This window comes from Pelodiscus sinensis, unplaced genomic scaffold (assembly GCF_049634645.1).
Source record: "Pelodiscus sinensis isolate JC-2024 unplaced genomic scaffold, ASM4963464v1 ctg34, whole genome shotgun sequence".
NCBI classification, from domain to species: domain Eukaryota; kingdom Metazoa; phylum Chordata; order Testudines; family Trionychidae; genus Pelodiscus; species Pelodiscus sinensis.
This window is the reverse complement of record NW_027465849.1, coordinates 6572220-6627064: the sequence shown is the minus strand read 5'-3', so window position 1 is coordinate 6627064 and position 54845 is coordinate 6572220. Positions and strand designations below refer to the sequence as shown.

The window sequence follows — 54845 nt, the reverse complement described above, 5'->3', positions numbered from 1 at the left end:
GTTGTAAAGGCCAGGATTTAACAGGGTTCAAAAAGACCTACATAAGTTCATGGAGGTTAGGTCCGTCAATAGCTATTAGCCAAAATGGGTAGAAATGGTGTCCCTAGCCTCGGTGTGTCTGGAAATGGGTGACAGAAGAGGGATCACATGACGATTACCTGTTGAATATGCTAAATCTGAAACTTTGGGGCCCTGGTCTCGGTCACTGTGTGTCTGGGCGGAGCCCGGCCCGACGGGGCCCTGATCTCGGTCGCTGTGTGTCTGGGCGGCGCCCGGCCCGACGGGGCCCTGATCTCGGTCACTGTGTGTCTGGGCGGCGCCCGGCCCGACGGGCCCTGATCTCGGTCACTGTGTGTCTGGGCGGCACCCGGCCCGACGGGCCCTGATCTCGGTCACTGTGTGTCTGGGCGGCGCCCGGCCCGACGGGCCCTGATCTCGGTCACTGTGTGTCTGGGCGGCGCCCGGCCCGACGGGGCCCTGATCTCGGTCACTGTGTGTCTGGGCGCCCGGCCCGACGGGCCCTGATCTCGGTCACTGTGTGTCTGGGCGGCGCCTGGCCCGACGGGCCCTGATCTCGGTCACTGTGTGTCTGGGCGCCCGGCCCGACGGGGCCCTGATCTCGGTCACTGTGTGTCTGGGCGGCACCCGGCCCGACGGGGCCCTGATCTCGGTCACTGTGTGTCTGGGCAGCACCCGGCCCGACGGGGCCCTGATCTCGGTCACTGTGTGTCTGGGCGGCGCCCGGCCCGACGGGGCCCTGATCTCGGTCACTGTGTGTCTGGGCGGCGCCCGGCCCGACGGGCCCTGATCTCGGTCGCTGTGTGTCTGGGCGGCACCCGGCCCGACGGGCCCTGATCTCGGTCGCTGTGTGTCTGGGCAGCGCCCGGCCCGACGGGGCCCTGATCTCGGTCGCTGTGTGTCTGGGCGGCGCCCGGCCCGACGGGCCCTGATCTCGGTCACTGTGTGTCTGGGCGGCGCCCGGCCCGACGGGCCCTGATCTCGGTCACTGTGTGTCTGGGCAGCGCCCGGCCCGACGGGGCCCTGATCTCGGTCGCTGTGTGTCTGGGCGGTGCCCGGCCCGATGGGCCCTGATCTCGGTCACTGTGTGTCTGGGCGGCGCCCGGCCCGACGGGCCCTGATCTCGGTCACTGTGTGTCTGGGCGGCGCCCGGCCCGACGGGCCCTGATCTCGGTCACTGTGTGTCTGGGCGGCGCCCGGCCCGACGGGGCCCTGATCTCGGTCACTGTGTGTCTGGGGGGCGCCCGGCCTGACGGGCCCTGATCTCGGTCACCGTGTGTCTGGGCAACATGAGGGGGCCTTGAGGGATGTACCATCTCCTCTCTGGCCAAGGAAAGGGTTAAAAAATTACCCTGGGCTCTAGTAGCTCTGCCCTGCCTGCCCACAGGGCTTGCCTGGCCGGAGGAGGAGCTTGGCGGGGGGCAGGGAGCAGCTCCCTCGAAAGGCACCCACGGAGGGGAGCACAGCCGGGATCGGCAGCTCTGCAGCAGGAACCCCAGTCCGGCCCAGCTGAGACTCAGCCTGAGCTGCTGCGGGGACAGGACTTGGCAGGTGGGAGACGTCTGCTCGGGTTTGCTCGCGGCTTCGCATTTCTCTGGCTTGGGGAGGCCGTGGGAAGTGGCTGGGGGCCGTGGCTAAGCCCGGGGCTGTGGGAAACACCCTGACAGTGCCTGCCTGGTAGGGTCTCCCTCGCCCTCTGATGTAAACCACTTGGCTTCAATGCCTGCTTGGACCCCAGCGCCCTCAGCCCCCCGCGGGTATGTCTCCACTGCAGAGTTTTTCCGGAAAAACGGCTTTTTTTTGTTTTTGCAAATCAACACTGACGTCCACACTGCCATTGCATTCTTTAGACAGAGAGTCGAAAGAACGGCGGGTTTGTCCGCCGGCGGTAACCCTCTTCCTACGAGGAAGAAGCCTTTTTCCCAAATAGCTTTGTCAGAAAGACGCGTGTGTGGACACGGAAGAGAGAGTTCTTTCGAAAGAAGACGCCTCCGGGAAAAAGCACAGATGCCTTGGTGGCCTCTCTGTCCACAGTAATCACAACTGAAACACGAGAGGGCGTCCAATTAATGCGGCCGCTCTCTTTAGAGAAAGCAGATGGCTTTTTCGTTGCGCTTCGGAGGGAGTTTTCCCAGATCTCTGCCAGAAGCCTGCAGTTTAGACGTAGCCTGCGTCACGCCGGCCACCACCTTCCGCCAGTCCCCGAGTTGGACTCCCAGGGGGGACTTGCAGCCGCAGGGAGCAATGCACCCCCCGCTTCCCACCTGTGCCCACACTCCCAGCCTGTGGGTACAGATGCCGGGCACACTGTACAGAAAGTCCCCGGTGAGCGCAGCGACCAGAAACGCCAGCTCAGTGCATCTTGCTGAACCGAGACCTCTGACCCCTCCTTTGTCTCCAGCGTCCAGCAGCCCAGTTACCAGCTCCCACCTGGCTCCCCCCCCCACCCCATTGTTCTCCAGTGGGTCACAGCTGGCTGCTCCCGCCCGAGGGTGGGTCACCCAGGGCCCTCAGTTGCTAGGATCCAAACGTCCGGGCAGTTGGACTGGCTATTGTCTCAGACTCTTGGTTGGCCTAAGGCCCAAGGCCCGGACATCAGGGCCTCAGTCACACCGGAACTGCCGGTCTCTAGGGTTGCCAGGTGTCCAGTTTTGAACCAGACACTCTAGGATTTGAGTTTTCTTTCGGGAAACAAATTGAGAAAATAGAAATGAGAAAATAGAAATGTCCGGTGTTTTCTCAATAAGTTGTAATGTAGATTGTGATGTAATGTCAAGTGTGTCTGGTATTTTTGTTGAAACCAGCTGACAAACCTACCAGTCTGCAGAGAGGGAACAATCTTGTCCACCACCTAGTTAACAGTGTAGCTCAGGGGAAACCGAGGCACACACAGTATTAGCATTTGTTAGACTCTTTAAATGCCCCATGACTGTGTGTCTGGGTAGCACCCAGCCCATCAGAGCCCCGATCTTGGTCACCATGTGTCTGGGTGGCGCCCGGCCCAACAGGGCCCCGATCTCGGTCACTGTGTGTCTGGGCGGCGCCCGGCCCGACGGGCCCCTGATCTCGGTCACTGTGTGTCTGGGCGGCGCCCGGCCCGACGGGCCCTGATCTCGGTCACTGTGTGTCTGGGCGGCGCCCGGCCCGACGGGGCCCTGATCTCGGTCACTGTGTGTCTGGGCGGCGCCCGGCCCGACGGGGCCCTGATCTCGGTCACTGTGTGTCTGGGCGGCGCCCGGCCCGACGGGCCCTGATCTCGGTCACTGTGTGTCTGGGCGGCGCCCGGCCCGACGGGGCCCTGATCTCGGTCACTGTGTGTCTGGGCGGCACCCGGCCCGACGGGGCCCTGATCTCGGTCACTGTGTGTCTGGGCGGCGCCCGGCCCGACGGGCCCTGATCTCGGTCACTGTGTGTCTGGGCGCCCGGCCCGACGGGCCCTGATCTCGGTCGCTGTGTGTCTGGGCGGCGCCCGGCCCGACGGGCCCTGATCTCGGTCACTGTGTGTCTGGGCGCCCGGCCCGACGGGCCCTGATCTCGGTCACTGTGTGTCTGGGCGGCGCCCGGCCCGACGGGCCCTGATCTCGGTCACTGTGTGTCTGGGCGGCGCCCGGCCCGACGGGCCCTGATCTCGGTCACTGTGTGTCTGGGCGGCGCCCGGCCCGACGGGGCCCGATCTCGGTCACTGTGTGTCTGGGCGGCGCCCGGCCCGACGGGCCCTGATCTCGGTCACTGTGTGTCTGGGCGGCGCCCGGCCCGACGGGCCCTGATCTCGGTCACTGTGTGTCTGGGCGGCGCCAGGCCCGACGGGCCCTGATCTCGGTCACTGTGTGTCTGGGCGGCACCCGGCCCGACGGGCCCTGATCTCGGTCACTGTGTGTCTGGGCGGCGCCCGGCCCGACGGGGCCCTGATCTCGGTCACTGTGTGTCTGGGCGGCGCCCGGCCCGACGGGACCCCGATCTCGGTCACCGTGTGTCTGGGCGGCGCCCGGCCCGACGGGGCCCTGATCTCGGTCACTGTGTCTGGGCAGCGTGTGGCACATTAAGTCCCAATCTAGGCAACATTCTGCAGCTTTCCCGGCCGGGGTGTCTCTGTGCCCAGTCTCACCCCAGGTGGGATGACGGTTCTGCCCCTGCGGTGTTGCTGACCGGCCAGAATCGCTCCCTCCCTCTTGCCGCACAGCCAGACGCCTCTGGTGCGCTGGACAAGCCTCAGGGGTCTGGGGAAAGGGGCATCCGGGCGGGGCTGGGAGCCCGGGGCAGCCTGAGCGCAGGGGACCTGCTACCTGGGGCTCAGGGGAGGGGGGTGTTTGGCTCCGGCCCAGCAGCGCCCCCTCCTGGGGGTAGCAGGACGTGACGGGCGCGTGTCCCCACAGGACCCACGAGAGGACGATGCTGCTGCTGACGCAGGTCGTGTGGCTCGCCGCGCTCTGCGTCGCGGTGCTCAGTGAGTTCGGTTCCCCCCCTCCGGGCTGGAGTGGAGAGTGGGGGCAGGGCTGGGGAATCCCCGGTGCAGCTGTGAGCTTAGGGGGCAGCAACGCAGGATTGAGAAGTGAATGAGGCAGGCCCCCATCCCACCTGGCCCTTGGCCTGGCACCCCAGGGCCGGCCCTGCCCCTTCAATTCCCGAGATGCCCCTCGGCTCCCATCCAGCCCGTTCACTGGCCCAAGGGACGAGGCCCTGGCCCTGCCCTTGGGGAGCCAATCCTAGATAACCCACCTCCTGCTCGGCCGTGTCCCCTGCCAGCCCAGCTCCATCCCAGGGGCAACAAGAGCCAGGAAGTGCCAGCAGGGCAGTGAGCCGGGGTTGGGGGCAGGGAGAAGGGGGCCGGGGTTGGGGGCAGGGAGGAGGAGGGGTGGGGTCAGAGGGCTGGGGGGAGCAGTAACAACACTAGCTGGTCCCCAGCTCCCAGCAGGGCACTTAACAGGATTCGTGCTGGGAATGCCCCTGTAGCTTTGAAATCGCCCCCTGGATCCGAGCAGGGCCCATCTACCCCGGCGTCCCGTCTCTCGCAGCTGCCAGGGCCAGGTGCTCCATGGGGAGGCATGAGACGCCCCCTAGTGGCCCATGGTGGGATCACCCAGCCCCCGGGGGAATTTCCTTCCTGTCCCTGTCAGGTACTGGCCAGTGGCTCCCACTGCCAGCCTGGCTGCTGCTGGTCTCCATGGAAACCTTTCACCTGCTGCTGGACCCGGCTCCTGGTCCAGCAGCAGGGAGTTCCACCGGTTGCTTGTGCACCAGGAGTCTCTTCTCACGGCTGTAGGACGCCAGTCACCACCCAGGATCTGGCGGGAGGGGCTGGGGGGAGGGAGGCCAACTCTCTAATCACACAGACCCCTGTCCCACCCCCTCCCTGCCCCTTCTCCAATGCCCCGCCCCTGCGTGCTCCCTCCCTGCCTGCCTCCGTCCTGGCTCTCCCCTCCCTCCCTTTTACTGGGACAGGACAGGGGGCTGGGGTGCGGGAGGGGGAGCAGGCTCTGTGCTGGGGCCGGGAGGCTGGGAATGAGGGAGGGGACTCTAGGAGGGGCCGGGGTGCAGGAGGGGTGTGGACACTAGGAGGCGCTTTCCTTGGGCTGCTCCGAGTCCCGGTTGGCAGCACAGAGGGACTAAGGCAGGAACCCTGCCTGCCCGGGACCCCTGGTGCTCGGGGAATCCGCCCACCCGCCCCTCCTTGAGGCCCCTGGGGTGGGGCATTGCCCCTGCCTGCAGAGGCTGCCCCCAAAGCCCCCTCTGGCTGCAGTGCCGGCCAATGGGAGCTGTCGAGTCATCCTTTGGGGCGGGAGCAGTGCACAGAGACACCCCCCCGCCCCTCTCTTCTGCGGGGGGCACCCAATTGTCAGCCCTTCTTCCCCTCCCCCGCTCGGCGCAGGCTGCCCCTCCATTGTCTTCCGCCACCAGTGGGGGGGCCGGCCCCCCCGAAACAGGGTCCAGCTGAAGACGCCGGCGCCGTACGTCATCATCTACCACACGGCTGGGAACCGCTGCACCTCGCAGGCCGCCTGCCGCCGCCAGGTCATGGGCGTCCAGGACTTGCACATGGTCACCTGGCGCTGGACCGACATCGGCTACAAGTGAGCGGCGCCGGGCGGGGGCCTCCCCCCGGCGATGGGGTGGAGTCGGGGCCGCTGCTCTCATGCAGCCCTCTGGGGGCAGCAGGCACCGCTCTAGGGATGGCCGGGGGAAACAGCACAGAAGTGCTTTGGATTTTGCATGTCATGGTTTGGGGTGGCAAAGAGGGCGTGGGGGAAGGGTGCACCCCAGAGCCTCTGCAATGGGGGCAGGGAATTTGGGGGTCACAGCGCCCGTGGCAGGGGCAGACTGGGCGAGCTGAGGGAGTCCCTGAGGTGGGGGGCATTGGACGGAGCTGGGGGGCGATAGAGGGGCACAGGGGGCCCTTGAGATTGGCCCACGAGCGAGACCGACAGATACTGCGCAGCCTGCGCCCGGCTGGTACATGACACTGCCCCCTATTGACGTTACCGATGTGTTTCACTGGGGCCGGCCTGGCTCCCCGAACCAAAACCTGGCCGGAGAGTTTGCTCCGTGAACCATTTTGAGCTTTCAGAAGGGGAACCAAGTTCGTCAGTAACAGAAAAAAATGTAAAACACGATGAATAGTCTTGCAGCACCCGAAATCGCTACCCTACGTCTTTTGAATGCATCTGCTATATCAAAATATAGCAGACGCGCTGTTTCGGCATCCCTGTAAACCTCGTTCCACGAGGAATAAGGGATGTCTTGAAATTGTGCTTTATTGGAAATGTGGTGCTGTGTAGACGCGCCAGATTTCGAAATAGCCTATTGGGAAAAAGAATCGAAATAAGAGACACAATTTGCGTAGCGCAAATTGCAGCTCTTATTACGAGCTAAGGCGATGTCTACACTGGCGCGGTCTTGCGCCCGAAATATGCAAATGAGGCTAAGCGTGGAATATCGCCGTGCCTCATTTGCATATCTACTGAGCCGCTATTTTTGCGGAAGAGGCTCTTGCGCCAGAAGGAGCTGTCTACACTGCCCTTTCTTGCGCAAGAAAACCCCTCTTGCGCCAGGCCGTTATTCCTGAAAATAATCAGCGTAGCGGCCTGGCGCAAGAGGGTTTTTCTTGCGCAAGAAAGGGCAGTGTAGACAGCTCCTTCTGGCGCAAGAGCCTCGTCTGCAAAAATGGCGGCTCATTCGATATGCAAATGAGGCTCGGCGATATTCCACGCTTAGCCTCATTTGCATATTTCTGACGCAAGATCGCGTCAGTGTAGACATCGCCTCGGAGTGCAGTGTAGACCACCCTTAGAGACATGGAGATCGGGGTAGCCAACCTGGGCCGGCCCGAGCCATTCGTGTGCTCCGGGCCCCAGGAGCGCGGCGCCGCCCACGCCTGGTCTGGCAGCCCCGCACGGTGCCCACTATAATGGGGCGCCCTGGGCGGTAGCCCGGTCAGCCGGTAGCTTGGGTCGGCTCTTCCTGTGGCTCTCTTCCCCCCTTAAAGTGCGGTTTGCAAAGCCTCCCGCACAGTTCCGGACGCCGCCCCTCCTGTGCCCCTAGAAATGCCCCCCTGGCCCTCTGCGTTCCTTTTTTTTTTCTCCCCCCCCCCCCCAACAAAAATTGCAGCTTCCTGATCGGCGAGGACGGCAGAGTCTACGAGGGCCGCGGCTGGGGCACGCAGGGGTCGCACGCCAAAAACTGGAACCATAAGTCGCTGGGATTTAGCTTCCTGGGCACCTTCTGCAGTACGTGGGTCCCTCCTGGACGGGGAAGCCGTTCGCAGAGCTTTGGGGAAACCCCTGGTGGGGAAGGGGAGGGAGGAGCTTGGGGGGGAAGGGGTGAGTGGGGGATGAAGCAGGGGTGGTGCTGGAGGGAAGGGAGGGGGTGGAACAGAGCCAGGCTTGCAGGGGGACCCTGGACCCACTCTGCCCCTGGCTCCCAACCCCCTTCCATGTGGTTCCTCCAGGGCTGTCTGGGATTCAGGCTGGGGCCGTGCCGCCAGCTCTCCAGGGGCCGGAGCTGCTTAGGGGAGAGTGGGCGAGTTGATCCTTCCAGAACCCAGCCCCCCCACCCCCAAGCTCGAGGTTGCACCTGTGTCCCTCCCGGTGTAACTACCCCTCTGGCTGGATGAACTGGTCCCTGCCTGTGCTGTAGGCTGGCCCTGGGCTCACCGGGCAGAGCGTGCCCAAAGCTGGGCACTCAGGGCGGCTGCAGCTGGGAGATTTGGGGGCGGGGGATGGGGCTCAGGGATGGATCTGCCCCGGGTCTCACTGAGCTCTGGCACAGCCGAGCTCCCCCGTGTGGGGTGCCAGTCGGGGTACCGGCCAGGAAAGGCCACGGGAGGGTGAGGGCAGCGCGCCATCCGTGTGGCCCCACGAAAGCGTGAGCGACAGGGTTTTATTCCAGTCCCAGCCACGTCTCCTGGGCACATAGGGGACCAGGGCGAGAGTCACTGGGGGCTGCTTTGTCCTGCAGAAACAGCCCCCAACGCCGCCGCCCTGAACGCCGCCCAGCGCCTGATCCGATGCGCCGTCTCCCGGGGCTTCCTGAGCCACAGCTACACCCTGAAGGGGCATCGCAACGTGAACCCCACCAGCTGCCCCGGGGACGCCCTCTACAGGGTCATCACCAAGTGGCCCAGGTTCAAAGCCTGAGTCCCTGCAACCCCATCGCCGATCCCTCCCGCAGCCTCTGCCTGCCCCTGCAGCACCTCGGCTCCCCAGCAGGGGGCAGCCTCGCGCTTCTCGTCCACCTGCTTGGGACCTGGGGGGGATTTTTGCAGAATCCCACAAACGGGGGGTTAATTCAAGCGCAATTTTCCTCTCACCCAGCACCCCTGCAGCCTGGCGCTTGCTTTGCCTGGGAGCTACTGAGCAGAGACAATAAACCAGCTTCTAGCCCATGAAAAGCTGAAGCGCCGTGAATCATTTCATCTGCTGTTAACGTGTAACCTCCCCCCCAGGCGTTGGGGTGGGTGGGGTGAGCTCTGAGGGGTGATTATGGTCTGTCAGATTGGCCCCGAAAGGCCCTACTGTGCTATGCACTGTACACACAGACCAGTTCCTGCCCTGAAGAGTTCGCCGTCTCACTAGACACAGGGAGGGGAAACTGAGGCACAAGGAGGGGCTGTTCACAAGCCAGTCAGTGGCAGAACAGGAACACACCCCACAGCTGCAGTGCAGTGCTCTGCCCACTAGGCTATGCTGCCTCTCAATCTAACAGTCAGGAAAATAAGGAGAAAAAGGAAAGGACCCAAACCCAGGTCTTTCAATGCTCCCTCATAGCTCAAGTTTTCTAGACCTTTGATCCTCTTTTGTTGCTCTTCTCTGGACCTTTCTTTCCTGAAATGTGGCACCTAGAACTGGGCACAGTAGAATCATAGAACACTAGGACTGGAAGGGACCTCGAGAGGCATCGAGTCCAGTCCCCTGCCCTCATGGCAGGACTCAGTACTGTCTAGACCATCCCTGATAGACATTTATCTAACCTGCTCTTAAATATCTCCAGAGATGGGGATTCCACAACCTCCCTGGGCAATTTATTCCAGTGTTTGACCAGCTTGACAGGCAGGAAGTTTTTCCTAATGTCCAACGGAGCAGAATGACTTCTTGTGTCTTGCTCACAACACTCCTGTGAATGCAGCCCAGAGTCACGTTGGCTTTTTTGCAACAGTGTCACACTATTGACTCATATTTAGTTTGTGGTCCACTAGTCTATGACCCTAGATCCCTTTCTGCAGAACTCCTTCCTCGACAGTCGCTTCCCGTTCTGTGTGTGTGACACAGATTGTTCCTTCCTAAGTGGAGCACTTTGCATTTGTCCTGATTAAACTTCATCCTATTTACCTCAGACCATTTCTCCAGTGTGTCCAGATCACTTTAAATTATGACCCGATCCTCCAAAGCCCTGGCAACCCCTCCCGGCTTGGTATTATCTGGGATGGTCTAGACAGTTTTTGGTCCTGCCATGAGGGCAGGGGACTGAACTCGACCCCTCAAGGTCCCTTCCAGTCCTAGTATTCTATGATTCTATGATCTGCAAACTCTATGGCTACGTCTAGACTGGCATGATTTTCCGGAAATGCTTTTAACGGAAAAGTTTTCCGTTAAAAGCATTTTCGGAAAAGAGCATCTAGATTGGCACGGACGCTTTTCCACAACGTTATTTCCAAATATGATGGGCTCACTATTCCGGTGTCTCTGTAACCCTCTTTCCACGAGGAGTAAGGGATGCTTTGGATTCTTTCAAAATAAGTGCTGTGTAGGCAGTGCCCAGTTTCGAAATACGCTATTTAGAAACTGACTCGAAATAAGCGACACCCTTTTCGTGGCTTATTTCGAGCTCCGGGTGCAGTGTAGACGCAGGCAGTCCCCTGATGCATGGGTGGGGGTTCCTCTGGGTTTCACCCCATGCTCCCTGACCCCCAGCCCCCACCCCAACCAGCCAGCCTCAGTAGCATCTTGGCTGTGCTGCTCTGTGTGGGGATGGGTGGACAGCAATGACCCTGTTGCTGCAGTGAATACGGGGGTGGGGGGGGACCAGCTTCCCCCATCACGGGCAACGAATGCAACAAGCAAATGGAACAGTGACAGAGGGCAGGGGGGATCACATTGTGCTTGCCAGCCCCCCGTGCAGGGCAGGATCCAGGCTGGGCACCGCATGGCCAGGAATGTGAAGCGTGCAGAGCACACCAGACCCACTGGAAGGGTCTGAGTGTTGACAGAATCAGGCCCTAACCACTAGGGATGCCACCCCTCTCCTCTCCCAGAGCCAGAAATAGACCCCAGCACCACCCTGCCAACAACTACTCATCCCCCTGGAGCCAGGACGACAACCGGGAGTTCTGGTTCCCGGCCCCACACATGGCCCCCCCACCTCTTGGAGCTGAGCGAGTCTTTCTAAATAGGCTCTAGGTAGGAGGAGGGATGGGGCCAGGCGATTAGCAGTGAGACATCTGCCAGGCCTGAACTGCAGCAGCTGTAAGTGAAACCCAGCCCTTGCACAGCGCCTTCTGCCAGCAGAGCGCAGCGCGCTTCAGAGAGAATCGTTATCCGCCATTTATACGGGGGAAACTGAGGCACAGAGCTATGTGACCCGTGAGGGCAGGAGCAGCGCACAGGGCTCGTGAGTGACACACCAAAGCCCTCCCCGCTCAGCCACGCTCCTGGTTCTCTGGTGGGCAGGGGAAGCCACGGCAGGTTCCTTTGAGCACCCAGCATGCTTTGGGCTGGTGCAGTGCTTTTTTGTGAGGGTACTGCCTGGTACGCAGTATTGGCACCTCCAGTCAGAGCTTACCTGGAAAGAACGGAGAATACCCTACCGGCACCTCTGTACGCAAGTATCCTACAGTTGGCTGGTCCACGTGTCTTAAAGGGGGCCCACGTCTCTTAAAAGGGCAATGCTTTTCTTTTTTTTTTTTTTCACTCAACAACTTTTCCCCAGTTTCTTTTTTTTTTTTTTTTTTTTTTTTATACAAAAAAAGCACTGTGCTGGCGGGTGGGTTGGGTTTTTTTCCTGGAAACCTGAAGATCACAAAACGAAACATGGGCCCGTCTCTCCGCCTGCTCCCAGCTCTGCCTGGCTCGTCCCAGGCTCTGGAGGGGGACAGCAATGGGAGCCGGGCTGCAGCCCCAATTCTCCCAGGGATTAAATACGTTCACCCGCATGGCAGCAAAAGCCTCCTGCCGCTTTGGAGCCACCCGGCTCTCGCGCAGCCCAAAGCCTTTTGCAGACAAGAGGGACAGAGCGGCCAAATGAAGCCCCGGGGCCGACGGATCCGACCGTCTGCAGCTCCCGGGGCTGATGGAGGCACTGGCTGTAACGTCTCCCAGGGAGACCGCAAGGGAAGCTGCCGCGTGCCCACCCCTGCCTGCACCAGCGGGAAAGTGCTGCAGGGATCCATGCGTAAGACCTAGGGCCAAACGGCGGCTGGGAGACCCACTGCCGTGAGTGGCTGGAGCAATTGTCCCCACGGGGCCAGGGAGCACCAGAGACAGGTGAGGACACCCCCAGCATCAGGATGGTTGCAGGCATGGCTACGGCACTGTTACGGGGAAGCTCACAGCAAAGGGCCTAATTCCTAAGCCAGGCTCGTCCTAGACTCAGCAATGGAATGGAGGAGCCCTAGCGCCCCACCTCTCCCCGCTAACCACTAGACCCCACTCCCCTCTGAGAGCCGGAGCTACAACCCAGGAGCCCTGGCACACTGAATGCCCCCTCCAACCCTCACCAGTCTAACCACTAGACCCCACTCCCCTCTGAGAGCTGGAGCTACAACCCAGGAGCCCTGGCACACTGAATGCCCCCTCCAACCCTCACCAGTCTAACCACTAGACCCTACTTCCCACCCAGCCTTTCCTGGCCCAAACAACCATCCCTGTTCTTGCAACAGCAGCCTGGGCCCTGACGCAAGAACCTGCCTTCGTCTTAAACAACTTCGCCACCACTACAGGGACGATCCTCACCCCCATCCTGTTCCCATCCGAGATTCCCCTGCTCCGCCGGGAGGAGGGGAGGGGCTGCCAGATCGGCTCCCCAGAACGAGCGTCAGGTGGGAGTTCGGGGGGGCCACTCACTGCGGGGAGAGGGCCTGGCAGGGCTCACAGTGCCCTTAACCCCACAGCGTGAGGCACCATCCAACGCCCCAGGGGAAACGTCGGTCGCTATTCCCAGTGTGGGGCCCTTTGCTCTGTCGCAGGCGGGAGGGGCCGGGGGCTGCATGTGGGTGTGGCCCGGTGGCCCCTCGTCTGTGCGTCGGGAGGAGGGCAGGGGCAGAACAGTGGGGGAGACTCGGCTGGGACAGGGAGGGTTGGCAGTGTGTTGGGAGAGCCTCAGAGAGACAAAGGTTGAAAAGCCCCGGTGGAGAGGGTAGACCGGCAACTCTGGGGCCCTGATCTCGGTCGCTGTGTGTCTGGGCAGCACCCGGCCCGACGGGCCCTGATCTCGGTCACTGTGTGTCTGGGCGGCGCCTGGCCCGACGGGCCCTGATCTCGGTCACTGTGTGTCTGGGCGGCGCCCGGCCCGACGGGGCCCTGATCTCGGTCACTGTGTGTCTGGGCAGCGCCCGGCCCGACGGGGCCTGATCTCGGTCACTGTGTGTCTGGGCGGCGCCCGGCCCAACGGGCCCTGATCTCGGTCACTGTGTGTCTGGGCGGCGCCCGGCCCGACGGGGCCCTGATCTCGGTCACTGTGTGTCTGGGCAGCACCCGGCCCGACGGGGCCCTGATCTCGGTCGCTGTGTGTCTGGGCGGCGCCCGGCCCGACGGGGCCCTGATCTCGGTCACTGTGTGTCTGGGCGGCGCCCGGCCCGACGGGCCCTGATCTCGGTCACTGTGTGTCTGGGCGGCGCCCGGCCCGACGGGGCCCTGATCTCGGTCGCTGTGTCTGGGCGGCGCCCGGCCCGACGGGGCCCTGATCTCGGTCACTGTGTGTCTGGGCGGCGCCCGGCCCGACGGGCCCTGATCTCGGTCACTGTGTGTCTGAGCGGCGCCCGGCCCGACGGGGCCCTGATCTCGGTCGCTGTGTCTGGGCGGCGCCCGGCCCGACGGGCCCTGATCTCGGTCACTGTGTGTCTGGGCGGCGCCCAGCCCGACGGGCCCTGATCTCGGTCGCTGTGTGTCTGGGTGGCGCCCGGCCCGACGGGGCCCTGATCTCGGTCGCTGTGTGTCTGGGCGGCGCCCGGCCCGACGGGCCCTGATCTCGGTCACTGTGTGTCTGGGCGGCGCCCGGCCCGACGGGCCCTGATCTCGGTCACTGTGTGTCTGGGCGGCGCCCGGCCCGACGGGCCCTGATCTCGGTCACTGTGTGTCTGGGCGGCGCCCGGCCCGACGGGCCCTGATCTCGGTCACTGTGTGTCTGGGCGGCGCCCGGCCCGACGGGCCCTGATCTCGGTCGCTGTGTGTCTGGGCGGCGCCCGGCCCGACGGGGCCCTGATCTCGGTCGCTGTGTGTCTGGGCGGCACCCGGCCCGACGGGCCCTGATCTCGGTCGCTGTGTGTCTGGGCGGCGCCCGGCCCGACGGGCCCTGATCTCGGTCACTGTGTGTCTGGGCGGCGCCCGGCCCGACGGGCCCTGATCTCGGTCACTGTGTGTCTGGGCGACGCCCGGCCCGACGGGGCCCTGATCTCGGTCACTGTGTGTCTGGGCGGCGCCCGGCCTGACGGGCCCCGATCTCGGTCACTGTGTGTCTGGGCGGCGCCCGGCCCGACGGGGCCCTGATCTCGGTCACTGTGTGTCTGGGCGGCGCCCGGCCCGACGGGGCCCTGATCTCGGTCACTGTGTGTCTGGGCGGCGCCCAGCCTGACGGGCCCTGATCTCGGTCACTGTGTGTCTGGGCGGCGCCCGGCCCGACGGGGCCCCGATCTCGGTCACTGCGTGTCTGGGCGGCGCCCGGCCCGACGGGCCCCGATCTCGACTGGGATCTCCGGGTGCTCCCTTTGTGCCCTGCCGCTGGGGTTCAGGGAGCTGGGGCAGTCCGTGTGTCTGGGTCGTCAGACCATTGCTGATGTGCTGCTCCTCCCCCCATGCACTGTTCCCAGCTTTCCTGGCTGGGGTGTCTCTGTGCCCAGCCTGGTCCCAGGTGGGAAGGTTCTGCCCCTGGCATCGTGCTGCCCGGCCAGAATCGCTCCCTCCCTGGTGTTGCTACACAACCTGAGCCTGGCTTGGTCTTAGGCAACCGCAGCCCTTTGGTGAAATCTCCCCCCATGTCCCCCATTCCCCTTCCTCCTTGGTGGCTGGGACAGCCGCCAGAACCAGCACGACGGTTTATTGACCAACCGCCTCCCTCCCGCTCCCGGCGCCCTGCCCAGTGCTTACAGAAAGCAGCAGGTGCCAGTGCCCGGGGCTCACTCTGCTCCCAGCGCCGCCGGAATCCAGGTGGGCAGACGCCAGCCCCGCTCTGTACCCCAGGGAGCTCCGGGCTCCGCAGACCAGTCTGCCCCCAGCACGGCTCTGCTCCCCGCAGCCCCAGCTGGGCAGAGGCCATGAGTCCAGCTGTTCCAGGGGCTGGCGTGGGGGCTGGGGAGGTTGTGGGGAAGGGGCATCCGGGCAGGGCTGGGAGGCTGCCCCCAGGTGACAGGCTGGGCTTGGAGCCTGGGGCAGTCTGAGCACAGGGGGACCTGCTATGCAGGGCTCTGGGGGGGGTTGGCTCCGGCCCAGCAGCACCCCCTCCTGGGGGTAGCAGGATGTGACGGGTGCGTGTCCCCACAGGACCCAGCGAGAGGACGATGCTGCTGCTGACGCGGGTCGTGTGGCTCGCCGCGCTCTGCGTCGCGGTGCTTGGTGAGTTTGGATCCCCAGGGCTGGTGTGGAGGGTGGGGGCAGGGCTGGGAATCCCGGGTAGAGCTGAGAACGAAGGGGGCAGCAACGCAGGAGTAGGAAATTAACGATGGAGGCCCCTTTCTAATCTGGCCCCTGAGCGGTCACCGGGCCTGGGCCTGCCCATTCCCTATATCCCTAGTGTCCAAGGAGCCTCAAGGCCCGGCAGGGGGGCGATACGAGGGAGTCGCACCCCTCTGCTGGATCTTGCACTCCACCGCCGTGACATCCAGTGGCCATGAGTTCCGCAGGCTGATTGTGCGCAAGCCGCCTTTTCTCAGGGTCAGCTGTTCTGATCGTCCTGTCACTGGGGCGTCGGACCCTCCCCCGCCCCATCTCTGGAGAGACCCTGTGGCTGGGCAGGGGGGGGTTCAGTAGGAGCCCAGAAGGACCAGGGGCCTCGGGAGGCAGAGTGTGAAAAGGCTTCAGAGCAGAGGGGACAGGCCGGAGGGAGGCCAATGGCCGGAGGGGGCAGAGATGGGCCCTGAGACACGCACCTAGGGTGAGGCCTGAAGCCCCAGCCCAGCCCTTGCTTGGCCTCCCTCCAGCCTGGCCTGGCTCCTCACTGGCCCCTTTGCTGCAGGGAACTCCCCAGCCAGGCCTGTCCCAGCCCCATCACTTTTGTAGCAGGGTGATGGGTTCCCCCTCCCCCCCCGGCACCATCCTTGGTCCTTTGCTGACCTGACCCCCCAGCCCATCACTACGGCCCCCGTCAGAGCACCAGCCTGAGTCGAGTCCTGCTGCATGGGCCGGGGCAGGTGGGGGAGAACCCCCTTAACCCAGCCCTTTCTCCCCTCCCCTGCTCGGCGCAGGCTGCCCCACCATCGTCTCCCGCAGCCAGTGGGGGGCCCGGGCCCCGAGAAGCAGGGTGCACCTGAGGACCCCAGCGCCCTTCGTCATCATCCACCACACGGCCGGGAACCACTGCACCTCGCAGGCCGCCTGCAGCCAGCAAGTCAAGGGCATCCAGAACTACCACATGGACAAGAACCGCTGGAGCGACATCGGCTACAAGTGAGTGTGGGGGGGGGGGGGTCTCCCCACGGCGATGGGGGAGACTCGGGGCCTGCCAAGGTGGGTTCCCCACTCTGGCGCTTCAAGTGCAGAAGGTGGAGGCCCCAAGAGACCTTAAAATGACCTTGCCTCTCGTGGTTTGTGCTTAAAAACTCCCCAAGGACACAGATTCCCTCAGCTCGGGAGGTAGTTGCCACCACCCAAGTGAAAAAAAAATCCTTCCTGAACCCAGGAAGAGAACTTCCTCCGGACGGGTACCCATGCTCTTCTACCACAAGAGAGCTTGAAAAAAACTCACCGTAATCTCCGATAGCTGCCCTCTTCATCTGAGGCAGGCACGCACAGACCTCCTCTTACCTTCCAGGACACAAGAATCAGATCACAGTCACGCTGAAAAACGTGATTTCATTCACAAAACCAAAAGGCAGACTTGGTTGCTAGATGTTAGAAAGCAACTTGAGAACTGAACAGATTAAACCCCAGAGAATTGCTGCCCCGCGATTCCGATTAATTATAGGCCAGGTCGACACCGCAATGGGACATCAGAAAAAGAATCGGATCTTTTCCTGATTGACTTTCGAAAGAGGCTTTTCTGAAATTTGGCGTGTCTGCAAGGTGCCAGATTTCGGAAAAAAGTGCTCTTCCGACACATCCTTTATTCCTCATAGAACGAGGTGCAGGGAGGGTGAAAGAGCACGTCCGCTTTTTCAAAAAAAAAAAAAAAATTCAGAAAAGCGGACACGTTCCTTGGATGCGGTGTTGCTTTTCTAGGATATCTCCAGTATCCCGAAAAAGCAATGCAGTCTAGACATAGCCATGGTGTATGGGAGGGGGGGCGCGTGGATTTAGCACAGAGCAGTTTAACCAAATAACAAAACAAAGAAAAGAGCTTGCCTGTGTCTAACTAAACATTTCCTGTCTACTCGCAGCTCCATTGCTTATACCAGTCCTTTTCTAGGCATGGGAATCCTGGTTCAATTCATCTTGTCCCTGCGGCTCCTGGTTTGAACCCCCACAAAAGAACTGCAGCAGGCAGTGTCTTTTTCCATTCTGATCTCAACACTTTCTTCCCGTTGATTCTCATGGCCCCCTGGTTACCCACTGGTCTGGGTTTAAGCCTTCACGTCCTGGTTACCCACTGGTCTGGGTTTAAGCCTTCACGTCCTGGTTACCCACTGGTCTGGGTTTAACCCTTCACGTCCTGGTTACCCACTGGTCTGGGTTTAAGCCTTCACGTCCTGGTTACCCACTGGTCTGGGTTTAACCCTTCAGTGACTGAATGCTGGGATGTTTAGAAAAGGGTAGTACCCCTCCCATCCACCACAGGGCCAGTGGCACAGGGGGGGACAGCAGCAACTGCATTCAAGGGAGCAGTGGGGGGTGGGAGAATCACCCACAGAAGTGATTTGTTCTTTGTATTGAATTGTTTGGGCTGAAAAGTGGAAAGGGGGGAGGGGAGCTCTCAGCGGCTCTCCTGTGGGGGAGGAGGACATAGAGGGCGTGCAGCTCCTGGCAGGGGAGATGCGGAGGGTGGGGGGGGGCGTGAAACAAGGGGCATGGGATGGGGCAGCCATGGAGTTTGTAGGGGGATGCAGGGGGGCCCGGGGCTGTCCCACAAGCTTGGCCAACAGAATCCATGCGGGCTATGCCTGGCTCATCTGTGACACTGCCCCCTGCAGCTGGGAATTTCCCACAGGGCTGCAGCTCCCTGCTCTGTTCTCCTGCCCCACACCTGGGCAGGCTACAGCCCTCGCTCATGCCCCAGCTGTGTCTGGTGGGGCCCAGGGTTGTTACTAGGGGGGGGGGGGCACATCACACACTGTGCCACCTGATGGCCACATTGTGCAATACAGTCCAGTCCCTTTCCTCGGTAGATCTTTAGCTGCCCCGGCACAGCACTGAGCCTCTCGCTCTGAGGGTCCCAGGTTCAAACCTGGGCAGGGTCAGTGATGACGCTGGGGGAGCTGCCAAGATGCAGCTTGGCAGGGGGAAGATGCGGCCGCCGTGCGGGTCTCACACGGCGCTCTGCCTGCAGCTTCCTGATCGGCGAGGACGGGAGAGCCTACGAGGGCCGCGGCTGGACCACGATGGGGGCGCACGCCAAAAACTGGAACGGAAAGTCGCTGGGATTCAGCTTCCTGGGCACCTTCTCCAGTACGTGGCTCCCTCCCTTCCCCAGTGAGGCCCCGTGGGGGCTGGGAATCCCCTCTGCAGGCTCCCGTCCACTGCTGCTCCCAGCTGGCCTCACTGCCATCCCGCTGGGCCTTGTTACACTCCCGTGGGTGGGGCCAGGCAAGGGGGGGGGCCTTGGCTAAGAAAATGCAGCAGGGGGGTTGCATTGCAGAATGCAATGGAGAGGACTGAGACGGATGTGGCCAATCGAGAGCACGGGCGGGGGAAGGGGATTTATCGAGGTCACGTCACATCCCCTGGGTGCAGACGGGACCAGGGCGAGATTCACTGGGGGCTGCTTTGTCCTGCAGACAGAGCCCCCAACGCCGCCGCCCTGAACGCCGCCCGGAGTCTGATCCAATGCGCCGTCTCCCGGGGCTACCTGAGCCGCAGCTACACCCTAAAGGGGCATCGCAACGTGAACCCCACCAGCTGCCCTGGCAACGCCCTCTACGGGGTCATCACCCGGTGGCCCCGTTTCAAACGCTGAGTCCCTGCAGCCGCTGGGCAGCCCCATCATCAACCCCGCCCGCAGCTTCTGCCGGCCTCTGCAGCACCTCGGCCCCCCAGCAGGGGGCAGTCTTGTGCTTCTCGCCCACCTGCTGCCCCCTGGAGCCCGGAGAGCAGGGAGATGAGAGTTGGGGCCGTGCTCCCGTCTCCCCTGGGCTCTGCTGCCCTCCCCCGGGCTCAGATTTCCAGCAGCGCCTGGGAGCCACCAGCCTGCTCCCTCCACCCGGCACCAGGCCGGGCCCCCCGGCTCCCGCCTTTCAGCTCAGCCCGGCTCCACACCCAGCCCGGCCCAGGGCCTTACAGCCTCCAGCGGGGGCAGGGCCGATTCCCAGCCCAGCTCCGTGGCAACAGCTCTACCAATCCCTGGGCAGCTTTGGAAACGGTGTTTCCTTGCCTGTTTTACACCCCTGTACACCCCTGGGCAAAGGGTGTTTTAATTCTTGTGCAATTTGCCTTTCACCTTGGTGCCTGCCTTGTCAGAGCAGTGACAAACAAACCAGCTTCTAGCAATGGAAAAAACAAAAGTGCCGTGAATCATTTCATCTGCTAAATCAGCCCCACTCACAGCTGTCGGGCTGGGGAGCTCAGAGGGGGTGATTATGGTCCGTTAGATTGGCTCTAACAAGCCTCTTTGTGCTAGGCAGGGTACACACAGAACAGGTCACAGACATACCCTGCCCTAAAGAGCATACAGTCTAACTAGGAACGGGGTAATAGGGGAAACTGAGGCACAGGGGTGGGAAAATGGCCACACCCAAACTCACAGGGCTAGTCAATGGCAGAGCAGGGAACAGATCCCAGAGTGGTAGTCCAGAGCTCTGCCCACTAGACAGTGCTGCTTCTCAACCCAGGTGTAGGAGATGGAGAGAAATCAGGGGGACACTGGTTCAAGCTGAACCAGAGGGCAGGGGAGCTGAGGCTGGAGACTGGCAGGAGTGGGGGGAGTGGAGGGAACAGCCGTGCCAGCAGCAGCCTCCCCACCCCATAGTGCCCAGAGTAAGGGGGCACTGTGGGAAGGGGGCAGCAGCACTGATGGGGTGCCTGGTTGTTAGGAGATTTGCTGCAGAGCAAAACCCGGTGCCCCATAAGCAGGAACGAACCCTGGTGGGCCGGGAGCTGGAGGCCCCGCTGCACAGAGCCCAGGCCAGGACTCTCCCGCCGCCCCGGAGTCCTGCCCCACGGTACAGCCCGCTCAGCCCAGTTCTTCCTGCCTCTGAGCCTTGCCCCTGGGGGAACACCACCAGCTGGGATCCAGGCCCCCCGGCAGGAGGAAGCTGGTCCAGGCCCCAGTGGGTGGGGGCTCAGAGTCCGACCAGCTGGGGCTGGAGCTCCGGAAGGGTGTGAACACCCAGGAAAGCCCAGCCCAGGAGCGTCAGCCTCCTTACAGAGTGACACCTCCAGGGGCTCCAGCAAGAGGTTTCACTCCCGGCCTCAGTCCCCTGGAGAACTGCATGTGCTGGAACGTCGGGCGGCAGCCTCCCGACAGGGCTGAAAGCACAAGACGCAGGTGGCCGACAATAGCCCCAGTAATCTAGCCTGGGGCGACCGTAAACACAGAGCCACCCCATCCATAGGACAGCTCACGGCGGCCATCCCAGGCCCCCTGCTTTGGGAAACCCCGCAGTGGCTGCCTTGACCATGCTATGGACAGGACCCGGGCAGGGGATTACCTGGGGGCCTGGTGTGGGGGGCAGAAGGGGTCGTCCCTCCCCCCACACATTTACCACAGTGGCAAAGGCCAGTGTGCCAGGACACTGCTTCCCACCACCATGGAGAAGCAGGCGCAGGGGGCTGGGAGAAGGCAGTGGGACAGAGCAGAGCAGGCTGCCGGATAACTGACTCCTGCTGCGGGGGTGAGTGTGTGTGGGAAGGGGGTGGCCCTGGCTAGGCCCCCAGATAATCCCCCGGGCCACGTGGGAGAGGGAAGGGACGGAGCAGGGGAAGAGTGGGAGGGGAGCCGGGGCATGGCTTGGGTAAGGGGTAGCAAAGTAGAGCAGAGGTGGGGCAGGAGGTTGCCCTGTGCCTGGGGAGGGGGGTTGCCCCCAAGGTTGGTCCTGCGGAAACACCCGCCTTACAAATGAAGCCGTGCCCTCTCTACGGGGCTGCCAGGAGGCGTAGCCCAGGCTGCCGCGATCCAGCCACACGGGCAGGACCCGGCTCTCACAGGACCTCAGCTGAGGGGTTGGGCTGCGACGGGGGGGAAGGGGGATTCCTCGCACGTCACACGCTGCGGCGCCAATCCCGTGGAGAACCTCCCGGGGAGAGCTGGGGAAACCAGTGAGCGCAGCATCCAGAGAAAACGCTACAGGCTGCTTTGGTCCTTTGGTGAGCCACGGAGCTCGGAGTCCCAGGTGGACTTGCCCCTGCGTCTGTCATGGGCCCCACAGCTCTTCCCCAAAGGCAGGGGAGCCAGTGGGTTTCCACACTCCTTATAGCACGCACGCCCAGCAGAGAACACACACACACCTCCAAAGGTGATCTACTAGCCCATTGAGAAAATCAACACCGCCCTCTGCTGGACAACGCGGGGAGGAGGCTGATCGACTTACTTAGCCCATTGAGAAAACAACACCGCCCTCTGCTGGACAACGCGGGGAGGATGCTGATCGACTTACTTAGCCCATTGAGAAAACAACACCGCCCTCTGCTGGACAATGAGGGGAGGAGGCAGAGCGACTTACTAGCCCATTGAGAAAACAACACCGCCCTCTGCTGGACAACATGGGAGGAGGCTGAGCGACTTACTAGCCCATTGGGAAAAACAACACTGCCCTCTGCTGGACAATGAGGGGAGGAGGCTGAGTGACAGTACTAGCCCATTGGGAAAAACAACACCGCCCTCTGCTGGACAATGAGGGGAGGAGGCTGAGTGACAGTACTAGCCCATTGGGAAAAACAACACCGCCCTCTGCTGGACAACATGGGAGGAGGCTGAGCGACTTACTAGCCCATTGGGAAAAACAACACTGCCCTCTGCTGGACAATGAGGGGAGGCGGCTGAGTGACCGTACTAGCCCAGTGGTCACCAGCCAGTAGCTTGGGATCGAAGTAGATCTCGGAGCCACTGACAGGTGATCCTGACTGGTTTGGCCAGGAAGCTCTCAAGCGCTGGCACTTCAGTTGCCCCTCCACCCACTGTCGTGCTGCCCCTGCCCTCTGCCTTAGAGCTGCCCCCCCCCCCGGAACCGCCCATTTGCTGTGCAGGGTGTGAGAGGGAGAAGAGGCAGGGCTCTGATGTCACTGTCCCTCCTGCCCCCACTCCACACAGCAAGACGGGGATGGAGGAAGCTTGGCAATGCAAATCTGTCACTCTCACACTCTCGCTGTCCCTCACTTTCGTCTCCTGACCCAACACATAAGTGGGATGCTGCTGTTATTTCTTTTACTGCTTGCAGAGTGTGTGGCTGGTCTGTGCATTTTTTTTTCTCTCATGCTTAACTTTAATTCTTTTAGCAGTGAGTTCTAACCTGCCTAACCTGTCGTGGCTGGAGCCATTATCCCTGTGGGAATTACTGCTCCTGGACATGGCTGGCATGTCCCTGCAGCCCCTGAGAGAGGCAGAGCAGGGGGTCTCCACATGCCGTCTCTGCCTGCAGACACCGCTCCTGCAGCTCCCATTGATCAATAATGGGGAACCGTGGCCAGTAGAATCTGTGGGCTCAGTGCCTGTAGATGAGGGGCAGCACATGGTGCCATGGAGCCATGGCTGTACATGCCAGCTGCTTTCAGGAGTGGTGCAGGGCCAGGGCAGGAGGAAGCCGCCTTAACCCCACTGCTCCACCACCCGGAAGCCATCTCAGCTAAATGGTGCCCAGCCAGAGCCTGCTTCCTGAACCCATCCCAGTCCTGAACCTCCTCCTGCACCCAACCTCCTGCCCCAGATGTGAGTCTCCCTGCACTCAAACTTCTTCCCAGATCTTGCACCCTGAGACCCCTCCTGGAGCCTAATCCCGCATCCTGGGCTGCGCCTAGAGCCCCTCCCATACTCCGAACCCCTTGGCCCAAGACCAGAGCCTGCAGCCCAACCCGGTGAAAGTGAGTGAGGATGGGGGAGGAAGGGAGATGGACCTGGAAGAAGGGGTGAGGCCTCAAAGAAGGGGCAGGAAGAAAGCAGGGCAAGTGTATTTGGGTCAGAGGGGGATCTTACATTGCACTTCAATTGAAAAAGTGATCTTGTGGTTAAAAAGGTTGGAGGCCCCTGTACCAGCCCATTGAGAAAGCAACACCGCCCTCTGCTGGACAGCGAGGGGAGGCGGCTGAGTGAATTACTAGTAACTAGCCCATTGAGAAAGCAACACCGCCCTCTGCTGGACAGCGAGGGGAGGCGGCTGAGTGAATTACTAGTAACTAGCCCATTGAAAAGCAACACCGCCCTCTGCTGGACAGCGAGGGGAGGCGGCTGAGTGAATTACTAGTAACTAGCCCATTGAAAAGCAACACCGCCCTCTGGCGGAGCGTGAAGGCGGTCGAGTGAGCTGACTAACTCATTGAGAAATCAGCCTTGCTCTCTGCTGCCCTCTGCTGGAGGGCGAGGGGAACTGCTGAGCGCGGCAGCCCCCTACTAGCCACTAGCCAAGGATGGTTTTCTCTGGGGCTCGGTGGGCGAACCCTCGGTCTCCCTCCCTCTGGCAGAGCTAACCCCTGTCGAGCTCCACTCACCCCAGCTGGAGCCGCCCCTTTCCCTATCCCTGACCCCTTTGAACCATGCTCCCCACCCTACTCCTCAGATCTGGACCCTGCTGAGGCCCCTCCCTCGCTGATGTCCCGACCCCCCACCCCCCATATTGTATGTGTAGGAGGAGGTGGATTCTGGTGCACTCGCCCCTTCCTCCAGCCTAGGGTAGCCAGATGGTTTCAACAAAAATACCGGGCACACTTGACATGATATCACAATCTACATGACATCTTATTGAGAACACACCAGACATTTCTATTTTCTCCATTTGATTCCCGAACAGAAAGCTCAAATACTGGACTGCCTGGTTCAAAACTGGACACCTGGCAACCCTACTCCAGCCTGGCCCCACATGCTGAACTCACTGTCATGAGCTAACGGCTCAACCCCTGCCCAAGGCCCCATTCCCATCACTGGGGTCCCGATCCTTCTACCCACACTCCAGGAGGCCTGATCCCAGCCTTCCCTTTGCTCCCCGAAAAAGCCAGAGTGCACTCAATGTGACCGGTTACCCAGGTACATGAGAAGCAGCGTAGCCCAAAGATGTACAGGCCACGCCCACATCTCAATTAAACACCCCCTGCCCCACGAGCCACAATATGCTTCCTTCTGTCTTTCCCCTACAACAGATTTCAGGCTTTGCCTCTTCCCACAAAGGCCCCGCCTCTCCCGTAAGAAGCCCCGCCCCATTTTCCTCATTGAGAGCCTCTCCAAGCCCCGCCCTTTTTGTTCAGAGGCCACGCCCCCAAGTCTGGGCACATCCTATTGCAGGCCGGCCTCTATGTGCGTTTCTGATGCGTATGGCACTGCAATATAAATGCATTTTATTCGCCTGAGTTCTAGTGTGGCTAGCAGGTCCGCCGCTGTCTCACCCCTGTAATCAATACAGATGGATAGGAAGCGGAGTTCAAAATACTAAATCATGCCAGAGATAAGTATTGCCACACAGAGAAATCGTTCCGTTTGTTCCAAGTCCAACAACTCAAAATCCAGCTGTCTTTGCAAATACAACTTAACACGGTCAAGGGGGCAGTTCTAGTAAAACTTTAAACCCACCTGTCTCTCTCTATCAGAATGGAGAGGGGTAACTAGTGGTGTCCCCAAGGGTCAGTCCTGGGACCAATCCTGTTCAACTTATTCATAAATGATCTGGAGAAAGGGGTAAGCAGTGAGGTGGTAAAGTTTGCGGATGATACCAAACTGTTTAGGATAGTCAAGACAGAAGCAGACTGTGAAGAACTTCAAAAAGATCTCACCAAACTGAGCGATTGGGCAACAAAATGGCAAATGAAATTTAATGTGGATAAGTGTAAAGTAATGCACATTGGATAAAATAACCCCAACTATACGTACAGTATGATGGGGGCTAATTTGGCTACGACAAATCAGGAAAGAGATCTTGGAGTTATCGTGGACAGTTCTCTGAAAACTTCCACACAGTGTGCAGCAGCAGTCAAAAAGGCAAATAGGATGTTAGGAATTATTAAGAAAGGGATAGAAAATAAGACCCAGAATATCTTACTGCCCCTGTATAAAACTATGGTACGCCCACATCTTGAATACTGTGTACAGTTGTGGTCCCCTCACCTCAAAAAAGATATTTTGGCCTTGGAAAGGGTTCAGAAAAGGGCAACTAAAATGGGGCAACTAAAATGGTTGTGGTTTGGAATGGGTCCCATATGAAGAGAGGTTAAAGCAACTGGGACTTTTCAGTTTAGAAAAGCAGAGACTAAGGGGGGTTATGATAGAGGTATATAAAGTCATGAGTGGTGTGGAGAAGGTGAATAAAGAAAAGTTATTTAATAGTTCCCATAATGGAAGAACTAGAGGACACCAAATGAAGTTAATGGGTAGCAGGTTTAAAACCAATAAAAGAAAGTTCTTCTTCACACAGTGCATAGTCAACCTGTGGAACTCCTTGCCAGAGGAGGCTGTGAAGGCTAGGACTGAGTTTAAAGAGAAGCTAGATAATTTCATGGAGGTTAGGTACATAAAAGGCTATTAGCCAGGGGATAGAAACGGTGTCATTGGCCTCTGTTTGTCAGAGGTTGGAGAAGGACAGCAGGAGACAAATTGCTTGATCATTGTCTTCGGTCCACCCCCCCGGGGCACCTGGGGCTGGCCACTGTCGGCAGACAGGCTACTGGGCTAGATGGACCTTCAGTCTGACCCAGTACGGCCGTTCTTATGTTCTTACCCAAAGAGAACTACCAATCTTGAGACATTCCAAACAGGATGATACAATAATCAGAGATGGGGGATGGGAGAGATTGGTAAAAAAGGGAATACTTAGGGCGGATTTTAAACCTACAACACAACCCCAGACCGCTGCTCTTGAAAAATCCGGCAGGAGTTAATTTGAGTGCCCTGGGCCACATGCACGCATCTGCTCAACACTAACATTAAGCACACGTGTGTTTGCTGTCTTGGAGACTTGCAGCGCCATGAACACATTGTTAATTTGCAGACTACGAGGCACTAACTTGAGTGTCATTTTCTAATCTGGCTACAGAAGCAAACCTTGGGGTTACTAACAAGACACAATTCCCTCCCTCCCCCCAATGATCTGGCTTCTCTGGGGTAGAAAACATAAAATTTGGGTTTGGTGTTTAGTTTTTCAAATCTTGGAATGAGAGACCACCACAACAGAAATCCGGATCTATTTTTGTGGGGTATTTTTACGTGAGTCCCTGTTTTAAACCTAATTCAACATTAGCCCAGCATTGATTGTGGGCAGAGCCCAGCATGCTGACGGCGCATGGGCACATGGTTCAACAGGAAAACCACAAGATCCCATCTTAGGAACAGACCTGAGCTCCGACAGTCCAAGCGCGTGGCCTTCCCACAGTCCAGGCCTTATGATCGGTCCTTGTTGACCCCGGCGGAGCAGAAGGGGTGGAAACGCCCGGCCGCAAAAATCACCAAGCTCAGCAGAGACCTGGCCACGTCGGCCTCCTCCTCCTGGAGGACGTATCCCACTTTTGGTGGCGTCCCTATGGGGCTCTCTCCCCCAGGACGGAGCCGAGACGGCGCTGGACACCCGTGGCAGGTCAGAGACGAGGTTCTGGAGACAGCTGAAGAAGCTGCTATCTTGGCTAGGTGGTGGGGGAGTTGTCCTCTTGTGATGGGAGGCTGGTTGAACCTTTGAAGCCATCTCTGGATGAAGGCGAACCACTGGTACCAATTTACATGGCTCTCTGGACTCTTTATACTCCTTTTCCCAGTCTTCTCCTCTGGGGAAGCTGGGAGGTTGGATTGGGAAGATGTGGCTTCCTCCAAGAGGCTCCCTCAGGCAGCAGACCCCTTGTAATTCTCCTACCAACCTATCCCGATCTCGGTCACTGTGTGTCTGGGCGGCGCCCGGCCCAACTGGCCCCGATCTCGGTCACTGTGTGTCTGGGCAGCGCCCGGCCCGACGGGCCCTGATCTCGGTCACTGTGTGTCTGGGCGGCGCCCAGCCCGACGGGCCCTGATCTCGGTCACTGTGTGTCTGGGCGGCGCCCGGCCCGACGGGGCCCTGATCTCGGTCACTGTGTGTCTGGGCGGCGCCCGGCCCGACGGGCCCTGATCTCGGTCACTGTGTGTCTGGGCGGCGCCCGGCCCGACGGGGCCCCGATCTCGGTCACTGTGTGTCTGGGCGGCGCCCAGCCCGACAGGGCCCTGATCTCGGTCACTGTGTGTCTGGGCGGAGCCCAGCCCGACGGGGCCCTGATCTCGGTCACTGTGTGTTTGGGCAGCACCCAGCCCGACAGGCCCTGATCTCGGTCGCTGTGTGTCTGGGTGGCACCCGGCCCGACGGGGCCCTGATCTCGGTCACTGTGTGTCTGGGCGGCGCCCGGCCCGACGGGGCCCTGATCTCGGTCATTGTGTGTCTGGGCGGCGCCCAGCCCGACAGGGCCCTGATCTCAGTCACTGTGTGTCTGGGTGGCGCCCGGCCCGACGGGCCCTGATCTCGGTCACTGTGTGTCTGGGCGGCGCCCGGCCCGACGGGGCCCTGATCTCGGTCACTGTGTGTCTGGGCAGTGCCTGGTACAATAGGGCCTGATGTCAGGTCTCCTTATGCTACTACAGCTGATGAGGTGTATGGCACCTACTGATAGAAAGCAGTCTAAGCAAAGGCATCTTTACCTTCCCCAGCAAAGTGCCTACACAACACAGCTGTTGTGAGCATCACCCAGTGTGTGGGAAGCATTTAGCCAACTTCAAGAGTCCTGGGGCATGAGCAAGTACAACTAAGTTTCACAAAAATTAAACGATCGACCTGTCACTTGACCCAAACGGAAACCGCCCCTCCTCCCGATATTTGCTGGGTAACATTTTTTCAAAATGCCAACTTCTCTTCCTGCTTTGGGCAGGGACGTTTCGGAATCCTCACAATGTTCCTGTTGCCCACTCAGCCGCACGCCGACCCCAGGTGTGGGATAGTCTGAGCATGTGCAGGGAGTTGGCCGCTCAAGTGACCTCCTCCATCGCCGGGGCTGCAAGACTGTTGTGGATAGCGTTGCTGAGGGCGTTGCTAGGGCAGCGTTGCTGAGGGCGTTGCTAGGGCGGCGTTGCTAGGGCAGCGTTGCTAGGGCAGCGTTGCTGAGGGCGTTTGTGTACCAGGCAACGGTCAACGCAGCCTCCGGCAGGCCACACAGAGCCCTGGTGAGCCCCCCTGTACCCCACCTCACAGTTGATTCAGCATGATTCTTACCCCGCCTTGGCCAACAACTGGTGCCACGGACGGCAGCGAATACAGGGACAAGGCTTGGGAGAAGCCAGGCAGATGCTAAAGACTTTCGGCCCCAGGCTGTGCTAGGCAGGGGAGGGGGGGAGGCGCTAGGCAGGGGGGGGGCCCCACTCTAAAGGAAGAGCCTGGACAGCAAAGTGCTAAACCCAGGCACCCCAGGAGCAGCTCACCCCCTCATCTGGCAGCCTCCAAGGCCTTGGGCCTAGGTCACTGCAGGTGTGGAGCCAGGAGCGTGGTGCTGATGCCCCCATGGCCCCCAGCGAAGGTCAGGGCTGGCCTGTGTTCACCCAGCAGGGCTGCGGCCCCCACACTCACTATCTGCCCCCTGTGCCTTCTCCGGCCCAGGCCAGCCGCTGGTGGGCACTGCTGCTCTGCGGATGGGCACCGAGGCCTGGCTGGATCCCGGCGATCACCCGGCCTGAGCTCTGGCAGGCCCCAGGCGGGAGAATCCCAACGGAGCCATTTGAGCAGCCAGCCCCTCGCTGGTCGAGCGCGACGTGCCCAGTCTGGAGAGCGATGGGGGACGCCCCCGGCCCCCTCCTCACTCAACAGCTCTGCCTCTTTTTGAACGTGGTGCCGGCTCCCAGCGTCTTGCCCTGTCCGCGGGGCCGAAGAGCCGTCTGCTCTCAGGACAAAGCGGGAGACCACGTCGCCTCCGCTCCTTCCTTTGGCTAAACTAAACAGACTGAGCTTCGCTGGCGTCTCGCTAGGCGGCAGCTTTCCCCGGCGCGAGCCAGTAACCCAGAGCCGTGCCAGACGGGGCCGGTTCAAAACCTGTTGCCAAATCACCACCTGGCAAGCTCACGGCGCTTTGGGCTCCGGGCCTTTCACATCCTCTGTGGGCGCTATGGCGGAACGAGAACTAGCTCGCTGTGTGTCATAGCCCCTCTACTGTCCCCGGCAATTCTCCAATGGTCCGTGCAGCACGAGCCATGTTTCACCTGCAGCGTGGCAGGTGCAGGGGGAGGCACGGGAGGGAGGGGAGATGGCGGGAAGTTAGAAAGGTTTATTTACAGGAGGGCTCCTCACACAACACAGCAGAGACGTGGGGACGCTGGGCGCACACAGGACGGCAACACACACACCGGCTGCCCCCCAGCGCGCGGAGAGGACGCAGGTCCCGCGCAGAGGCCAGCAAAACTGGGCCTGAAGCTTGCGGCTGGTCCTTGGAGCGACCGGAGAAGCGCAGCCCCGGCCTCCCATGTCACGGAGACTGTCTCTGGGCAAGGACCAAGCTGCTCCGAGACTTCCCCGGGCCCAAAGACCAGGCAGAGGGCTCAGGGCAGCAGAGGGACCAGTGTCAAGAGGTGACCCGAAGCCACGTGTGTGGCTACGAAACCAGAGACAGCAGCGCAGGGATGTCACGGGAGAGGTCACCCCCGTTAGAAGTGGTTCAAGCCGCTGGGACGGCAGAGACTGAAACCAGCCGGCTGGCGTCACGGCCCTACCCATAGCGCCTGCTCGGCTGTGAGCCCCCGGAGCCAGAGGCTGGGGAATTTCCTGGGTGCTCCGCTCCCCAGCTGCCTCTCTTCTCCATCAACCCCTCCAGCCTCTGCTGAGGCAGCGTCAGGCTGCTCCAGCTGAGGCGATGGGGGCAGAGGCGGAGGCTGGAAGAGGGACCCATGGGCCTGCTGAGCGGGGGAATCTCAGAAAGCCACAGCGAGGCCGGCGCGTCCCAGCCGCCACCACAGCGAAGGGAGTCACTCCCAGGAGGAAATCTCCCATGATCCTTTGCTCCTGGGTGCCACTACCAAGCCACTCGCCTGCCCGCGGGGCTGGGATTTCGGATGGGAACAAGCCCTGGGGGGATTCGGATCCTGGGCCCCTTGCTGATCTCTTGTCCAGTCGGAGCAGAGTCCTGTCCTGCCCCAAGGGCAGAGCAAGGGTTCCAGGGTCCCTGGGGGCAGAGAAGTGCAGGGATGGTGCTCGGGCCGGGGGCCCGCTCCCCCTCCCAGGCTACGTCCTGGTGTCCAGGTTGTTCATGTACTCCTGCAGGGCCTGCAGCCGGGCGTCAATCTCCGACAGGTCGGCCGAGGGCTCGTCGTACAGGTTCTCTGGCGGAGGAGACGAGCAGGCGTTGGCGGGGCCCTGCCACACCCGGCCAGCCCTGCGAGCCAAGCCCCCGTCCCCTGGGCAGCCGGGACCGAGAGCATCCCGGCCACAGGAGTGGAAACCTCCCTGCAGCCCTGTGCGCAGCATCCGAGGGCTCGTGGCCAGGCGGAGGGGCGCTCCTAGGTCTGGGTATGCAGAGGGAAGGTGCTGAGGGAGGAGACGTTTGGGGGAAAGCAGGAGAACGCGGGTCCTTCAGGATCTACCTGAAATGCAGCCAGCTCTGGGGTGCAGCGTGGCAGCTGGTTATATCGGGGGTGGGTGTGGGAGTTGTTTGTCCAGTGGCTGCCCGCTGGGGTCAGGCCGTTCGTGGCCTCCGTAACCACGGCAGGGACAAACTGAGTTGAACGGAGCATCCGCTAGCGCCGCGCCAGGGCAGCAGGCTCAGCGCTGCCTGCGAGGGGAGAGCGCCCCCTACTGAACCCACACCCCACCGCACGGCCCTCTCCCCAGCCCGCTCACCTTTATCCGCCCGCTTGCTCGCAGTCGGGGTGCTGGCCAGGCGCTTCCTGCGCCCGCCATCAGTCCGAGGAGCCTGTGGCGAGAGACCGCTGGAGGTCACTTCTCGGCGGGGCCCTCCCGGCCCGTTCCCCTCCCAGCCAGGAATGAACAGGGCCGTCCAAGACGAATCCGAGTTGACAAGACAGAGCCCCGGGAACAGCTCCCAAGAGCCCACAACCCATCCCTCCACTCTAACCGCTCCCCTCCCGGAGCTGGGGATACAGCCCAGGGGTCCAGGCACCCCGGCCCTGCTTTAACCACTAGGCTCCTCTCCCATCGTAGCCCCTCCCACTCAGTCTCCACTTCCCAGAAAGCATCTGATGGGCTCCATTCTCTCTGACCAGGTCAATGAGGCCTCAAGGCAGAGGTGCTGCGTGGTAGCACCTGGGTGGGAGACCCTGGCACCTGGCCGGCTTGTCTCAGCAGCTCCCCCTCTGGTGGGAGCACCCCATGGAGCTGGGAGAGGGGAGACACCGAGGGGGCCCTCACAGGGCAAGACCCAGCTGCTCGGAGGCCACGGCAGCCTCCCGCCACGGCTAGTAGAGAGGCGCCCTGACGGGGCACAAAGAACCACTTACCCCGCTAGGGCCGTTCCAGGTGGAGGCACTCAAGGGCTTCCTGCCCCTGGCAGCTCGCCGCCTGCCCCTGCTGGAGAGAGGGCACAAGGCAGCGGTGAAGGGCAGGGTCCGCCCGCAAGCACCCCGCCCCGCAGCAGCCGGCTCGGATCCCTGCCCCTGCGGCTGGCAAGGGTGCGCTGCGCTGGGACGGCCGGGAATCGCGCGGCTCCGACACCCCCCACGGGGCAGCTCTGGGCTAAGCCAGCTCCCGTCGGCAATCTCTGGCACCCTGGAACCCCCCAGCCACCCATCCCGAAGGACAGGCCCACCTGCCATGAGAGACCTCTGGGTGCAGAGGGCTCCTGAGGGCCTTGGAGGGGCGTGCAGACGTGGAGTGGCCTGCGGGCCAGGGGGAGCTCCAGCTGCTCCAGCAACCAGGGGCCAGAGCAGAAATCACTTCTGAAAAGCTGGGCCACAGAGTCGGGATACAACCCTGGTTCAGCGCCCTGCCCTGCCCCCCCCCCCTCCAACCACTAGCCCTTACTCCCCTCTCTGAGCCAGGGAGAGAGCCCAGGAGTTCTGGCTCCCATCCCCTGTCCCGGCAGCAGGCTGATTTCGTTACCTGAGGGGTACCGGCTCGGAGCAGTCCTCCGCCTCGCTGCCGGAGCTGGCTGACGAGCGCCGGCTGCGGAAGCTCTCCACTGGGGGACACAGAGAGGAAAGGGGAGCTCAGTCCTGTGGGGATCTCCAGAGCCACCATTCCTACCCCCCGATCCTCCCGCACACAAACCGCAGCACGGAGCTTCAGCTGCTCACAGGGCAAGCCCCCTGCCCAGCCTCACACCCACCCACAGGCTGGCCCCTACGAAAGGGAGGCCCAGGAGCTGGGGAAGGGGACCCGGGGCCATGGGGGTCCCACCCCAGAGTCGTACCCCACCCTGGAGACGTTCCCGGCCCCAGGACGTACCCGACGAGCTGCGTCCGCGGCTCCTGCCCAGGCTGTCTCCGCTGAAGGCTGCCAGGCCCCTGGCGTGGGAGCGGCCCCAGCTGCCGGGCGGCGCGTCTCCCGCACCCCGCCGGGTCCGGCGCTGGCTGTGCCCGAGGGAAGAGGGTTACGCGCAGAAACCGGCCTCCGGCCCCCGAAACGCAGCCGCATGGCTCGTGGCAGGCAGGGGAGGGACCCACAGGGGACTGGCGGGGGGCCCAGGACTGGCACCCTGAGTCCAACGCCCCCGCCCTTGCTGGACGAGCCAGGGCCCTTGATGAGCCTGCGGGCACCGAGACCTCGGCGGGTTTGATCAGCCTTTGGGGCTCCAAGCCGCTGCCCGCCCTGGGGACGGGGGAAGGGCTCGTATTGGGGGGTGGGCTGGCAAGAGACCTGCTCCCAGCCAGCACGGGGGCCCTAAGGTGGGAACCCGTGTCCACGAACTCGCCCATCCCCCCACCCCGCCTCCCAGAGCCTCCCTGATTGGCCAATGGGGGGAAACTTACTTTTTCAGTTCAGCCTCCTTCTGCTTCCGCTCTTTGGCCTTCACAAAGGCCGTGGGGTCAAAGCGCGGCGGCCGGACGCCTGGGAAAGGGGAGACCAGCAGCTGGGTCAAGGGCCGGGGCCCAAGGAGGGGGTAGGAGGGGTAGAAGGGCTGGGCCGGGGCCCATGATGGAGATTGGGGGGGGGGGGGGAAATGGGGCCGGGCCGGGGCCCAAGACAGGGATGGGGGGGGGGGGTAAGAGCCAGGGCTAGGGCCATAAGGGCCGAGCTGGGACCCAAGAGGGGGATGGGAGGGGGATAATAAGGGCCGGGCCAGGGCCCAAGACGGGGATGGGGGGGGGTAATAAGGGCCGGGCCGGGACCCAAGAGGGGGATGGGAGGGGGATAATAAGGGCCGGGCCAGGGCCCAAGAGGAGGATGGGAGGGGTAGAAGGGCCGGGCCGGGGCCCAAGACGGGGATGGGGGGGGGGGTAAATAAGGGCCGGGCTGGGGCCTCCTCGGCTGGGATTGGGTCGCCCACAGCACAGCGACTAAACGAGAGCCCCGAGGACGGCCGGTCTCCATCCCCAGAACAAGCCCAACAGCCGGGCGAGCTCCCCCAGCCCTGCCTCAGTCCCCTCCCCACCCTGGAGCTAGCTCTTGGCCTCTCTGCTGAGGCAGGTGACGGGGCTTCCTGAGGTCGGCTGAGAGCCCAGCCCCCCACTCTCCTCTCACTCCGGGGACCAGGCCCGGCCCCGGGTCGGCACGGTGAGACCCGGCTCGCGCCCGGCCATGGAGCTCGCAGGCTGGGCAGACCCTTCCCCGCCCCAGACTGCCCAGGGTTCATTGCAGGAGCAGGGGGGATTCCTACCCCCACACCGCCGCACGTGACCCGGGATCTCCCCTCGTTTGGAGACCTCTCTGCTGGAGAGAGGCCCAGCGTAGGGCCTGTGACCTGGGCAGGGGACCTGCCCGACGGCTCCACCTTCCCCTCACCTGTGGGGGACGGCGACTGGCGGGGGAGGCGGGTCTGGCTCCCGCCGGGCCCGTCTCTGGACGTGGAGCGTGGGCGGTTCCCCAGCCAGGCCCCGCCCCGCCCCCGGGAGCTGGAGCGCTCCCCAGAGGTAGAGCGCCGCTCCTCTCGGGCCAGGGCCGCCGCACTGCTCCGGCTGGGGGCTGCGTGACCGAAGCCGCGCGAGGACGCCGAGCGGTTCTGAGGGGCCGGGCCGGTGGGGGTCAAGCGCCTGGAGAAACAGGAGAGCGCGGTCAGTCCTAGGTGTGGCGGCCAGACGGGCCCACGCGGATCAAATGCCCCGTCACCTCCACAGCCAGCCCAGATCGGACAGTCGAGCTAGAGCGGAGCCGTGCGATCAGGGGAAGACTCCAAGTGACGGAGCTGTCCCCGCAGCCGTCACCGGGTCCATCAATTCCCCTCCCTAAACACTTTAGTTCAAGCCTGGATCCGTTTCGTTTCAGCTACAGCCACTGATCTCGCCCTGCCGCTGGCCGCGGGACCGAAGAGCCTCTGTGCTCAGAAATCAGCGTGGGCCACACCGGCCCACGGGCGGCTCGCTGCTCGGGGAGCTCCTGAAACTGCCCGGCCCAGACCATCGCGTGCAAACTGGTAGCAGGCTGGTCCTGGGAACCAGGACGTGGTGGGTGCGGACAGCGAGTTCTCAGCGTGCCTGGGAAGGACGTCCCTGAAATGCGTTTGGTGAGCAACGCAGACCCCAGTCTGTCCTGGACAGGCAGCGATGACAAAGGCTCACTTATGTATTTGGGAAAGCAAGCAAGCCACTAAGCAGGAAGACAAGAGTCTGGCATCTCTGCCCCAGCAGACAGACTGTGTCTAGGCTTCCTCTGCAAAGCCCGTATTTCCAAGGGTTCTTCAGCCCCCTGGGATGGAAGGAAGACAGGCGAGAAAACGTCTCTGAACCAAGACATGAGTTGCTGGAGCCCTGGAAGGGTGTTCTCCCTGCTGTGTGTCCCATTTTGGTCTTTATGCCTTTGGCGTCACTTAATCCTGTGTCCTTTGCTTAATGCACCTGTTTTGCTTTTCTCCTCACCCAGCTCAGAGCGTGGACCGGGACAGAGGGTTTGTTATCCCGGTACGGTCTCGAGCAGCGGCGTACAGGCTCTCGGAAGGAGCAGGGACCTTGGTCCGGTTTTGGGAGCGGGGCCGGAAGAAGGAAGGGGCGCCGCAGTGAGGTATTGGGGAACAGTGGGTCACTGGCAGAGCCTGGGGGGTTGCTGGTGGATCAGGGAGCTCACATGGGTTAGCACAGGGGTGGGCAATAATTTTTGCCCGGGGGCCACTTCAAAAATTTTTGAAGTAGCCCCAGGCCACCCTGGAGGGGGTGGGGCATAAACAGGAAGGGGCGGGGCTGCTCCACCCCCAGATCATGATTGGACTGGGGGTGAGGGGAGCCCCTTTGCCTCCCCCTTTCCCACTAGGCACTCGTGCCCTGGAAGAGGCTTGGCACGCTCCCCCACCCCCAGGCCAATCAGGGCCTGGGGGCAAGAGAGCGCGGGACGCCTCCTCCCGCCCTGCCAGGAGCACGTGGCACTCTGAAGTACCGTGGGCTCCTCGCAGGCTCGGGCAGGGCAAAGGAAGCTTCCCGCAGCTCCCCCAGCCCCAGGCCCTGATTAGCCTGGAGGCGGAGGCTTCACGTGCACATCCCCGTCCCCAGGCCCTAATTGGCCTGGGGGCAGGGGAGCAGCAGGGCCTCCACGGGCCGGATCCACCCTCTTGGCGGCCAGATCCGGCCCTTTGCTCACCCCTGAGTAAGCAGCAGCACAGCTCACGAGCCACGGGGGTGCCCAGAACTGTCACACCTGTCCAGGGCGGTGCTGACAAACCAGGACAGCCCACCTGCCAACCTTCTCGGAGATAAACCAACAGATCCCGTCCCAGGCTCCTGGCAGGTTTTCCGGCCCTCGGCTCCTCCTCGTGGCTCTTTCTGAATCCCGTCCAAGCCGGCAACCTCCTGTCAGAAGCGCGGGCGCCAGAACCGTGCTGGGGCTGGCCGGAGCACTGCCGCACCCTCCTACTCAGTACCCCCTGCGTGGGCCGCCTAGGGTCAGGCTGTCCGCCTACACTGGACCGGGGACTGGGGATATCAGTCCTTAACCACAGCCATCACGGAGGATCAGTGGGGCTTCTGCAGGGCAGAGCCAGCCCGGGTAGCTGCCTCTTTCTGATGGCCCTAGGGGCACAGTGTAGGCGGACAGCCTGACCCTAGGCGGCCCACGCAGGGGGTACTGAGTAGGAGGGTGCGGCAGTGCTCCGGCCAGCCCCAGCACGGTTCTGGCGCCACTCTCCGTTCGTAGCAAGGGGCTGATATTTAAAGGCCAACGGGCAGATCTTCGGCTCATGGAACAGCAAGGGGGCTGTGCTCCTTAGACAGGGGAATGAAAATCAGCCGCTTCTACCCCGTCTACTCCCAGAGCAGCTGGAGTCACTCACCCTTTCTTGTATAAAGCCAGCTCATTGGTCAGACTCTTCACGCGGACCCGGAGGCTCCTCTCTGATGCTTTCACCTCTGCCAGCTGCGAGGAAGAGGAAGAAAACTCATTCCCTCGGGCGCTGGACGAGCTACGGAACTGGCCCAGGCAACTCCTTCCCCTTGGCACAGGAGGCGGTCTTAGGGTACTGAGGTACTTACTGCCCTCCTGTGGTCATTCCACGGTATAACTCCCCCCCTAACAGACCCCCTCCCTTTCCATTTTATGAGAAACAATCAAATTCCAGGCACATCCCGTTGTCCTGTCACAACCAAGCTCTGACTTTGCTTTAAGTTAGGAGAAGAGGAAGCTGCCTACCAAGTTTGGGAGTCCTAGCTCTTATTGTTTAGGAGGTCTCGAACAAATGAACAGACAGGCGCACATTTCGAAACTATGTAGCTAGATTTGCAGTGTAAAAAAAAGTTAAAAATAGTATTTTTTCAGTTCAACTCATTCAAGTACTGTAGTACGATCATGAAAACACAACTTACAAATGTAGGCTTTAAAAAAAAAAAACTAAACTGTACTCAAAAATAAAAATGTAAAACTTCAGAGCCTACCAATCTAAGGATGTTAAAGACTAGTCGACAGGATATTTGACTAGTTGCTTCTATCAGATAGAGAAAGCGGGGGGGGGGGTGGGGGGGGGAGAAGAGAGAAGAGGAGGGTACTTCAAAGTGGCAGTCCCGCACTGAGCCTGGGGTCAGCTGGGGACTCCCATGTACATTTTACATGGTTTTGTTTTTGAGTGAAGTTACATTAAAAAAAATAAATCTACATGTGTAAGTTGCAATTTCACAATAAAGAGATTGCACGACATTTACTTGTATGATGTGAAACGAAAAACGTTATTTGTTTTGTTTCTCTTTTTATAGCGCAAACGTTTGTATTGCAAATACTAATATCAAGCGAGCACTGTACCTTTTGTATTCTGCATTGCAACTGAAATCCGTGCATTAGAAAATGTACAAAAAATTCCTAACATTTATAACACATTTCAATGGCTATTCGATTCCTGTTTAACCGTGTGAGTAAAACAGCAAGTAACTATGGTTTTTTTAATCCAGTTATGCTGGCACTAACTGCGTTTGACAGCCCTTGTGTTACTGGCCCTCTTCTAGCACCTCCCAGCATAGGGTCTTGCTGCATTTTTCAGCTGTGAAAGCTGTTCACATTGACATTTCAAACGTCACTTAAAAAATGGCAGCATTTGACAAGATTTTCATGATCTCGGCCAGCGCTCTCGCCTCTTTTTAAAATCAGCTCTAAGAATTCAGTTTCGCAACCCCAACCCTCTGCAGCAGGGGTCATCCCCACTTCACAGAGGGTAAAACTGAGGCACGGAGCGTGGTAGCCGTTTGCCGACAGCACACAAGGAGCCCGTGGCAGAGTCAGGTTTAGAACCCAGGAGTCCAAGCTCCCAGGCCCCCTGCTCTAACCACACCGGAGCTGGAACTACCACCCGGAATTTCTGATTCTAACCACTAGGCCCCATTTTCCTCACATGCTGCTTCCTCTAAGGTTCTTCTCCCCTTCAGATTCACTATGGAGCTTTGTCTTTAGCACTAACTCCACAGCTGAGCAATTCTGATTTCTCATCTATTGGGGCAGGTGCGGGCAAGGGCTGATATCACGCCAGCGCTGGGGAGGGGAGTGAAAAGGGACTGTCACAGCAGCGCTGGGTCCCATCAGCGGCGTGCAGGGGGCTGTTACGCCAGGGCCAGGCTGGGTGAGGACTCCCCCAGGGCAATGCTGTTACATCATCCCCTGATGGGGCGGGATGCCATGGCCCAGCCAGGAGGGCATGGGCTCCCGACCGCACCTCGTCAGCCAGCTGCCGGTTCTCCTGCAGGCGCTTGCTGGCCAGGCGCTGGTGCTTGGTTCGTTCCTTCAGCAGCTCCTCCTCCAGGCTCTGCACGATCTTCTTCAGGATGTTCACCTCCTTCCCGGCACTGCTCTTGCTGCAGAGTTTCAGCTCCGCCTGCAGCCTGAGCAGAGCCGTCTCCACCTCCTGCTTCTCCTCCAGCACCCGGCTCAGCCTGGGCAGGCGGAGACAAGCACAGGCAAGGCTCAGGAAGAGCAGCGCTGCACAGCGCCAAGCACGCCCCCTTACGGCGCAGCACCTCAGAGCACGGGACAACCAGTCATCCAAATAAGCCCCATTTTACAGAGGGGGAAACTGAGTCACGGAGACACATGGTTTACACCAGGTGAGCCAGGGCAGAGCCCGTAACAGAACCCAGGAGTCCTGACTCCCGGGCCCTCTGCAGTAACACCCAGTCCTCCCTCCTCTCTTCACACAGAGCTGGGACTCCCACGTGCACAGGGGAGCGGTTGGGACAGCTGCCTGCACCCCATGTGGCTCAGAGGCAACCAATGGGAGACACACAAAGAAGGACACCAGCTAAAGGGGCCATACGACTCCTCCCATCCTGCCCCCACTCCCCTGCAGGGCGGAGGCCCCCTGAGACTTCTGAGCCCCAGGGCTCTCCGGGATCACAGCAGCAAAAGGAGCAGGAATGTGGGGCCACCAGGAGGCCCCCCGCCAGCATCTCCTCCAGCGCGGCTGTATCAAGCTCAGCCTTCCCACACAGCTGTCTCCTCTGTAGGCCCGGGGATGGTACCGATACAGCCGCACACTCCTGGGAGCAGCAGCCTCCACGCCGGCTGCAGGCAGCTACTCGGGCCTGGCCGTTCCAGTGCCGCCCCCAGCGGGGCTGTACAGATACCAGGAGACGCAGCTGCATGAAGGGCTGGGCGCGGAACAGCCATACCGGAGAGCTGCTGGCCCAGGGCTGCTCCTTTCGCCGCTGCGGTTCCCTTCTGAATGTGCGCCCCCCCCCCCCCGCCTCTGGGGAGGGGCAGGTGACCTTTCTTGCCTCTGCCTGATGGACAGGTGCTGGAGAGAGCCTAGAGGCAGCAATCAGCACAACACCCAGGCACCCCGCCTCCCCCCGCACGCACTCACTCGTCCCGCAGGCGCCGGATCTCTGCGTCCCGGAAATCCCTGCCCGGCCTGGCCTTCAGCACCGCCAGCTCCTCCTTCAGCTCCCTGATGACCTTCTGCAGCGCTACAGGGTCCGGCTTGCCCACGTAGGGCAGCGGCAGCGGGTAGTGGATCCTGCGGAGAAGCAAGAGGCGGGGCAGCTGCAATCAGCACACTCCTGAGATGGCTACAGCCAGGTCCCCCCACCTCCTCCCACCCCTAGACTAACAGCTGATAAGGCACCACTGTGAGCCTCTAGCCTGGCCCCCAGAGAACCCGGCCAGAGACCCACCCAGCTGATTAGCAGAGCGCCCCCAGCTGTTTTGTTTCTACAAGTGGTGCACACCACCTTGGTGCAAAACCAAAATTATTCCGCACATGGATGGAAAAGCTGAGAGAACATTGCCCATAAACCCTGCTAAAATGTTCCAATGACTAATTCCTGCTAACAATCGGAACCTTATTTCCACCCTAGATTCAGCTTCTAGCCTCTGGATCTTGTAAGACCATTGTCTGCTACCTAGAAGTCTGAGCAAATGTGTCCCCCCCGGCAAGTTCTGATCCACTGGGATCAAGTTGCCCATTAGCCTTTGTCATAACTGTGAGGGTTAGCCAGCAGCCTGGGGACTAAGGGGTTAACTGTACCTAGCCAGGTTAGCCAATAGAAATGCAGATAGGGATTTCAAACCAAGACACAGGAATTTGGGGGTTTTCCCTCCTTTGTCTCTGGGCAGTTGACGCTCCAAATACTGAGGGGGACAGACAACATGTCTCTCTCCGAGAAAAGACTCTTCACTATCTGTAAGTAGGGTAAAGTTTAGATACATCCGTTAGGTTTTATTGTTTGGGAATCTGATGTCTGTGCATTTAGAAATGGGTTTTCCTCTCCCCGTGAGAATACTAATCGGTGGCTCTTACCATCTAGCCAATCCAGCTATGCTTGTAACAGGAGTACTGCGGTGATGATAAAAGTTCTTTCTTTTTTATTAACCTGGTATTGGCCAATTTCTGTGTCCTGATTTTACTTTAGGGCTGAGATTTCCCAAGTGATCTCTTCCCTGGTTTTCTTATCATTACTTGGGTGGTGGCAGCAGATTTTTATCCCCAAAATCTAGGGTTTGAGGATTTTGGGGGAAGTTTTATACCAAAGCCTGGAAGGAGAAGGTTTTGGGGTACTTTGCGGGCCCCCACTTCTGCATTCAGCATGCCAGAGTGGGGAATCAGCCGTGACAGCCTTCTGTTAGGCTACACCGATGGAGCTCCTGGACTCTCTCGAGAAGGCAGCTTTTCAGTCACTCTGGAGGATCTTCTCGGTCCTCTCTCCACTTCAGTGACACCCGTGTTCAGTTGTGAACACCCGTAGGGGGGCCCAAGATCCCAGCAGCAGTCCCATCAGACTAGATCCAGAGGGAAACCCCCTCTTCGCTCCTAACTGAGACACCAGTTCATGCAGCTCGGGATTGCAGGAGTCCTTTTGGCCCCATGCTGCTGCTTCCTCGTCGTCCCCCCCGAGCAGCCCTTACCTGTCGAACTCCACGGAGTAGATGAGGATGAGGTAGCGCTTGGAGCTCAGCAGCGAGGACTTGGAGGCGGAGGGCATGTGCCGGGGGCCCACCCCGATCTTCCGGCTCCGCAGCGCCTCCAGGTCAGTGTAGGTGAGGAGGTCCAAGGTGACCGACTCGCTGCTCTGGGGGGAGACGCGCTGACTCAGGGGGGCCGCGCCAGCCTAGCCCTTCGCGCTGCACCCCGCGGCGAGGGGGGAGGTGGTAAGAGAGCGGCCGGCCACCGGGCTGCCCCTAAAGACTACAGCTCCCAGCATGCCACTCTGCACCATCGCAAGTGACAGCAGTGCAGCTTGATGGAGCACCACACGCAGGGACCTGGGGTCCCTTAAGAAGCAGCCTTGATTCAACCAGCTCCATTTCCCTGCAGAACAGGAGGGACCCTTGGGGGCCTGGCAAGCTGCCCAATGCAGCCCACGGCACCCAGGCCCCTTCTCCCACTGCTCTTGGGCCAGGCACATGTGCCCAGGAGCAGGCAGCTGTGAGCCACGCAGGCCTCACCTGGCTCAGGGCAGACTCCAGCATGCTGCAGAAGATCCCAAACTGCTTGAAGTTCCCCGTCTTGTGAGTTAAATCTTCAATGACTGGGAGCAAACAAAACAGGGAGAGAGACTGGTCAGGCAAGGTCAGACTTGGCTCCCAGCCCCGAACTCATTGCATCTCTTCTGGGAATTAGAAGGAAAGCCAAGAGTCCTAGATTGTCCCTTGCTCTAGCCACTAGACCCCACCCCCTCTCAGACTTGGGGATACAACTCAGAAGTCCTAGACTGCCAGCCCCTATTCTAACCACCACAGCCCTTTGGCAGCTGGGGACAGAACCCAGTTGTCCTGGACTCCCAATACTGCCCACACTCTAACCACTAGCCACCACAGCCCTCCGGCAGCTGGGGACAGAACCCAGGTGTCCTGGATTCCCAATACTGCCCACACTCTAACCACTAGCCACCACAGCCCTCCGGCAGCTGGGGACAGAACCCAGTTGTCCTGGACTCCCAATACGGCCCACACTCTAACCACTAGCCACCACAGCCCTCCGGCAGCTGGGGACAGAACCCAGTTGTCCTGGACTCCCAATACTGCCCACACTCTAACCACTAGCCACCACAGCCCTCTGGCAGCTGGGGACAGAACCCAGGTGTCCTGGACTCCCAATACTGCCCACACTCTAACCACTAGCCACCACAGCCCTCCGGCAGCTGGGGACAGAACCCACAACTCCTTGATTCCCAGTGCCCCCCACATTCAGGTACAGAACCCAGGAGTCCTGAACTTCAGTCCCCTGCTAACCACTGCTCCCTCCCCCAGCCGCCACAGCCTTCCCGGGGCGGGAAGCCATGCAACGGGACTGGCAGGAGGCTCACAGGCGGCGTCGAACTCCCCTCTCCACTGATCGGTGGTGAGCCGGTCCTCCACTTCCACCTCCAGGACGCTCCCATTCACAGTCATCCGCACAACGTGCTCCGTTCCACGGAAGACGTAGTCAGCCTGCAGCCCCTGCAGCTTGGCCATGGCAAGTCCTCAGCACTCCGGCCCCGCGTGCCCTGGCAGCCCTGCGGCAGGAGAGGGAGGTCGCAGGAATTGGGACTGATGCTCCGGAGCCCAGGGCTAGAGGACAGGGGCGGTGGGGTGGACGCATCAGCAGAACGGGGGGAGGCCCAAGACTGGGGGTCAGGATTGAGGGGCACTGGCAATGCAGGGAGCCCAGGGCTGAGACAGCAGGGGATGCGGGTCAGGCTTGATAGGCACAAGAGGGCTGTGTGGAGGGAGCTGGGATTCGGGGTGCAGGGCCTGAAAGGGGAGCGGGAGCCGCGAGTGAGTCAGGGAACAGGGCCGGGATGAGGGGCAGCAGCCCGTCCTGCAACCTATCACACGTGAGAGCTGATCCGATTTCAGATCTAGCTGGGTCTGCTGTACCCACGTGCCTGTCCCCTCTTAGCGCGGGACTTGCCCCAGCCACCTGGCCGGGGAACACCATCCCTCAGATCCAGAGGGCTTTGCCACACGAGCCCTGGAGTGTCCCATCAGTGGGTGTGTAGCGATCACATGATCACACCCACTCAGCTACCAAGGTGATCCTTGGAGGCGTAGACTAGAGTCTAGGTCAGGGGGTCTCAACCTATTCACCTCTGTGGGTTGCATCCAATAGTAACTGCCTGGCGCCGTGCAGCTCTGAAAGCAGGCGTGGGCAGCGTGAGTCGAGCGGTCCAGCCGGTAAAGCCTGGCTGGGCCGTTCTGCAGGCGCGGCGCACCCCGTCCCCACCCGCGACACCCGAGTCAGGGAAGCTCGGCTCAGCCCCACTACAGCCCAAATAACGCAGCCCAGTGACCAGACTGGAGCTGAACTGAGCTCTGGGGGAACTGAGCGGAAGAAGTCCCAGGAGAACACCAAGGATGGCAAATGGGGGGGCAATTGATTAACCCCCCCCCCCATCGCTCCTCAGCCCTGGACCAATTGATTAACCCCCCCCCCCAATCGCTCCTCAGCCCTGGACCAATTGATTAACCCCCCCCCCCCATCGCTCCTCAGCCCTGGACCAATTGATTAACCCCCCCCCCCAATCGCTCCTCAGCCCTGGACCAATTGATTAACCCCCCCCCCCATCACTCCTCAGCCCTGGACCAATTGATTAACCCCCCCCCCCCCCATCACTCCTCAGCCCTGGACCAATTGATTAACCCCCATCACTCCTCAGCCCTGGACCAATTGATTAACCCCCATCACTCCTCAGCCCTGGACCAATTGATTAACCCCCATCGCTCCTCAGCCCTGGACCAATTGATTAACCCCCCCCCCAATCGCTCCTCAGCCCTGGACCAATTGATTAACCCCCCCCCCCAATCGCTCCTCAGCCCTGGACCAATTGATTAACCCCCCCCCCAATCGCTCCTCAGCCCTGGACCGATTAACCCCCCCCCCCCAATCGCTCTTCAGCCCTGGACCAATTGATTAACCCCCCCCCCATCACTCCTCAGCCCTGGACCAATTGATTAACCCCCCCCTCCATCGCTCCTCAGCCCTGGACCAATTGATTAACCCCCATCGCTCCTCAGCCCTGGACCAATTGATTAACCCCCCCCCCCCCATCACTCCTCAGCCCTGGACCAATTGATTAACCCCCCCCCTCCATCGCTCCTCAGCCCTGGACCAATTGATTAACCCCCCCCCCCCAATCGCTCCTCAGCCCTGGACCAATTGATTAACCCCCCCCCCCATCACTCCTCAGCCCTGGACCAATTGATTAACCCCCCCCCCAATCGCTCCTCAGCCCTGGACCAATTGATTAACCCCCCCCCCCAATCGCTCCTCAGCCCTGGACCAATTGATTAACCCCTCCCCCATCGCTCCTCAGCCCTGGACCAATTGATTAACCCCCCCCCCATCACTCCTCAGCCCTGGACCAATTGATTAACCCCCCCCCTCCATCGCTCCTCAGCCCTGGACCAATTGATTAACCCCCCCCCTCCCATCGCTCCTCAGCCCTGGACCAATTGATTAACCCCCCCCCCCATCACTCCTCAGCCCTGGACCAATTGATTAACCCCTCCCCCATCGCTCCTCAGCCCTGGACCAATTGATTAACCCCTCCCCCATCACTCCTCAGCCCTGGACCAATTGATTAACCCCCCCCCCCATCGCTCCTCAGCCCTGGACCAATTGATTAACCCCCCCCCCATCGCTCCTCAGCGCTGGACCAATTGATTAACCCCCCCCCTCCCATCGCTCCTCAGCCCTGGACCAATTGATTAACCCCCCCCCATCGCTCCTCAGCCCTGGACCAATTGATTAACCCCCCCCCCATCGCTCTTCAGCCCTGGACCAATTGATTAACCCCCCCCCATCGCTCCTCAGCCCTGGACCAATTGATTAACCCCTCCCCCATCGCTCCTCAGCGCTGGACCAATTGATTAACCCCCCCCCCCCATCGCTCCTCAGCCCTGGACCAATTGATTAACCCCCCCCCCCATCGCTCCTCAGCCCGGGGGCAGAGCCCGGAAGGAGCCCCCAGGGGAGGAGGCTGCTGGGCTCCTGGGGGGGCAGAGAAGGGACGGGAATGACCACGGGGGGGGGCCTCTGGGGTCACGGGCCGTGGGGGGGGGGGTCACAGGCCCCCACGGGGGGGTAGAGCAGGTGCAGACTGGGGGGAGGGGCCACGGGTGGGGGTCGCGGTCGCGGGGGGGGGGCTGGAGGGGGGGTTCCCGGGAGGGGGGGTCGCGGTCGCGGGGGGCGGGTGGAGGGGGGGTCCCCGGGAGGGGGGGGGTCGCGGGGGGGCTGCAGGGGGGGTTCCCGGGAGGGGGGGGTTGGGGTCGCGGGGGGGGTCCCCGCTCACTCACCGCCTCACCCGCCGGCTCAGCCCAACTGCCGCCACCTCCCCGGCCAGGGCCCCGCCCCCCAGCGCCGCGCTCCGCTCCCATTGGCTGCTGCCCAACCGTCGCCGGCGGGCTATTGGCCCGAAGCCTCTGCCGGTCACCCGCAAGGCCCGCCCCCCTCCGCCCGAGCCAGCGCCGCCACTGGCTTCCCTCGACTGCCCATCAACCGCCGGTCCCGCCCCGACATCCTGCTCAGAGTTGCCATTGGTCCCCCGAGGGATGCCAATCCCCGCCACAGGCCCGCCCACTCGGGACCCGCCTCTCTCCGCCAGTCCAGCCAGACCATTGGCTGTTCTTCGCCGTCAGTCCCCGGGTAGCCCCGCCTTCTCGAGGAGAGCGGGTGGGAATGACGGGGGCCCGGCGGCGCTGCGCTCTTGCGCCCCCTCCCGGCTGCTCGGCGCGTTGCACCCTGCGTGGCCTCTGGAGCTCCAGGCGGCGCTTTGGTGCGTAGGGTTGCGAGTTCGAGCCACACAGGGGGCCGCTTCCCAGTCCCCGGCCTGGCACCTTTGGCGGGGAAGCAAGGCGGGATCAGCGCCTCAGCCGGGCACGGGGTAAGCGAAGGCACCTCCCCAGCGAGTAAACCCCAGCGAGAGGAGGGTTCCCCCCATCACTGCCTGGTGCTGGGGAGGGCTGAGCCTTCCCTCCCCTTCCTGGACATAGGCACTGACTCCCAGGGATGCCCCAGAGCAGCATCAGGGACCCTGCCAAACAGATGTTGGTGTGGGAGGGGACAGTGTAGTGGCCCCAGGAGGAGTGTGAAAAGGGGGAGTGAAGGCCAAGTCTTGGGAGGGTATGGGTAGAGGAGGCAGAGCAAGGGTGGGGCCTTGGAGATGGGGCAGGGCCCTTGGGCAGAGCTGTGGTGAAACATCCCTTCCCCCAGGAAGAAAATAAAAGTTAGTCCCTATGGTCAACCGTGTATAGACTGTTAATCCTGGAACCTAATGGTGCAGATTTATGTGCCACACAGTTTAGCTATTTGGTGGTTGATCAAACCTACATACCATGCACATGAGCGCTTTGAGTGACTGGGTGGAACTTATGCTTGTGGATGGAGTCTGGGTTGGGGGGGGGAGGTAGAGCCACCACTTTTCTCCCTCCCCCACATCCCATTCCCTGCTTCTCTGTTCCCCACTGTGGCAAGCAGAGTATCTAGGCAATTTGTTAAGGAAATTGGAGGGTGATTCCTGTCCGTGGGAGATGCTGCTTTGGACTTGGTCCCATTGTGATCTGCTCTATTGTCCTTGCTGGGGCTGCTGACAGCACCAAACTCCTTAAGCAGAGGCAAATTAAAGTTTTGGGGGGCTCTGATCCAGAGCAAATAGGGGGCCCTTCCCCAAGGTTTTCTGCTTGCAGTCTCACCCCTGCTCTGCCCCTTCTGCCTGAAGACCCACCCACAGCCCCACCCCATCCCCAGAGGGAGTGAACAGCTGGTTTTGTGCAAAAAATCGCGGAGTAGCCATACTACAAGTGTGTTTTTGCGCAAGAAAAAGTCCAGTAGATCGCCAGAAGACGGGGCTTTTTGCGCAGGTGTTATTCCTCTTTCTACAAGGAATAAGTCTTTTTGCGCAAGAGCCACAAAAGGCATGTGTGGACGGACAACAGGGGATTTGCACAAGAAACCCCTATCGGAAAAAGCACGGGTGTTCTGATGGCCATTCTGTGAATGGCTATCAGAGCTTTCTTGCACAAGAGCATCCGTGGCAGTGTGGACGCTCTCTTGCGCAAAAGCACATGGCAGTGTGGACATGCTCTTACGCAAGAAGCCTGCAGTGTAGACACAGCCTTGGACTTCACAATGGCAAGGAGTTCCACAGGTTGATTGTGCGCTGAGTGAAGAAATACATCCTTTGGTTTGTTTCTGAGATCTCTTTCTTGAGTGGTAACAGCTCATGTAGACCCCATCCTTTTGTACGTAGAGTTGGCCTTATGCTTTCCCGTGTGCGTTACTTTGCGTTTATCAACACTGAATTCCATCTGCCCTGCTGCTGCCTGGCCCCCTAGTTTGGAGAGGTCCCTTTGTAGCTCTTTGCAGGCTACTTTGGACTTAACGATCTTGAGTCGTTTCGAATCAGCTGCAAACGTTGCCAGCTCCCTGTTTGCCCCCTTTCTCCAGATCATTCATGAGTATATTGAACAGCGCGGAGGACACGCCACTAGTTACTTCTCTCCCTTCGGAAAACAGACCATTTATTCCTACCCTTTGTCTCCTGCCTTTTATTCAGTTACTGACCCGGGAGAGGCCTTTCCTTCTTATCTCAAGACCGCTTCTTGTGTATCAAAGCCTTTAGTGACGCCCTCCACTACAGAAAGGATGTGGACCCGTTGGAGAAAGCCCAGCGGAGGGCAATGAAAATGATTCACGGGCTGGAGCACATGACCTATGAGGAGAGGTGGAGGGATTGGGGCTTGTTTAGCCTGCAGAAGAGAAGAGTGAGGGGGGATTCGATAGCAGCCTTCAACTCCCTGCAGGGGTGTTCCAGAGAGGCTGGAGAGAGGCTGTTCTCAGTGGGGCAGATGGCAGAACAAGGAGCAACGGTCTCAAGTTGCAGTGGGGGATGTCGAGGCTGGATATTAGGAGAAACTCTTTCCCTAGGAGGGTGGGGAGGCGCTGGGATGGGTTCCATAGGGAAGCAGTGGAATCTCCGTCCCTAGAGGTTCTAAGTCTCAGCTTGACCAAGCCCTGGCTGGGTTGATTGAGTTGGGTTGGTCCTGCTTTGGGCAAGGGGCTGGACTCGGTGCCTCCTGAGGTCTCTGCCTACCCTAGGTGTCTGTGATTCTATGACCTTGCCTGAGAATTCACCCCTCCTTACACTGCTCTCTTGCTGTTCGGGTCCCAGCCCCCTAGTGCCCCTTAATCTTTACCTCCCGTGCATGCAGCCACTCCACCCTGCCTCTCTGCTGCAAGACACATTCCACTCCTGTGCCGGGGTATTTCTGTGCCTCCCAGCAGGAGGCGCACTGGTTCTGGGGCCTTCCCATGCTGCCTTCCCCCTCCCTGCCCTCAGCAGCTGCCCTCTCTGCACCAGCCACGCCCCGGAGCAGCCCGACCGCCATGGAAACCAGCAGCCAGCAGGGGTCAGTGGGGCTGACTGACACTGGGGTGCAGGGGGCAGGGCCGGGAGCAGTAGGGAGAGGAGTGGCCGAGCCAGGGCTGTTGTTAGGAGCTTCTGACCAGGCATATCAACCGGTGGAGCCTCACAGTCGGAGCTGTAGAGCTGTCCCCTCGTGTTAACCGGCAAAGGAGAGGGGCCGGGTGAGGCAGGGACACAGCCGCTGTCAGCCCACGGTAGGCTGGAGCGTCGGGCACGTGGACTCTATTTCTGGCCCATGTCGCTTTGGCAGGGGTGACAGTAACTTATGTTTCTTATGGGTGCTGCCGTATTGTAACACCCCCCCCCCCCCCGGGGGCCTCGGGGACAGGGGGTTTGGGAGGGGGGTTGCAATACAACAGTACCTGTGGGGCGGAGGGCAGGGGGCTGGGTGTGTAGGGAGGCTCAGGGCAGAGGGGTAGGGGGGTGGGAGTGTGGGGGGCTCAGGGTGGGGGGTTGGGGGATGCAGGAGTCAAGGCAGGAGGTAGAGAGGGGTGTGGGAGTGTCTGGGTTCCTTTATCTGCCTGGTGGATGGGTCCCGGCCCTGCTGCTCCTGTTTGCTGCAAGGGAGCTGTGAGCCGGCTGTGTGGGGGCACTGCTACTGGGCAGCGGGTGGCGTGAGAACTACCCTCCCCCCCCCCCCCACAGCCTGCCTCTGATCCCCATGGGCTGCCGGCAGCAGCCTCCGCCAGGACTGCACACGGGCTGCCCGGCGTCCAGCGAGAGGGGACAGCAGGGAGGCACGGCCCCACCAGGACCCCGGCTGCCTCCTACAGCGCGCCCTCAGCTGGCCCCTTGGACCTGCCTGCCTGCCGTTTCCTGTGGGGGGTGGGGTTGCCAGTGCCCACTGGAAGCAGGAGGCCCGGTGGCCCGCACATGGCAGGGTGCACTCTACCTCCAGGGCGCCGTGCGTGTCTGGCCGCGTGTAACCCAGAGGCACCGAGACCAGTGAGAAAGGGAGCACGAGGCCTGCTCTAGAGTCTCTTCCAGGCAGCTTTTGGCTCATGTGCTAGAGCCACGCGGCTTCCATCCCTTGCATCACAGGTTCAATCCCGGCCCGGTGCTCCTTCCTCTTGCAAGTGGGGGAGACAAAGGGAGCAACTTCTCTTGCCTGCCCGAAAAGGGGAGCTGTTCCAGAGCAACGCTGGGGAAAAGCCGACCAAGCCCACACAACCAGCTGCCAGAACAACAATACTGTTTATTAAACAGAAGAGAAAGGGGCTATGGGAGTGTTGCATTTAAAAAAAAAAACTCTGCTAAACAAACCCTCAAATGTAACAGAGAGAGAACCACGCCTCCCCCCCACCATGGGTAGTTGCAACTACAAAACGCGGTAAAACGCTACGGAGAGGCCCGTTTTCGCATTCAGTCCTTTTCTGCCATGATTTTCAAATAAAACTCGCAGCAAACGCCTGCAAACGATTCCTGCGGAGTGGAAACAAATAAATACCCATTGGCTTGGGCAAAGGAGGTGAAAACAAAACACATGTAGCGGAGGCAAATGTCTCGCAGCCGTCCATCCCGACGGCTGGTCCTTCCGTGCTGGTTCCCTCCCAGCCGAACTCGCCGCGGGGCCAGGATACAACCCCCCGGCTGCCGTGGGGATTTAAAGAAATGAGGGTGACTCTGGACACGTTAGTTCCACCCTGGACTTGAAATGCAAACTCCGAAACAAACAGCAGAAACCGAAAATTTCCGTTCCAAGCACCTTCGGGCGCCTCCCTGGGGAAAGGTCCCGTGTTTTTGTCCCAGGGCGGGGAAGGTGTCTTCCCCTGCCGTTCACCGGCGCACGACGAAGCCGGCCGAGTTGCGCCCGCGTTTGCAGTAGAGGGACTGCTTCTCTTGATTCTGCGGGCAGTATTTCAGCGTATGGGCCCTGTCGCCCGTGGCCCCGCACACCGGGCAGACGTAGTTGCGCAGTATGGGACACAGCACGGTGCCGTCGGCTTGCTTCAGCGGGTGGGAGGAGTAGACCTTCTTGGACTCCCCGTTGTGCCGGCAGAAGTTGCATATGAGTCTGCCGGGCGTCGGAGGGGTGCCCACCCTATTCTGCTCCTCTGAACCGCTGCTACTGTTGCTCCTGTTCCAACCCGATGGTTTCAGGACCAAAGTGTCCTCCAGGGTCATGTGAAGAGGATCCACAGGGAGGCAGAAGTCTGGGGTCTCGCAGGGGAGCAGACGCCTGGATCCCCTTCTGTGTTCCTCAATGATTTCCCCAAGCACCTTGGACAGGTTCAGGTAGTCCCGCCACATGTTGAAGTCATGTGCGAGCGTGGCTGGCGGACAAGGTGGCCTGGGAAGCATGGTGCTCCTCGGAGCAGCCCCCTCCTCTGCAAACAGCCCCTCCACCCTAGCTCCTTTAATAGGCTTGGCCTGCAGTAGGCAGCATGTGCCAGCAGGCAGCACTGTGCCCATTCAGTGCAAAGAGGTGGAGTCTGGGATTTAAAGGGCCAGACACCAAAACCCTCCGCGCCGGAGTTTGACGGGCTAATTCTCAAGGCTCAGCGGTCGGAAGTCTAGTGGTAATCAGACTCTCCCCTCTTCTAGAAATCCAAAGTCCATGTTCCCCTCCGTTCTGCGCCCGAAACTCGTGTCCTAGCGCAGGGGCAGGCCATGACTTTTGGCCAAGCTCAAGACTTCATGGTGGAGGCCTAGTCAAGATCCAGACTCCAGAGAAAAGAATACGGAGAATAATGATAATACTAAAAGAGTTTTGGGGCCATTCAAAAGGATCTTGTGCTCTGGATTTGGTCCCTGGTCTTCTGCCGGTTGATGACCACTGTCCTTGTGCATTGCTGTCAGAGGTCAGGATCAAACCTAGGACCCTGGGACCTTACTGTGGGAGCCTCCTATTGCATGAGCTAAAAGCTATGCTGCTCTTAGCAAGGGTTGTAACAGACTTATCCTACAGGCCTGCAAAATGCCACTAGTTAGCTGCAGACCATGTTCGTGGGGCAGAAGTGGATACATATTTTATACCCATACAGGGTCCATGTGATGGGGATGGTCGCGCTGAGCCACCCTGGCTTACGGAGGTGTCACAAAACACATCCACAGAAGTCGCAAATGCAACTTCGTTGTAGCTCCCCCGCATTTAACCTTCAAGCCGAGTCAGAACAACATTAGTTAAAAGCGTTTTTAAAGACATTTTAAAATGTTTCAAGGGAGCTTTAGCTGCTCCAGCCCATAAACACTCTTCTGTTCCCCCCCGCCCTCCAAAAAAAGCCAACCCACGTGCGCTTATCTGCTAAAAATTGCCCTACTCAGTTGCAAAGATTGAGAGAGATGTTAACAGAAGGGCCATTAAAAAAGTAATTGACAAAAGTAAGAGAAACTGACCAGCATATCTATAGCAAAGAGTTACTTCACCATGGCTGTATCTACACTGGCAAGTTATTCCGGAAAATCAGCCGCTTTTCCGGAAAAACTTGCCAGCTGTCTACACTGGCCGCTTGAATTTCCGGAAAAGCACTGACGATCTAATGTAAAATCATCAGTGCTTTTCCGGAAAAACTATACTGCTCCCGTTCGGGCAAAAGTCTTTTTCCGGAAAACTGTTCCGGAAGAGGGCCGGTGTAGACAACACAGTAGTGTTTTCTGCAAAAAAGCCCCGATCACGAAAATAACGATCGGGGCTTTTTTGCGGAAAAGTGCGTCTAGATTGGCCATGGATGCTTTTCCGCAAAAAGAGCTTTTCCGGAAAAGCGTCCTGCCAATCTAGACGCGCTTTTCCGGAAATGCTTTTAACGGAACACTTTGCCGTTAAAAGCATTTCCGGAAAATCATGCCAATGTAGACATACCCATAGGTATTCCAGCATAACTCAAAGGCAGAGTAAATAATCTGGAAGAAAGTCATAAGAATGGCCAATACTGGGTCATTCTACGTATCCGGTCTTCTAGCAATGGCCAATGCCAGGAGCCCCAGAGGGAATGAACAAGACAGGGAATCCTCAAATGATCCATCGTGTGTCCCCAATTCCCAACTTTTGGCAAACAGAGGCTAGGAACATCAACTCTGCCACGCTCAGCCAATAGCCATTGAAGCACCGAACCTCCATGAATATATCTAGCTCTTTTTTGAACCATGTTGTAGTCTTCGCCTTCCCAATATCCTCTGCTTGTGCGTTGGGGGAAGCAATATTTCTTCTTGTTTGTTTTCAACCTGCTGTCTTTTAACTTCATGGGGCCCCCTTAGTGCTTGTGTTGGGAGAAGGAGTAAATAACACTTCTTTCTTTACTTTCGCCACATCAGCTAGGATTTTAGGCCTCTATCCTCTCCCCCTTTGGACGTGTCTTCTAGCCGGAAAGTCCCGCTCTTGTTAATCTTTCCTCTCATGCAGGCCTGCACAACTTGGAAAGCGGCGAGGGCCATATTACTGCAAAGAAAACAGCCACGGGCCACAAGGGTAGGGTTTTTTTTTGGGGGGGGTGATACTTTATTAAGATTTTTTTCAATTAAATTAGGCTTGCACAACATACGGCTCCCAATGCCCTTCCCCTCTCCTCTCCCAGCATCACCCTGTCCCCCGTCCCACTGATACCTCCCCTCCTGTCCTTTTCCTCATTGTCTCCACTTGGCCCCCTGGCATTTGTCTGTCCTGCACCCTGACCCTTGGTGCCTTCCCCTTTTTCCTGACCTGCCCCCCTCCCCTCCCCTACTTGGCTTCTGCCTTCCAGTTTGCGGGGCTGCCGGAGCCTTTTTGAATCCGGCGATCACTGGCTGTGACATCACGATGCCACATCACACCAGCATCCTGGCGTCTGCTGGCATCCTGCCCTCTGGCTCGCGCCCCGCCTCCTCGCGCCGGAGCTGCACGCAGGCAGCCCGGCGGTGAAAATCGCCGCACTTCCCCCTCCCCGGCAGCGCTCCGCTCCTCCACCCGGATGGCGGACTGGATAGGACCACGCCGCCTGTAGTCGTCACAGGCCGCACAGTGAGCCCCTGCGGACCGCATGTTGTGCAGGCCTACTCTTACGGGTGCTGTTCCATACCCCTCATCATTTTTCTTGCCCTTTTCTGTACGTTTCCCAGTTCCAGTCTATGTTTTTCGAGATGAGGCAGCCACACCTGGGTGTCATGTTCAAGATGCGGGCGTCTCATGGGTGCAGCAAGGCAGTCTGGTATTTTTGTCTGTTGCTCTGTCCCTCTAAAACGATTTCCAACATTCTGTTTGCGTTTTCGCCGGCCGCTCCACACGGAATGGACCGATCGCAATGACTCCATCCAAAATCTCTGTCTCCAGTGGCAACAGTTACTTTACACCCCCCCAGTGCGAATGGAGAGTTGGGAGCCTGTTTTCCAATGTGCTTTACTTTGCATGGATCAACACGGAAGTGCATCAGCTACGTGGTTGTCCAGTCCCACAATCTGGTGAGAACCCTTTGTAACTCTTTGCAGTCTGCAGTGGGCTTACTGCTCTTGAGTAGTTTTCTATCCGCTGCCAGGTTTGCCGCCTCCCTGTTTCTCAGTTTAGTTCGGAATAGAGTGTGCACACAGGGGTATAGTCTCCGAAAGCTCATGGTACCATCGACATGTTTTGTTAGTCTTTGAGGGTACGTCTAAACTACATGCCTCCGTCGACGGAGACATGTAGATTAGCCAGATCGGCAGAGGGAAATGAAGCCGCGATTAAAATAATCGCGGCTTCATTTAAATTTAAATGGCTGCCCCGCTCTGCCGATCAGCTGTTTGTCGGCAGATCGGGGCAGTCTGGACGCGACGCGCCGACAAAGAAGCCTTTCTTGATCGGCACAGGTATGCCTCGTGAAACCAGGTTTACCTGTGCCGATCAAGAAAGGCTTCTTTGTCGGCGCGTCGCGTCCAGACTGCCCCGATCTGCCGACAAACAGCTGATCGGCAGAGCGGGGCAGCCATTTAAATTTAAATGAAGCCGCGATTATTTTAATCGCGGCTTCATTTCCCTCTGCCGATCTGGCTAATCTACATGCCTCTGTCGATGGAGGCATGTAGTCTAGACACACCCTGAGGTGCTGCAAGACAATTCGTTGTTTTTTTAAGTTTTTCCAGTGACAGACTCACTCGGCATCCCCTCTGGAGCGTTTGGAACAGCCGAGTCATCCCAGAATTGCCACAAATAAATTATTTTTCTGCTAGAACCCTTCCCGAAGAACTCCAAAGACTCCTGTGGCACCTTACAGACTAACAGGTTTACTAACAGGACCTGGGGGTTACAGTGGATGAGAAGCTAGATATGAGTCAACAGTGCGCCCTTGTAGCCAAAAAGGCTAATGGCATATTAGGTTGCATTAAGAGGAGCATTGCCAGCA

At 60.1% G+C, this 54845-nt stretch overlaps 4 protein-coding genes across 6 annotated transcripts; 2 read left to right on the top strand and 2 right to left on the bottom strand.

Annotated features, from left to right (window-relative positions):
• The first annotated feature begins 1284 nt into the window (after positions 1 to 1284).
• On the top strand, positions 1285 to 8648 carry LOC142823764 (peptidoglycan recognition protein 1-like). Its single transcript, XM_075915089.1, has 5 exons — positions 1285 to 1569; positions 4392 to 4462; positions 5885 to 6086; positions 7621 to 7739; positions 8470 to 8648. Exons 2-5 carry the CDS (start codon positions 4408 to 4410, stop codon positions 8646 to 8648), a joined length of 555 nt encoding a protein of 184 aa, XP_075771204.1. The 5' UTR covers positions 1285 to 1569; positions 4392 to 4407.
• A 6555-nt stretch (positions 8649 to 15203) lies between these two features.
• PGLYRP1 (peptidoglycan recognition protein 1) lies at positions 15204 to 19051 on the top strand. The gene is made up of 4 exons (XM_075915470.1): positions 15204 to 15272; positions 16121 to 16322; positions 18358 to 18476; positions 18806 to 19051. The coding sequence occupies exons 1-4, from the start codon at positions 15218 to 15220 to the stop codon at positions 18982 to 18984; spliced, it is 555 nt and encodes a 184-aa protein (XP_075771585.1). The 5' UTR covers positions 15204 to 15217; the 3' UTR covers positions 18985 to 19051.
• Positions 19052 to 29402: 10351 nt separating this feature from the next.
• CCDC61 (coiled-coil domain containing 61) lies at positions 29403 to 45554 on the bottom strand. 3 transcript variants are annotated; one of them, XM_075915138.1, is made up of 14 exons: positions 45431 to 45554; positions 42460 to 42648; positions 41600 to 41682; positions 41060 to 41223; positions 39519 to 39671; positions 38373 to 38589; positions 36513 to 36595; positions 34043 to 34290; positions 33070 to 33148; positions 32546 to 32670; positions 32201 to 32279; positions 31600 to 31669; positions 30983 to 31055; positions 29403 to 30465 (listed from the first exon to the last, which is right to left on the bottom strand). In XM_075915138.1, exons 2-14 carry the CDS (start codon positions 42605 to 42607, stop codon positions 30368 to 30370), a joined length of 1620 nt encoding a protein of 539 aa, XP_075771253.1. In that variant the 5' UTR covers positions 42608 to 42648; positions 45431 to 45554; the 3' UTR covers positions 29403 to 30367. The 3 variants fall into 3 exon arrangements, with proteins under 3 accessions (XP_075771253.1, XP_075771254.1, XP_075771257.1); XM_075915139.1 differs by having other exon boundaries at positions 31600 to 31666; XM_075915142.1 differs by lacking the exon at positions 45431 to 45554 and having other exon boundaries at positions 41060 to 41218; positions 42460 to 42518.
• Positions 45555 to 49777: 4223 nt separating this feature from the next.
• Positions 49778 to 52078, bottom strand: NANOS2 (nanos C2HC-type zinc finger 2). The gene has a single exon (XM_075915469.1). It carries the CDS (start codon positions 50968 to 50970, stop codon positions 50335 to 50337), a length of 636 nt encoding a protein of 211 aa, XP_075771584.1. The 5' UTR covers positions 50971 to 52078; the 3' UTR covers positions 49778 to 50334.
• Positions 52079 to 54845: the final 2767 nt, after the last annotated feature.

Coding starts and splice junctions, on each gene's coding strand:
- LOC142823764 (XM_075915089.1), top strand. CDS start 4,408: ATGCTGCTGCTGACGCAGGTCGTGTGGCTCGCCGCGCTCTGCGTCGCG. Junction 4,463..5,884: donor GCTCTGCGTCGCGGTGCTCA/GTGAGTTCGGTT, acceptor CGCTCGGCGCAG/GCTGCCCCTCCATTGTCTTC. Junction 6,087..7,620: donor TGGACCGACATCGGCTACAA/GTGAGCGGCGCC, acceptor CAAAAATTGCAG/CTTCCTGATCGGCGAGGACG.
- PGLYRP1 (XM_075915470.1), top strand. CDS start 15,218: ATGCTGCTGCTGACGCGGGTCGTGTGGCTCGCCGCGCTCTGCGTCGCG. Junction 15,273..16,120: donor GCTCTGCGTCGCGGTGCTTG/GTGAGTTTGGAT, acceptor TGCTCGGCGCAG/GCTGCCCCACCATCGTCTCC. Junction 18,477..18,805: donor CTTCCTGGGCACCTTCTCCA/GTACGTGGCTCC, acceptor TTTGTCCTGCAG/ACAGAGCCCCCAACGCCGCC.
- CCDC61 (XM_075915138.1), bottom strand. CDS start 42,607: ATGGCCAAGCTGCAGGGGCTGCAGGCTGACTACGTCTTCCGTGGAACG. Junction 39,672..41,059: donor TACTCCGTGGAGTTCGACAG/GTAAGGGCTGCT, acceptor GCTTCTCCGCAG/GATCCACTACCCGCTGCCGC. Junction 30,466..30,982: donor GAGCAAGCGGGCGGATAAAG/GTGAGCGGGCTG, acceptor CTCCTCCGCCAG/AGAACCTGTACGACGAGCCC.
- NANOS2 (XM_075915469.1), bottom strand. CDS start 50,970: ATGGGCACAGTGCTGCCTGCTGGCACATGCTGCCTACTGCAGGCCAAG.